This window comes from Leiobunum rupestre, chromosome 2 (assembly GCF_980474605.1).
Source record: "Leiobunum rupestre chromosome 2, qqLeiRupe1.1.hap1, whole genome shotgun sequence".
In the NCBI taxonomy this organism is placed as follows: Eukaryota; Metazoa; Arthropoda; class Arachnida; order Opiliones; family Sclerosomatidae; genus Leiobunum; species Leiobunum rupestre.
The window spans coordinates 52381771-52453859 of record NC_143385.1 but is presented as its reverse complement, the minus strand read 5'-3'; the positions used below and the strand labels follow the sequence as shown (position 1 = coordinate 52453859).

At 37.7% G+C, this 72089-nt stretch overlaps 5 protein-coding genes across 5 annotated transcripts; 3 read left to right on the top strand and 2 right to left on the bottom strand.

Moving 5' to 3' along the window:
- Positions 1-30346: 30346 nt before the first annotated feature.
- On the bottom strand, positions 30347-31796 carry LOC149958354 (uncharacterized). Its single transcript, XM_090164940.1, has 2 exons — positions 31505-31796; positions 30347-31432 (listed from the first exon to the last, which is right to left on the bottom strand). Exons 1-2 carry the CDS (start codon positions 31766-31768, stop codon positions 30365-30367), a joined length of 1332 nt encoding a protein of 443 aa, XP_090021066.1. The 5' UTR covers positions 31769-31796; the 3' UTR covers positions 30347-30364.
- Positions 31797-40325: 8529 nt separating this feature from the next.
- On the top strand, positions 40326-41751 carry LOC149958353 (uncharacterized). The gene is made up of 2 exons (XM_090167150.1): positions 40326-41684; positions 41743-41751. The coding sequence occupies exons 1-2, from the start codon at positions 40326-40328 to the stop codon at positions 41749-41751; spliced, it is 1368 nt and encodes a 455-aa protein (XP_090023276.1).
- Positions 41752-41851: 100 nt separating this feature from the next.
- Positions 41852-44513, top strand: LOC149958352 (uncharacterized). The gene is made up of 2 exons (XM_090164939.1): positions 41852-43377; positions 43471-44513. The coding sequence occupies exons 1-2, from the start codon at positions 41865-41867 to the stop codon at positions 44439-44441; spliced, it is 2484 nt and encodes an 827-aa protein (XP_090021065.1). The 5' UTR covers positions 41852-41864; the 3' UTR covers positions 44442-44513.
- Positions 44514-45531: 1018 nt separating this feature from the next.
- Positions 45532-47334, top strand: Vha26 (V-type proton ATPase subunit Vha26). The gene is made up of 7 exons (XM_090164938.1): positions 45532-45721; positions 45843-45908; positions 45972-46081; positions 46149-46215; positions 46275-46528; positions 46594-46681; positions 46751-47334. Exons 1-7 carry the CDS (start codon positions 45689-45691, stop codon positions 46811-46813), a joined length of 681 nt encoding a protein of 226 aa, XP_090021064.1. The 5' UTR covers positions 45532-45688; the 3' UTR covers positions 46814-47334.
- A 1616-nt stretch (positions 47335-48950) lies between these two features.
- LOC149958350 (uncharacterized) lies at positions 48951-49791 on the bottom strand. Its single transcript, XM_090167149.1, has 2 exons — positions 49765-49791; positions 48951-49393 (listed from the first exon to the last, which is right to left on the bottom strand). Exon 2 carries the CDS (start codon positions 49383-49385, stop codon positions 48951-48953), a length of 435 nt encoding a protein of 144 aa, XP_090023275.1. The 5' UTR covers positions 49386-49393; positions 49765-49791.
- Positions 49792-72089: the final 22298 nt, after the last annotated feature.

Genomic DNA, 72089 nt, shown 5'->3' with positions numbered 1-72089 from the left:
GTTTCCATTATTTAAACAAGCAGTAACTTGCAAGTCATGGTTCTCGGAATGACTTGCCGATTCCCTTGAAGATTATTTAAGCGGCTATTGACTTGATTTAATTTTTGAGTGAAGCAGAGCACACGACGACGCAATTCGCGGCTTGGAATTACTATATTTTTGTCATCTTGTAAATTGGAGCCGCAACAAATATCCTGACGCCGCCACTGCTTAAAGGTCTTTTAAACAAAAACTTATACTTCAAATGCTGAAGACAAGATAGTAGTTGGTCTCTCTTTGTTGACAGAATGGCTAGCAGGATACGTTGATGTCTTATTTATTAAAAGTTGAACGTTCTAACTAGTGTTGTTAATTTTCCGGAAAAATTTCCAGAAAATTTTCCGCAGATCGGAAAAATAAAAAATTGAAACATAAATTACTTTTTAAGGGTTTTAAATGTTTTAACTTTTAATTTATATAAAATGTCTAATACCAGTAAACATACTACAAAACATTAATAGCGTTACATTTTTAATCAGTTTAAACTAGTTTAAAGGTCTATTTTTACTTTTAGATTAAAAAAAATTAGGCAAAAAAGGCCTCGGGTCATTTTCCGGAAATTTTTCCGAGCGGGAAATTTTCCGATTTACAACACTAGTTCTAACCTTACGCTGTTATAAGTATGAAATCATGGAGAAGCACGAATATTATTGCGTAAGTAAGGTGAATTTATTTAACAAATTTTAAAAAGACACAATAAAAACATTAAAAATCGTCGACTAGCTTCGGCGGTATCAACGCCATCATCTTGACAAACAGTTTTTCTCGCGCGTAACTTGTATTTATAACCTTTACTGACAGTTGCGGGGGGGGGGAGATAAGGAATCAAACAAGGATATTCATTTTTCGGTTGCGCTACGATTTTCGTGCTTATAAACTCGTTACTAAACTACATGAACTAAATCGTTTTAAAACGAGTGTTTATAGAAAACCATTTACAAAACCCTAATACATAGGGCTTTTAAAATTTCTAGTGACCGCTCTGATGCAATTAAAGAGGTTAACTATTTAAAAAAGGTAGCAGTTAGTCGTGGTTTTAAACCTGATATTATACGAAAAATGTTGAACAATATCAAAAGAATCTACGAAGGACCCAAAACTAACCTCATACCTATAAAAAAAAAGACGAAAATAAGAAGTGTTTTAAAGGGGAACGTCCAAGCTTTTCCAAATATGGCCTTATTTCCGTATCAAAAGATTAACAAGACGTTCAATATACTAACACGTACCTTTTTACCTCTCCGAGGGGACTTTGTACCCTAGGAGGGGTTATACAACCACCGTGTCTGTCTGTCTGTCTGTGGGTGTGTCTGTCTGTCTGTGGGTGGGTCTGTCTGTCTGTCAGGCCTGCGAACGCGTTCCATTTTCGAGGCAAAGGGTAATCACTGCGTACGCAGGTTCTTAGAATCAGGGAAAAGGTTTTTCCAAAAGCGCCCTCTTTTTGTCATTGGGTGTAGTATAATTTTTTAATCGGCCGGGATTCGAACCCGAGCCCTTTTGAACGACAGGTGAGCGTTCTACCGCAGAACCACGGATACTGTTACGCTTCACTGAAAATTAAAAACTTTCCGAGGAGAGGTATATTTTGGCAAGCTTGCCAACTTGTTTTGTCTTGAAAAAATAGCTTTTGGCCCAAAATGTTGAAACTAAAAATAACGCCAGGTGTTTGGGTTTGAATTTTCGCCGCCATCTTAGGGGCTGCCGCCAGCGCCCCTAACCCCGTATGAGCGATTCGCGAACTATCCTAACTTTTAAAATCGCGCAATTTAGGCTTAAGTCTCTTTTAACTGGAACGCGCGTGCGAAACAAATTTTTCGCGTCTTCAGCAGCGCGCGCTTTTACGTTGTTTTTCTGTCTCACCGACTTCTCACCAGGTGTCGCGGCGGACGCGCGCTTTTAGATTTCCCGAAATTTCTTTATTTTATTAAAAATTAACCACTCAATATTTTTTGATGCGGTTTTCGCCATAAATTTTAGTTTTTAATGGGCTATAGGGCTATCTAACTGGTTAAAGCTTGACCGTCAGGGTTGGAAAAAAGCCGGCTTTTTTGAAAAAATCCAGACCAGTGGTTTTAATTGGCTATAACCGGTTTTTTTTCGGTTATAACCGGCTAAAATATAAACAGTACCTTTTACTTATGTAAGTAGAAATTGTCTGCAGTTATAAATAAGAAACTAAACAAATAAAGCGAAATACCTATATAAAATAACTGAATTCTTTTGATTTCCTCGGGAAATTCCCCCCCAGTTTTTGTGTATGACAGAAGCGAGGCAGTGAACTTTGGAACTTTAAACCTACCGAAAAACTGGTAAAAGTAAACCGGTTTCTAAATATGAAACAAAAAATAAACTAAATTTCTAAATAAAAACTATTAATTTACTAAAATATTCATATTGTAATTTATTTTTAAAAAAGCCACAAAAATCTGGATTTTTTCAAGTGGCTATAACCGGATTTAACCAGGTGGCTTTAACCGGTATGGCTGGTTCTATGCCAACCCTGTTGACCGTTCCCCTTTAAGTCATTAAGTTATTTCCCCATAAGTATCTGAAAAAATAATGAACTGTTTAAAAAAGAGTCATATTAATATTGCAGTTAGACCAACAAACCAAAGCTTAAAAATTTATTTAATAACGGCAAAGACCGTATAGACGATACACGCAAACAAGGTATTTAATTATTTATGAAATACCTTGTAGAGACTGTAACCAAATTTATATTGGTCAAATAAATCGTAATTTTAAAAAACGATTAGCAGAACACAGAGGTTATCTCAATAGGCTAGAATATGAAAAATCAGCCGTAGCGTTTCACAGCAAAAGTAACAAAGTTAAACAAACACGTGATTGATTTTGAACATTCCAAAATTGTAGCGCAACCGAAAAATTACGCACAAAGAAATGTACGTGAAGGAATTGAAATCGCTAAACGTAAAAATATTGCAATGAACTTTGATGATGGTCCCTTTCTAAATAACTTGAAATGAACTTCCTTGTTTGATTCCTTATCTCCCGTGTCTACGAGCTTCATCACGGCCGTAAAAATCTTCCTTAGACATTCCAATTGTATTCCTATATAGTTTCCTGATACAAGAAACGCGCGATAAATACTGTTTGTCAAGACAAAGATAATCTAGACCACGTACAACCAAAAGTGGATATAAAACAGAAAGTCTGGGAGGAAAAGGGTTCGTTAGCTTTCTCAGTGGTTTCCTTCAAAAATGAGGAGCTGTTTCCCCTATACAATGATTGAGCCAATCAGGAACGACTCTGTTACGTTTGGCCTATGTCTCATGACGTCACGGTCAGAGGAAATCGTTCAGATGGGCGATGCTAGCTAACCTAGCGGTAAAACCAAGAAGCATTCCTTGGTAAAATTCCCGAAGACGTTGTCACGTTGGTTAATTTAATCCTTTTTCAAAAATTTTGCCTCTGTTAAGTTCAGCGTGGCTCAAGCTCGTAAGAAATATACACCATAAGAGTTAGCTTTAAAGCTGAAAAGTAAATTTAGTCAGTGTAATTTATTTATAAAAGATTTGTATTCAATTGGTACTATACAAACCAATGAAGATTTAAACCAAGGCTTAACTAAAATTCCAGTAGATAGGGATGTACAGACAAATTTTAGTAAAGTAACATGGATTAAATAACCTTATAAGGTTATTTAATCAATGATAGTAATAACCAAGGTAATAATGCAGAATTGCAAACTGAGATTTTGGGTTCAATTGTATCTCAAGAAAAGGGGGATGAAATTAATTGTTTTACAACTAATAAACTTAAATGTGCTAAACGTAAATGTGAGCCAAATGAAGCTGCTAAGGAGACAAATTGTGATGAAGATTTTACACTGTTGAAGAAATAAAAAGTGGATAACTGCACCCCGATTAAATTACTAACTTCAGTTGATAATGTCCCATGTAGCCTGTCGTGTATAATATTTTATATTGAAACTTTTCTCAATCACCGCTGGGACTTTTCGAATTATAGTTAAAAATGTTTCTTTAAATTTTAATCATTTTTCACAACTGAAGTAGTTTCTTTAATTGTTTTCCCTAGATTATTTCTACCAGATGAGAGGCGAAACTGATCCGATAACCATTTTTAACTGTTGACACATATGGCATTAGGGAATCATGTGCAATAAATAAACCTCCGTTGTTAATTCCCCTCAAAACTATAGGGATTTTATTGAGGTTTTTTGCCAAGCTATCCAATGTACTACATTGGAGAGTTCATTTGCATATATTGGGTCATAAATTATAACTGGGTCAATTCCTTCTTCATTAAGTACTAAATTGTATACCCAATTATTCCATGCGTACAGAAAGCCACTATCCTCCTCTTTCTTCAGAGTAATGCGAATGTAACAACTCGTGTTGAGAACACATATCTTCTAGTCGTTCTTTTAAAGTTCCATTGTTTTTAAATTCGTTAAACACTTTAAGCCGCACACCCCATTCAAACAAAACAAAAACGTTTTTATCAATTATCTACCTAAGTCTTGCCAAACATGTGAATTTTCACAAAGAGCAGACTCACCAAATCCAGCCCAAAGACTATATAATCAGGTGGATAAGGAACTGAAGAAGAACTATAATATATCAGCCGATTTACGCAGGTACATGCGAGTAAAGCGCCATTTGTAATGCTCCGCCAAAGGGGGTAGGCACAAACTAGGGGCATGCTTGGGGGATCCTCATTTTTGATGGAACAGGGCTACCGGGTCCTCCCAGACTTTCTGTTTTATATCCACTTTTGGTACAAGATGATGGCGTTGACACCGCTGAAACTAGTCAACTATTTTCAATGTTTTAATGTGTCTTTTTAAAATTTGTGAAATAAATTCACCTTACTTACGCAATAATATTCGTGCTTCTCCGTGATTTTATTTCATACTTACGTTGATGTAGATAAATACTAGTGAAAACGCATATCATATTTCAAATTTGAGAAACAAAGTGAACGTTTATAATAGTCAATTTTGCGTTCCGATTCAGTAGTGAATTTTTAATACTCTTAGTCGATAACTCAAAATAACGGTAAAAAACGCCGCCGATCAGTTTAGTAAAATATTTTCGGCGGCGTAATCCTCGGCCATTTTCGGTATGGAGATACATGACGGAAGGCAGGCAAGGCTGCCAGATTTCGATAGACCGAAAACGGCCAACTCTCTCAAATGTTTTCATTTTCAAAACGAAAATTTTGCGGCGTAGCTATCGAGTATCGACTAAGACTATTAGTTTTGATGAAGAAAGTATTTAAATTTTCAATAAGCCTTGGCCCCAAACAAAAATTAGCTCACGCCATTGTTATCTTTAAGTTACACACGGCGTTAGCGGCGCAGTGTGAAATATTTAATAGGGTCGATATTTTTTTAAGATGTCAAATGGGTTTAAACTGTCGGAAATAGTCACTTATAGCAGATAATTTGCCCTTGTTCTGGGATTTCGGTGTAGGGTAAGTAGAGTACTCTTATCAATACTCTGACCTTCACGAATTGTTCACGATATATAGAGTTCATCTCGCCACCAGAACAATAGTTTAATTTAGCGTTTAAAAAATACTCCTTTTGTTCGAGTGCAGGGTTCGTACAAAATCTGGAAAAGTCAGGGAATTTGAAAATGTTTCCAAAATGTCCGGGAAAAGTCAGGGAATTTGAAAATGTTTCCAAAATGTCCGGGAAAAGTCAGGGAATTTGAAAATGTTTCCAAAATGTCCGGGAAAAGTCAGGGAATTTGAAAATGTTTCCAAAATGTCCGGTAAAAGACAGGGAATTTGAAAATGTTTCCAAAATGTCCGGGAAAAGTCAGGGAATTTGAAAATGTTTCCCAAAGGCCAGGGTAAAGTCAGGGAATTTTAAAAGGTTTCCAAAAGGTCAGGGAATTTGAAAATGATTCCAAAATGTTAGGGAAAAGTCAAAGAATTTGAAAATAGTCCCAAAAAGTAAGGGAATTTTAAAATGACCCCAACAAAATCAGGCAAATAAATTTTTGAAAGAAAATATTTTTCAAGATTTTTACCTCAAACCATTCATTTATTCTACAAAAATGGTCAGGGAAAATTTAGCAATTTGGTCAGGGAAAACCTGGAAATGTCAGGGAATTTAATTCCGGAAATTTAGTACGAACCTTGGAGTACAAGCAAAAAGTATCCACCTTTTGCAGTGCACTTTGTGCCCCGAGTCGGCCAACGTAAGAACTTGATAAACTGCGGGATCTTCGTCTACTAAGCCGACGCTTTGTGGTTTATAAATAAGAAATCGTCTACTTGGCAGACAAAGTCCTGCAGCTTATGAACTTCTCGCGTCAGCCGCTACCTGACTCTATTTTAACAAAAAAGGCGAATTAATTTAACATTAGCACAAGTAACATAATAACACTAACAAGGAGAGTACCCGAGGTGTTTATTGCCGATTTTGTTCAAAGTCGGGCGAAATGTAGACCTATATGAGATATGAAATTTCCCAAAAGGAGACGTTGCACTACCCATTCGATTTGCCATGGCAACCGAAAATGTTTTTGACCACTTAAAACAAAAATAAGATTTTTTCCTTATTTTACCCAAAAATGTTCCAATTTACCCGAACTTGATGAAATTTACCTAAATGTGGTCCAAATTAACCATTTCGTGATATTCAATTTTTTTTTAATTTTCTTAAATTCAGATTTTTTGTTTTAAGTGGTCAAAAACATTTTCGGTTGCCATGGCAAATCGAATGGATAGTGCAACGAGACGTTTGGGAAATTTCATACCTCATATGGGTCAAAGGGGGTCTCGATCAAGAAGATGTTTGAAAACATATCTGTACGAGTTAAAATTGATGACGTCATCCAGATGACCCTCCGTTGATTTTAAATACGATCTCATCTGGGTGACGTCACGATTTTACATAGCAACGCAAACCCGTAATATTTTGATAAAAAACCATGCGATCGAGTTCCCTTTTTTACGAACCTTGATATAGGTCTACATTACGGCCGACTTTGAACAAAATCGGAAATAAACACCTCGGGTACTCTCCTTGTGAGTATGGCAATTAGCAAACATTACCATCGAAATAATGTTAAGAAAAATTGCGCAAGCATGATTTAATTACGCAAGTGTCTAAATAATATTTAGTAAATATGCCCAATCCAAAATATACTAAGAGACCAGACGTGAGAGGGGGAAGCCGGTACAAATTCCCGGGCCCGTGCAGCCTCGGGGGCCCAATTTGATACCAACGAGGTAATCTTATCTCCTAAAAGGCTAAAATGTATAGAGTAGTAGCACTCCGTAGGTTTCGCCATGGCCGCCATTGCGGGCGCGAATTTTTTATGAATAGTAAAAAGCATGGGTGACGTAGCACTGCCATTACTCTATAGTTATCTACAATAGTTATGGCTCTATTGGGGCCCGAAATTAAAATAAAACCGGGGCCCGGGCCCACTCTCGGTGGCCCCTTGACCCTTGTACTACTGCCAGGGATGATAATATTCTACTTAGTTCGCTTTCGAGTTCGAGTCGGAGCTGGTTTGGTAAGAAAATTAAAATAATTGAAAGTGTCATACTCATTGTAATTATAACAAAGGATAGGGAGATGAAAAGGTCTGATAATATATATTAAAGAGAGAAGTATCAATCTGCCTATACTGTACCGAAATCTATCGCAACGCCATCTATCTGCCAAAGTTACATTTTATTACTTAGATCAAAAGTAGCATAAGACCCAAAAGTGTGTCAGAACGGTATAGTAGTTAGGGTTGGTTTTCACTAGCGCAAAACCGTCGTGACGGCGGGCGTGAACGCAAAACTTTTCTATAAGGCTAACGAGAATTTCAAAAGTTAGCGCCCGCCGTCACGGCGGTTTTGCCTTGGTGTAAACCAGCCTTTAATGAGAGTTTGTTGCGAAGTAAAAAAGGGAAACGAAGCGGGGGTCGGAAAATACGTCATCAAAATCGAGGTACTCCAGCGCCGCCGAGTGAGGCGTTTTAGAACGTATGTCTACGGGCGAGTTAAGCTGGTTTCACACTCGACGGAAAATATGCCGGAAAGACGATAATAAACGCCGAGCTGAAAATTGATTCCCATTCGATATACCGCTAACGTTCAACTTTACGCTGCTAATTTTCCGTCGAGTGTGAAACCAGCTTTAATCGAAGAGAGAAAATCGCGCCAGACTAAAGATTAATTATAAAGTTGCTAATACTATTCCAACTAGTAGGTTATGTAGTCTATAGTGCGACTAGGTCTCACTAGAAATGTTAATAGGCGCGAAGGTACAGCTGACACACTTTTGGGTCTAAAGCCCCATTTTCATGCTCGCTGGTAGCGGGTAAAAATCGACAAAATCCGCTTCCGCTACACACTTTTCCACTTTCCGCGTCGATCTGTTTCAAACAGATATTTTAGCTTTATTTTCACGCTTGCAAGTGGCGGATGCGAATTTTGCCAATTTTTATCCGCTACCAGCGAGCATGAAAATGGGCCTTTTGGGTTGGTTTTCACTAGCGTAAAATCGTCGTGACGGCGGGCGTGAACGCAAAAAATTTCTATTAGGCCTAACGAGGATTTCAAAAGTTAGCGCCCGCCGTCACGGCGGTTTTGCCTTAGTGTAAACCAGCCTTTATGCTACTTTTGCTTAGATGTATACTAATTACTTCTTTATTATAAGAAATATCGTGAACTTTTGGCAATATTAACATTTTCTCTCTCTCATATTTTAGTGCAAATGAAATAAGTGTGTTTCCTGACGGTTTGTTTGAAGGCATGGAAAATCTGAGACGAGTCTATATAAACAGAAATCCTCTAAAAACGCTTGACTTCAAGATTGAGAAATTAGTTTCGCTCGTTGCTGTTATTTATTCATGTAATAATTTTGATAACGAAGAATGTGTTGTGTAAATAGAGAATACGTTCATGTTGTTGAATCTTGGACGAATAATTACTGGACTCGAAACCTAAGCAAAATACCCTGTTCCACAATTTGCAGCGCCCGTCAGCGCTCCTACCGAGAGAATCGCAAAATATTTATATCCAAATACATAACACGTGCCTAAAAATGTCAGATGACCCCCATTCCGTCGTCTGCCCCGCTGTTTATAATAGAAGTGAGCCTTTGGGAATTTTAATAGGCTTTAGATTATTTATTAAAAATTGTATTAGAATAAAAATGAAAGGGTAATGATTTAATTAGTTTAAATAGTAAGTTCGCTTTAAGAGGGAAGAATACATTAAAAGCCTCTGTTTCGTTCAAGCTGAACGTTTCTGTTTTAACAATTACACAATTGAATTATATTTTTCTTATTGGGCTGAACCTTCCTCTAGTGCTTAAAATAATTTTGATAATTCTAATATTAATAGTTAACGAGATATAAGGTCCTAACTAAAGGGTAGTTTGGGCGCCTAACTTGTTTCGCTCCGGGGGTCCGAATTAAAACGTAATAACTTAATTACTTTTAAATTTAAAATTGTCAAAATTATTTTATTCACTAAAAAAGAGGCTGTTCTACACTGAAATATTAATTTTATAAGTTAAAATAGAAAATTAAAAGAGTTCAGCTTGAAATAGTGCGAAAGTAGACAATGACCACAATAGTCTTCCCCCTTAATGTTATTGCATGTATAGTTTGTGTGAAGGCTTAAATAAATTATAAATTTAAAAATGCTTAGTCAAAATGGAAATAAAGGGGGTGACAGTGACGAGCTTATAACGCTAGGCCTAACGTCGTCCGCTAATATTGGGCACGTGTTTATTATTTGGATAGAAATCTTTCCAATATTTGACACTACGGCGCTACAAGCGGCACTGCCGTAAAAGCACCCAGCGCGCTATTTGGATTCGGGTCCAGTAATTATTCGTCCAAGGTTGAATGGCTTCAGGTACCGTTCAAAAATTAGGTAACTTTTTCGACTCCACCTGGTCCTCGTAACAAAGAATAACAATAGGAAAGACCCCCTAAATGACGTAACACTGATCCCCCGCAAATCTTCAAATTGTTCAATTACATTCAAAATTAAGACTCTTTATTTATTTTTTTACCTCTAGAAAACAAAATTATAAATGAGAAAAACAAGTATTAAATTGTGACTAACTTCAAATAATTCGAGACCGAAAACTATCGCTACGCCCCCTTTGGTTCACCATTGAAACCCAGATACTTAGCGACTAAAGCAGACGCTATAGGCTTCGTGTGTAGTTTAAATTTTGGTCATAAGTAACGCCGCCTACCGACCGAGTTTTAAATTTGAATATATATATTTAGTTGACGGATATTTAGGCAGATGGCGCTATATTGCCTAGGCTCGAAGCCTGTTGTGTTGATTATGGTAATGGCGATCTCCGAAGAAACTTTTGCCGCTAGTGGCGTGACAGAGCAGGTCAATTATTAGGTGCCGTCTGCTTAGAGGACCTCTAGCTCTGGAAGTTTCTTCTTATGGCCCCATTGTAATGGAATCATAAACACTAAAATTATTAACTTATATTTCATAATTAAGTTTATTTATTACCTTTACTTTGACCAAAACCAGTATAAGACTATATCTTGAAATAGTTAATAATGTGTGACGTAACATATCAGTGACCCCACCTGTAAAACCTCCCCCTTACCGTTTTACGTCATTTGTGAACGGCCAATTATTTGCGTAATGAATTAACTTAAATATTTCTTTCAGCTTTAGATGCAATCGCTTGCATCAATTGCCAGTCGTTTTTCAAATATTGTGGAACAAAGTGTATGGAAAATAGCTAAATATTGTATACGAAATTTTACGATGGTTTTAATATTAATTTTATACTTTAATAAATTTAAAAAAAAACGTTTTGAAAGCATTTTAAATTGACTTACATTAGCCTACATCTAACCAAAAATAAATAATATTACCTATTCATATTCCACCATGATAGTGGCGCCATCACGTTAAAAAAGGCGGAGCTCTTAAACCCGGCCCACAGTGGCGTCACCGTATACAGTCGTCTGCCTAAAATTTCGCGTCCATAAATATTTTGAGTCCGATTGATAATTGCAATTATGGTTAAAAACAAGACGTACGACGGTCAGAATACACACAATCCTTCTAATGTGTTAAGTTTGTTTGAGCTATTCACAGCAACCTGCAACGCCGTTATCACAACCAAAATATATCCACGGTCACACATATTTACATATTTACACTTATTTGTTACTTCTAGTCATACTTTGAAAGCATCGAAGATTCCTTCGATCAGTATCACTCTTATTTTTTACTTCTGATCACACCTATTTGTTACTACTAGTCAGCCGTTGAGTGTCACACTTATTTCTTCTGGTTAATAATAATAATAATAATAATAATAATAATAATCAGCTAGGCTAATACCCAAGACACCACCTTAGGCAAAGACTAGTTCGAACAGTTTCATACTTATTTGTTACCTCTGATCACACTTATTACTTTTGGTCATACGCCGAAGACTAGGTCGATCAGTGTCATACTTAATTGTTACTTCTGGTCATACGTTGAAAGCGCGGCGCACTCTGAACGGCCTTGAAAAACGCCAGAAGGAAACTGGCGCGTAGACCTCTATAAACACGTGGATTTACAATGTTGGAAATTGCGGGCCTCCGTATACGCTGCCCAAAAAACCTTACTTAGAATTAAAATTAAGGAACGTATTTGCAACTCTTGGTTATATGTAAACCACAGCTATTCAAAAATATAACTTTCATGAAAATCGGACTTAAATTAAGGAACGTTATGCCGACTTTCATTCGGAAATATAAGTGTCACACTTATTTGTTACTTTTGGTCATATTAGAACGGCCTCCGATAAGTGGCATACTTATTTGTTACTTCAGGTCACACGTTGTAAGCATCGCGTATTACTCCGATAAGTGTCACACTTATTTGTTACTTCAGGTCATACGTTGTAAGCATCGCGTATTACTCCGATAAGTGTCACACTTATTTGTTACTTTGAGTCATATTAGAACGGCCTCCGATAAGTGTCACACTTATTTGTTACTTTGGGTCATATTAGAACGGCCTCGGAAAATGCCAGAGAGAAATTCGCGTAAAGTCTCTATAACCACGCGTATTTCCAATGTTAGAAGTTGATGGGGGGTACTTATACGCTGTCCAAAAACATTACTAAGAATTAAAATTAAGCAACGAAATTGCAATTCTAGGATATATGGAAACCACAGCTATTCAAAAATATAACTTTCATGAAAATCGGACTTAAATTAAGTAACGTTATGTCGACTTTCATTCGGAAATATAAAACCACGAACATTGGGGTCCCGTAAATAACCCCGAAAACTATACTTAAATTTAATATTTACTGATATAACCGAAGTTGTAGTTCAGATGAATCCTAACCTATCCAATAATATTTTTTTTAACGTTACCGGACTTAATTTTTAACAAAATATCAACCACACAAAGTCAAACTACCGAAAACGGTAAATTGAGCAAATGCCCAACTTCTTGGGCTTCGATTTCAAAACTTTATGAAAGGCTATCAATGGCGATGCATGTACATTCGAACATTGACTCTTCTAGCCCTAACCGTTGAAGAGGCATGCGCGACACGGCGGCATCGGCATCGGCATCGGCATCGGCTACACTGTACGTGATACTAATACACACAAATCCTTAGGATTGTGTGTAAAAAGCGAAAGTTGCGCGTGAAATTAGTTTTAGTTCATCTAAAATAAATTTAGCGAGTGACGAATTAACCCAAAAGCATATGTAACATAATTACTCATAAGTATGCCACTAACGGTTTGTTTCACAGATATTGCGTCATCCGCACCCTACGTAATATTTGACGTAATATTTGATGTCATATTTGACGTCATCCTATCTCAAATGCTGATTATGCCGTCGCCCAATTAGCTCCACATCGGATAAACCGACGGCCATTATTTTAGTAAAAAAACCGGTTTGAACAACCAAGGCTTAGGAGCTAAAATGAACTAAACAGTGCCGTAGTGAGGTTATTTGGCGCCCAGGGCCCAACTCCAATATTTGTAGAATTTCTTTAATTAGTTTTTGAAACGAATGTAGTCTTTCATCCAAACGGGTGACGTACGGACTCTTTGACTGATACGTGACTCAGGAGCTAGAGTAGATTCCGAAACTGGTTCTGGAACTGTTGGTTCCGATATTGGATCCGGAATAACCTCAGGAAACTGGGTTAACTCTGGTATGGTATCTAGAACAGTGGTCTGACCATCTGAGTGATAGTCTTCTACAGTCGAGTGATCTGGACGAATGTAAAAACGATTCAGAGTGTAGACTGCTCCCTCTAATGATCGAATTCCATAAGAGCGCTTTTGGGGTCCAATATTTATAATAAGGCCTTGCTTCCATTTTTCGTTAAGGAGTTTTCGAAACCAAACTCTGTCTCCTTCATTCAGCTGACTTACGAGGAGACTACCCGAGGTGATAATCACCGATTTTGTTGAAACTAGGTGGTTATGTAGACCGTATGGTAACATGAAATTTCACCAAGGGAAAAGTTGCAATGGGCATTAGTTTTGCCATGGCAACCGCAAATGTTTTTGACAACACATTATGTATATTTTCCCATTGAAAATGACATGGGAATATGAGCACTTCTAAAAATTAATAATAATAATTCTAATTAAAATTATTAATTTTGATCAAATTCAAACCACTAAATTCTATTTTATTAATTTTGATAAAATTCATTTATTACCGTCGATTTGGCGATTAGTTGGTAAATACAACTTTTTATTTTTATATTTCGCTTTTCTCCATTTTTACCGATTCTGATCAAATTTGATCAAATTGACCAAAATTCATCAAAATATCATAAAATTAATTTCATTAGTCAATTTTGATCAATTTTTTTGGTTTTGAAAATTTTCACAGGGGGGACCCTTAGAAGCGCTCAGATTCCCATGTTATTTTCAATAAGAAAATATGTTGTCAAAAACATTTTCGGTTGCCATGGCGAAACTAATGTCCATTGCAACTTTTCCCTTGGTGAAATTTCATGTAACCATAAGGTCTACAAACCCACCTAGTTTCAACAAAATCGGTGATTATCACCTCGGGTAGTCTCCTCGTTAGTGGCTTCGTTCTGAGATTTCCGTGTTTTTTCTGCTTAAGCTGGCGTACTTCTAGTTCTTTAGAAGCTTGAGCTATATTGTAATGAGGTTTCAATCGCTCTGGTAGTGACGGTAGTAGAGACCGAAGTCTTCTACCCATTAGAAGTTCGGCGGGTGAAGCCAGACCATGTGTCGGCGTAATGCGATAACTCAGAAGTAAAAGATGCAAGTCCTTTCCATCTTCAATGGCTTTGATCAATCCTTTCTTAAGAGTTTGAACAGCTCGTTCAACCTGCCCATTTGAACGCGGATAATGGGGTGACGTCATATTATGAGAAATATTCCATTGACTGTGAAACTCTCGCATCGCCGTAGAGTCGAACGGTGGACCCCCGTCGCTAACTTCTTCAGGGGCCTTATTCTATCTCTCTCATAACGACTCGTTACCGCTTCATAACAAGAAAATTTCACGTTGCCTCAGCGATTCTCGTTATTTTTAACGAGAGTCCTTCAAAAGCAATTCTATCTCCGATTAGTAACGATACTCGTTAAGAATTTCTCGTTATTCGTAACAGCACCGTTTAAATCCTCGTTAGGGTACGTTACAGGGAAATTTGGCTCCAAAACATCACATTCAAAATGGCATTCAACCAGTTAGTCAGATTAGAGTTTTTACGGGAAGCCGTTTTTAATGATGAAATTGAGTACTTAAGGCAACAAAGACAAAATTTGAGAAGAGAAAGGGTTATAAGAGACCATTCCCAAGCTTGGTAGTTACTTGATGCAAGGTTTAAAAAGTTATTTAGATTGCCAAGGTATTTACCATTAGAGCTGTGTCATACCTTGGAAGATAGATTGTCAGGAAAATTATCATTTGCTGTGCCTTTGGATAGCAAGGTAAGAAAGATAAAGAATTACTAATGTTTTATTTTAAAGCAGAAAGACCTTCAGCTTCAAATATGAATCTCAATATTTTTTTTAGGTTTTAATTGCAATTAGATTTTATGCCACTGGTTCCTACCAAGTACCCGTAGGCAATGATCTCTACCTTAAATACAGTCAATCCACGGTTTGTAGGTTCATTACAAATGTTTCCAAAGAACCTACATTAATGAACAGGTTGATAAAGTTTCCCACAACAGCTGAGGAACAAAGTTTAGTCAAAGCTGGGTAAAATCTTACAATGAGTTTTAAAATTAGATATTTCTGTCCGAACAAATCTATTCACGAGTCCAGAACAGTCCACAGTACTGTTCCAAAAAGAGATGTGACGTCACTAAAAATTCCAAACAGTTTGGGATTTGACTGTTGATTTCGGTGATGCGTAGTTCACGACTTCAGCGAATTTGAAATTATTTAAGGGACCTATGTTAGTAGGTCCCCTATGCTTTTCCCCTAGCTATTTTCAACACAACTCGTGAATATAGTCTTCGAGTTCAAGCAGGAACTGCTCGAACAGTTACGAATGGTCTAGAAAGCGGTTCCTGGCTGCGAATAGTTTGAGCCTGAACTGTCCAAGATTTCTATGGCTGGCAAATAGAATGTTCAATAACAGTTTGTAACCAGTATCAAATTCTAATTACAAAGAATTAATTCGAATTAATTATTTTGTACGGTTCTGGACTGGCGAATAGTTTTCACCTAATTGTAAATGGTTTTTTGTGTTTTGGTTTTTCAGATTTATGGAAAATACTGGATTTCCTGGGGTATTAGGGTGCATAGATGGTACTCACATATCAATTATTGCACCATCCCTTACAGATGATAGGTTCCGGGAGAATCTTTATTTAAATAGGAAAGGGTTTCATTCAATTAACACTCAGATTGTAAATATTAATCAGTCATTTAAATTAATTAATTGTGTTTTGGACTCTAAAATATTATTTTTCCATGGCAGGTTTGTGATAGTTAACTTTGGATATTGAGTGTTAATGCAAGGTTTTCTGGCTCAGCAAATGATGCACATATATGGAGAACAGATGTGACTAGGGAATTTTTGGAAGAGCAATATCTTAGACTTGGATCAACTGGTTGGCTACTTGGTATAAAAATAATAATAAACCAGTTTAGAAGCCCATGCTTGCTTTATGGAGACTAGCTTTATAAATTTGGGATTCCTGTGAACTATGTTTAGAAACATTGTCTACTAATCTTTACACTAAATTTTTTTATCTAAAGGCGACAGTGGATATCCTCTCCAGCCCTGGCTGTTAACACCAATCTTACAAGCGGAACAAGGAACTCCTGAAGACTTTTATACGAAACTTCATTGTAAAACCAGGAGCATTGTAGAGAGATTGAATGGGCTCCTAAAACAAAGGTTTAGGTGCTTGTTAGGCCATAGAGTCCTACACTATCACCCGAGTAAAGCTGGTTTAATTATATTAGCATGCTGCACATTACACAACCTATGCATTGAGAGAAATGTTCTTGAAGATGAGTTATTTGAAGAGGATGAATTAGAAAATCAGGACGTTGAAGCTATCCCTGCTGGAAATGATAATTGGAGAGGGCCAGGTCAAATTATTAGAAACAGAGTAGTTGAGAGATTGTGGAAGGAAAGAGTTTAACCTTGAAATATTTTAACCTTGATTTTATTAAAACACAAACTATTTTTTTTTCTAAAAACTGACTTGCCATTTTTATAATTTGAGCGAGAAGAGTTGTATTCGCTGTTGTGGCCACAGTTTGTTGCTTAAGTGCAATGGCTTTATTCCTTTCTGATTGAATTAAATCTTTTAACAAAGTCACTTTTTCAACCTTTGCAGCTGCAATTATTTCTAAAGAGCATGCGAGTCTCTCAATACTTTTTGCTTGCTGGGATAAAGCATCACGAACACCTTCTTTAATTTTGTTTTTACCTCTCCGAGGTGGACAAAGTCCCCTAGGAGGGGTTATACAACGACCGTGTCTGTCTGTGGGTCTGTGGGTGGGTCTGTGGGTCTGTCTGTCTGTCAGGACTGCGAATTTTCGGTGCAAAGTGTAATCACTGCGTACGCAGTTTCTCAAAGGGTTGGCAAAACCACCGTGTGACGGTGAGCGTTAACGGATGCATTTGCGGTTTGGTTTGGATGGTGTTTTTTCGCTCACCGTCGTGACGGTTTGGTGTATTACGTTTTTGTAATGTTTATGCGTAGGTTGTGAGTGTTGAATTTGTTGTGTTTGTGTTCTGATGGTTGTGCATGTTGAGTCTGTTGTGTTTATATAGGCGTTTTCTCTCCAACTTCTTCTTAAAGACTTTGGGACGGACCGAATGCTGAGTGTAATGCTACCTCTCAACGTCCAATGGCAGGGTTTCCACCAGTTGTACACGGTATTCGTCTTAGTATCAATTTGCGATCGCATCAGGCGGGATTTGAACCCGAGACCTCCTGATTGACAGGCGGACGTTCTACCACAGAACCACCGACACTTGTTACGCCTTATTGAAAATTAGACCTTCAGCTTTATCGGAAGCGTATTTAATAGAGTACGAAATTTTGGTTTAATTGAAATAGAATTGAAATTGAAATTATTGCATCGAAGAAATTCTAATTTAGCGTTTCTCTATTGATTAAAAACAAATGCGCCACCCAGGTTTCGAACCCAGACCATTCGGCTTGGCAGTCGAGCGCTCTACCACAGAACCACCGATAGCTGCTTAGATTCACTGAAATTAAGACAGGCATCGTAAGCATAATAGGTAATAAAGTCTTTTTTTATTAATGAATTTATGAAGGCCTAATCTGGTATTTTTTAAAGGTTAAATCTTGTTTTAGCGCAGTCAGCCGAGATTAGAGGGTTAAAGGGTAGACCCTGTGGGTGGTCCACTTTCTTAACGACCTATATATAGTTCTGTTAATTCAAAGGAGATAATTTAACGTTAATTGCTTTAAGAGGTGGCGGTTAGTCAAGTGGCTCTCTGTGCTTTGTTGATGGTAAGGTTTTTGCTTCTTGTAAATACATTTGGTGTGGATATTTGGATATCTACGATTTCTAACGCAGTCAATGATTTCTTGGGTGTGCGAGTCATTATATGATATTGGAAATTGGACGGCATTGGTCTTTTTCATGTGGTATGCGTCACAACGTCAACAGGAAGTGAACGAGTCGTCCACTACCAGATATCTACGGTATCTTCATCAAGGGCGAGTGTTGAAATAAAATGAGCGTTAAAGATGCGGCAAGTATTTCGTAAGCGAGTAATTCCAAAAAGCCTCTGTAGATATTTCTTTCATTAAAATTTGCTTCGTATTATATTTAACTGATAAACTTGTTCTGTAAAAGGGTTTAATTCAATTGTGCATTGTTATAGTACGTCTAACACTCTGTTGTAATTACTTAACTTATGATATTCTGAATAAATTAAAATTGGTCGTTTCGTCTCAATTATTTTAATTATAATTAAAATTTTATACCTGGCGGGATAGAAATGGGTTAATATTTTTAACAAATAACTCTAAATTGCGGAGATATATCTTTAAGGGTTATCTCGAGAAATTAATACCACTAGGGACAATTCTACCGAGGAGAGGTATATTTTGGCTTGCCAACTTGTTATCATTGTACAACTCCTTCAATTTTTTAACAGCAAATTCTAATGGGAGTGGCCTGCTATTTTTCCTTTTAAGTGTTTCTAAATTGTATACGTTTGGTTATGTATCATTTTATTTAATCTGTGGTATTTTATGGCCAGTATTTTGTTTACCCAAGTAGGTAGGTAGGTTAGGTAAAGAAAACACTTGCTGTCAGACAAGTACCAAATGGTGAAATACCTTACCTTGAGTATATTCATCAGATGCTGGTGGTATGATATCCAAATCCTTCCAAGAAGTTTTAGAAGTTCCCTGATTTGAAGTACTTGGAGTAGAAGTTTTGGAAGTACTTGGAGTAGAAGTTTTGGAAGTACTAGGAGTAGGTGTACGCAGAGTTTGTTCATCCAATCTAACACTATCTGCAGCTAAGCAACAGTTGGTTTTGTTAAAGATAATACGCGACATTAATATGCATTATATCCTTACTTAGCATGTATGACTCTGCATTCCCAGGTGAGTTGTGTATACTTTCATTCTCTGGCTCAGTCACATAAAAAATATCACCAGAATCAGATTGAATTAAAATGTCTTCAGATATATTTAGCTGTTTTTCTACAGATCGAGGAACACCCTCCGATTCCACATGAGCCTAAAATGAAACATGAATAGAAAGCTCATAATTCTTAAATATACAATGTGAATCATCCACTTACAAATCCTGGACAAGGCAAATTTATATTCCCTTCTACCGCCACCTCTCCCATAATCCCAATAACCCTTTCTTCTAAACTTGTAAGAATTTCAGATTGTTTTGGTGGAGGACCACCACCAGTACCACGTAGTTTTTTTTAACTTAGTGGCTTTAGCCTTAATAGCACTTTTCCAATCTGTCCATGTCTGAAAACAATCATAAACCATTGTTTTTTTTTCTCAAATAAAAATATTTAATGATAAATCTTACTTTCTTCCATTTAATGGCATCTTTTCCAGGACCATTTCCATGATTATTAAGAATTTGGTTTAATTCTTCCCACATTCTATCCTGAACTTGTTTCGTAAAAGTTGCTGAAAATTTACCTGATACAAGTTCAGGATTTTTCTCCATATATTGAACAAGAGCCTCTTGTTGCGAATCTGAAATTTTGGGTTTTCTTTTCCGTTTTTCTTCCATGTTTAAAAGACTTTAAATTTATTTTAAACTTATGGTAGAGAAAAGAAATACTATGGACCCACTAGATAGATCACGTGTAGCGCTAAATTCTGAAACTTTCTGTTTGGTACGATGTTTTTCATTGGCTGACAAAACCGGATGCGACGTACGATATGTAACAAGAAAATTTCGTAGCGAGAATAAACGTAACGAGAATTTTATAACGAATCAATAACGTGTGCCAAGATAGAATCCCTTTTCGTCGATTTCATAAAGGTAATCGCTAGAGTTTCGTTACGGAGTCCGCGTTAGCCTAACGAGAAATCATGTAAAGGGAATAATATAGAATAAGACCCCAGGTATTCCAAATCTGGCGTAGATAGTTTTCATGGCCATTATCACAGCCGGCGCGGTGGTACCATGCATAAGCTGGACTACAATATATTTTGAAAAGTAATCGATGATAACGAGGTAGTGTTTCCCCTCAATCTCGAAGAAATCGCACCCAACCTTTTCCCAAGGTCTAGTGGGTAACTCACGATCTACCAAGTAGAGAGCTGCAACGGAGCGGAAATTATTCCGTTTCTGCGGACTCCGTTCCGTTCCGCGGCGCTGGAACGGAATCGGAGCTAATTTATAAGAAAGTAGAGGAACGGAATGGAATCGGAGCAAATTTCCGAAAATTTGTTGTAACGGAACGGGATCGGAGCAAATTTCTGAAAAATCGTTGTAACGGAACGGGAACGGAGTAAAATTCCGAAAAATCGTTGTAACGGAACGGAATCGGAGCAATATTCCGAAAAATCGTTGTAACGGAACAGGATCGGTGTAAAATTTTCCAAAACCTTTGTAATGGAACGGGATTGGAGCAAATTTCCGAAAAATCGTTGTAACGGAACAGGATCGGTGTAAAATTTTCCAAAACCTTTGTAATGGAACGGGATTGGAGCAAATTTCCGAAAAAAACGTCGTATATTGAAGCATGGACACTGTTTTCATTTCTCCCTTGGCTGCTGATTGGGTCTCCCACTTTTCCAGACAGTGAGATCATAATCCCCCTTCTTCACCGGCTCGTGGGAAACATAACTGCAACTGAAGCCTTTTTATCTACGACTACGTTGCGTACATCAATGCGCAGAAGCGCAAAACTTACAAAGGATGTTTAGCGAAAAGAGGGAATAAGTAGGCGGGGTGACCCGGCTTGTGGTAAAGTTTTAGTTTTACATTCAATTCAATAGAAATAATAATTGTTTCTGTAAATTTCTACCAAGGGCTCGTGCTTGTTATTTCGCTGATATGCTTGGCAAATGGTACATTTTTTAACGGAATCTTCAACCTCTCGGTTCATTTCAGGCCAATAAAAGTATTCCCTCGCTGTAGCTTTACCTGCCACGACCCCTCTATTAGAGAGCTGCAGAGCAGCGAAAATTCCATACCGTTTCCACTCCGTTTTGTTTCCCGTTATGGTACATATATCCGTTTCCGGTCCGCTTTGTTTCTCGTCCGTTGTTTCCGTCCGTTTCCGGTCCGTTTAGTTTCTCGCTTATTATTTCCGTCCGTTTCCGGTCCGCTTTGTTTCTCGTCCGTTATTTCCGTCCGTTTGCGCTCCGGTTTATTTCTAGCCCAATATTTCCGTCCGTTTGCGCTCCGGTTTATTTCTAGCCCAATATTTCCGTCCGTTTCCGCTCCGGTTTATTTCTAGCCTATTATTTCCGTCCGTTTCCGCTCCGTTTTGTTTGTCGCCTATCATTTCGGTCCGTTTCCTCTCCGTTTCAGTTATCGTCAATATTTTCCTTCCGTTTCCGCTCCGTTTGTTTCTCCGATATTATTTCCGTTCGTGTTCCGCTCAGTTTCATTAATCGTCTACATTACTTAATATTTATGCTCTGTTTTCGCTCCAGTTTTATATTTTGCTTTCCCTCAGTATACACTCTTTTTAGAAACTGGGCGCCGCCATTATTGTACAGACAACCAATGAGCCAGCCCTCTACCACAGAAATTTCATCCCCCCAAAACCAGTTTTGTCATCACCCTCCCCTTAGACTGTAAGGTAATGGCGGTCGATTGGTAAGGCGCGTTTAAGAGTCTATAGTCTTGAAAAATGAGGAAAAATTATTTTATTTTCCTGAATACAGAAATTTACAGAAACAATTATTATTTCTATTGAATTGAATGTAAAACTAAAACTTTACCACAAGCCGGGTCACCCCGCCTACTTATTCCCTCTTTTCGCTAAACATTCTTTGTAAGTTTTGCGCTTCTGCGCATTGATGTACGCAACGTAGTCGTAGATAAAAAGGCTTCAGTTGCAGTTATGTTTCCCACGAGCCGGTGAAGAAGAGGGATTATGATCTCACTGTCTGGAAAAGTGGGAGACCCAATCAGCAGCCAAGAGAGAAATGAAAACAGTGTCCATGCTTCAATATACGACGTTTCTTTCGGAAATTTGCTCCAATCCCGTTCCATTACAAAGGTTTTGGAAAATTTTACTCCGATCCTGTTCCGTTACAACGATTTTTCGGAAATTTGCTGCGATCCCGTTCCGTTACAACGATTTTTCGGAATATTGCTCCGATTCCGTTCCGTTACAACGATTTTTCGGAATTTTGCTCCGATCCCGTTCCGTTACAACAAATTTTCGGAAATTTGCTCCGATTCCATTCCGTTCCTCTACTTTCTTATAAATTAGCTCCGATTCCGTTCCAGCGCCGCGGAACGGAACGGAGTCCGCGGAAACGGAATAATTTCCGCTCCGTTGCAGCTCTCTACAGTGAAATAAAGATCTCGCTCTCAACCGAGCACTTATCTTTGCACCTGGCCAATCATTATTAACATGATAGATAACTTCTTGAAGCTCCGGGTCATTATCAGTCATACTCTTCAACTCTTTCCATCTCGACTTTGACGCAGTAGCCAAGAGACAGACTTGAACTGGTAGCGAACTTGACTCAGTGGCGGCGCCAGGATATTACTATGGGTAGGCTACTTAATTCTTTAATTTGAGCCCCCCCCCTCCCTCTTTACATACACTAACTTAATAAAACTGTGACAAAACCGGTTTATTTTTAATAATTTACAAAAGAAATGTACATGACTGTTTAAATTTACTCGGAAGTTAATTTTTGTAATCGATAAGCATAACAATGCACATATGGGCTACATCCTTCAACAGGATTCTCCATTTTCACTTACAATTGTTGCAAAAACACTTGCCAGTTGCCACCATTGAATTGGGAATAATACTGCTAGAATTAAAATTACGATTTCGGTTGCCATGGTTACGCGGGACCTGTTCTGAGAGGACTGTACGAAATTCATATTTATAATTAGGCGGTAGCGCCATCTATATTTTGTAAAGATACATGCGATGGGCTAACCACTCTTAGAAAGTCTGTACACCGGATTACGCTTAGATTAGCACTTTCAAAGGCAGGGACGCGTAATCCCATTAGTACAGTCAAAGGTACCGCTCTGTACACCGATTACGCGGAGTGATCAGTACCCCCGTATATATGTCTAAAAATAAATAATTATTAGCTAACTCATTGTAACTTGTGTTAAAAAGGATCGTTTTTCAAAGGTTTGTTTGTTACGAGAAATCATACATTTCAATTTCGCGTCAGATTCGCTTAAAAATTCAATTGCCATATAGTGGCCACCACCAGAGACAGATGCCGCCACGGTAGAACGATAAAGTTGATAAAGTTTCCTTATTGAAAGAAATTGGTCCCGCGCCAGCCAGATTTAGTTGTACCTCTACTTATTCCCAACTCAATGGTTGCCACGCTTTATTTTAACTTTATTTTGGAAATTGGGATTCGGAGAGTCGGAAAACCGCGCAATTTATCATCTGTTTAACGATGCAACACTTTTTGAAGTAGCTAGTTTAGCAACTACAACGAATCAAGGCTGCCGTCGAAAAAATATTAAAAATCACTGTTCAGTGTTCGCAACTTAAAAACAGCAGGCTTTTAATTCGGATTTTGATATTTCTAGTTTCGCAAATCATTTTAGTTGGCTGTTCGGGGCCCCTTCATCTAGATTTGGGGCCCCTACAAGCGAAATAAAAGTAGGCTGTAGCCTGCGTAGCCTACCCCTGGCGCCGCCACTGAGTTGACTCCTCTATGAAATGTGTATCCTGTAGCTGCGCTCGAGATAATGCATCGGCGACTAAAAGCTCCGTTCCTGGAACGTAAGTCAACTTGATGTCACATCGATTTAACTTCAATAGCATTCGCTGGAGTCTTGGCGAAATGGTATCGTAAGGTTTCTGGCTTAGTCCCAGTAGAGGTTTATGGTCGGTTTGCACTTCGACTGGAAGACCATAAGTATAGTAATGGAAATGCTCGAGACCAAAAATTACAGCTAAAAGCTCCTTCTCAATTTGAGCATATCTCTGCTGGGTTTCGGTTAGCGACGCTGACCCATAACCAACTGGACCTTCCGTTTGAAGAAGAGCAGCCCCTAATCCATATTGGCTGGCATCAACCGATAAGACAACTGGTTGCTCAGGGTTGAAGAATCGTAAACAAGGCGCGTTTACTAATGTTTTCTTGATAGCGTCGAAGTCTCTCTGGAGATTCGCATCCCACAGTCAATCGGACGTTTGCTTCATAAGTTGGCGCAATGAGTGAGTCATAGAAGAAAGGTTTGGAGTAAATTTGGCTAAATACGTAATCATCCCCAAGATTCGACGAAGATCTTCATTATTTTCCGGCTGCGAAAACTTCGTTACAGCTTCAATTTTACTTGGATCCGCTTCCAGGCCATTCTCTGAGATTATACGACCAATATACTTTAACTTCGTTTTAGCCAACTGGACTTTATTTGGATTAAACCTCAGATTAGCTTCTCTCGCAATGGACCAAGCCTTTCGCCAGGGTTGTTTGATTAAAATCAAGTTGATTTAAATCGCGATTTTAATCAAATTATTTTTTTTTTAAAAAATCGTTGATTTAAATCTGTTCCTATAAAAGATTGTTTAAAAGGTATTAACTTTCCATAAATGAGAGATTTACTATTGAATTATTATATTTTAGACCTGTTTTGTCATTATATTACACTTTTACCTATCACTACCACGATCCCTTCCCCACCTCATTTTTGGTGTTTTGAAAATAATGGACTCTCGGAGGCCGAGAAATAAGGAATTGTTTTAAACTGGACCTGTGGCCAGTAGAGCCCGAGAGAGCCTAGGTAGTTTAATTAAAAAACTGGCCACAGGCCATTTACCATTTTTAATCTTCAAAATCAGGCTTTCATAATTGATGGTCAAATTATCTACTCTTGACAATATGTGCTAGGGTATAGGCTTAATAGGTTAGTTATTATGGGTATTTCAAAATTTTGGAGTGTTAAATAAAAAACTATAAATCTTGAAGGGAAAAACTTTGAATTAATTAAGTTTTCACCAGGGCCACTAACACCCCAGGCATTTAATTTTTAAACTGGCGATTGGCCTGTGATAGTGCCTTATTTCTCACGCTGTTTAGTTTTACTTCAAGGCTACTTCTGTGATACAAATATACTTATTTCTTGGGATAAATATTTTTTAACATGATAAAACTGTCTACTATTGAATATTATTTATACAAAAATAATAATTATATCAATAAGCTTATATATTGCTTTTAATAAGTGACAAAAACCTAAAAATTAATAAAAAAATAAAAAAATCGATTAAAATAAAAAAAATCTGATTAAAATAAAAAAAATCGATGTTTTTGATTTTTTTAAAAAAATCAAAAAAATCAACAACCCTGCCTTTCGCAATAAAACACAATGTTCTTCCACATTTTTAAATCCCAGGACAGTGTCATCAAAGTAAGGACTGACGTTTGGCTCTTCCTCAAACATTTCGTCCATGGCCCTTTGAAACTCTTCTGGGGCATTATTCAAACAAAATGGTAAGACCAGGAAGCGATATCTTCCCCATGGCGTCGTAAATGTAGTAAGATACGATGACTCTTCATCTAGTGGCAACTGCCAGAATCCATCCTTTGCGTCTAGTAGCGTAAAAATCCTACATCCCTGAAGTTCCGCAAAGAGCCTCTCACCATTTGGAATCGGATAATGTGGACGCATTATTTCGGAATTTAATTTTCTCGGATCTAGGCAGATTCGTACTTTGTTTGGTTTGTCAATAACCACCATATTACTGACCCATTCCGTTGGTGTTTCGACTTTCTTTATGACGTTCAATTCTACCATCCGCAGCAGCTCTCGTTTAACTCGATCATGCTGAGCCAGTGGAATCTTCCTCGGACCTGCGGCGTGCGGAGTGGCATCTTTCTTGAGGTGAATCTTCACAATTCTTTTGAATCGACCCATTCCTTGAAAGACATCTGAATATTCTTTAAGGACTCTACTTGCAGTAGCGGCGCTAAGGTTTTTTCACAGGTGGGCTAATTATTTTGTGGCCCCAAGAATTTTGTGGCCCTAACAACCATGGAGTGTAGCTACACTCCATTTTACAAATTTAGTGACCCCTTATAATTTTTCCAGGAAGCGAGAAGAGCAAGGTTGTTTTCTTGGTGCGTCGCTCGTGGCGTTTACTGGACCCCTATGACCTTGTATCCCTAAATTCCCTTTCTTTTCTTTCTATTGTCCATTCAACTTTATCTCAATTTCCGCTCCCTTCCTCCCGAATCTATCTGTTTATGGTCTACTATCTTATTGAGTAAACAAATTGATTTTGAAAGTTTTTTTCCAGAAAAAATTTTTCTTGGCAATAAAACAAATTTCTAGAGATAAAGAAAATTCATAAATTCAAATATGTGGCCCTTTTAATATAAATATGTGGCCCCTCTCAGAAATGCAGAGGGGCTAAAGCCCACTTCAGCCCACCCTTAGCGCCGCTACTGTCTACTTGGAGTGTCTATGTTGGCTTGACAGATGGACGCTTGGTTATAACTTATCTTCTTGACTCTGGAAACTAGACCCAACTGTACGCAGGAATTCGCACTAAGGACGGGTTTGACCTTCAAACTTGTTATGATGAACCGAAATTTCCCCGACTTCTTCGTAACATCCGTAGTACAAGTCAAGTAACAGTCTCCCAATACCGGTACTTCATTTCCACTGAAATCGAGAACTCTTTGGGTGGTTTTTCGAACAACAGTCTTACTAGGCATCTTCAACAACTCCGCTTTCGTAATGACATTTACTTGGGCGCCGGTATCCAACTTGAAGTTGACCGTACATTCCTCAACCAATATATCTTCATACCAGACCTCATTTAAATCTTGAGAATCTCCAATAACTTGAACAGATGCTTCAAGCTCTGGAGAAGAAATGTCTACTGTACCAATATATACCACGTCATCTTTTTCTTGAGTAATGGCCTCGACTCGATGATACCTCTGTGGCGGACGTTAAGGTTTCGTCTCTTTATCTTTCTTGTCTTTACGGCATTGCAAAGCGAAGTGGTTCCTCAGCCCGCAGTTCATGTACGTTTTCCCATATGCGGGACACTTTCTCGGCGCATGCTTCAAGCCGCAATATCCACAATCTTTCACTTCCGTAGTCTTTGACTTTCCATCGTCTTTCCGTTTTTTAGACTTGCTGACGAACTTGGATCCATTTAGGGAATGCACCTCGCTGCGCGGTTCATTCATGGCACTTGCTTGAGCTTTTGACAATTCGGCTGCCTTACACTCGCTAATAATTTCATTTAACGACTTCACTTTCCTTCCAGCTTCCCGGAAAAGTCGCTCTTTTAAGGATCTATCTTGTAAACCATGTACCAGCTTATCCCGCAGCATTCGTTCCATGGCGCTTCCATATTTGCATTCTTCAATCGCTAGACGTAACCGAGAATAAAATTCTTGGAATGGTTCACCTTGTTTCTGTTTAATTCCCAAAGTAACAAATGACGCCGAAATTTCATTATTATAGGCGTCGTACTGTTTATCGAACTCATCCAGTATCTGATCCAACGTAACCTCTGTTGCTTTCGCCAATGGCTTCAAGTTAAATAAACGGTACTGTTGCTTCATTTCATCCCCGCATACGTGTCGAAACAACGCTGTCTTCGTACCTTTCTCTTCAGAGTCATACTTCAAAGCTGAGAGGTAGTCCATAAAATCCCATAGAAATCTCATAGGTAACTAGAATGCTGCCGTGTAACTGGCAAATGGGCCAAACGCCGTCGCAGACGATAGCCAGAATTCAGCCAATCAGAGCTCAAAGAGTGGTTCTGCCAAGAAGTTAATGTCACCAGAGAGAATGACGTCACCTATCTCCCGCTATAGTAGCGGATCCAAGGAGGATTATTATCCTCCTTGGTGGAACCACTCTACGGCCTCTCATTGGCTGAAGGTTCAAGGCGAACTGGCGTCAAGCTCGGCCGTAGGCGGCAGCATTCTAGTTACCTATGAGATTTCTATGTAAAATCCTGACGCCAAAATTTCCATGACTCGGCCGGGTGGATCCTGCATGAAAAGGCTTGACAGTCGGAATATTACTTGCCATATCCGTAAAGATTTTCAGAAGACTGGGGTGAAGCACTAAAGAAATTTAACTATAAATAAATAGGCGCGACGTTCGTGTTTACTTCTGACACCATGTTATATCTCGTAACTTATGTACGTATTCAAAAGAAGCAAAATGGAAACATGTTAACAAGCTGGTGATCTTTAATCAACTGCCTTAATAATCATATAAAATAGAATTAGGAAACGTTCCTATGAGATAAGATAAGAACATTAGGTGTTTTGTTTTAGTAGACATTAAAACGTTTTTAAACCAAATAAAAAACAAGTGAATCATAACATATTTATTTTCTATCTCTATGGAGCAGACGGGCAGTTTTTTTGACGGCGCGAAATCTAATGAATTTTTGCATCGCGTTTCTGTTTTTTGTACTAAAATGTTTTCATCAGGTAATTTTTTTTTATAATAATAATAAAATCTAAAACTTAAGACTTGGTGTGTTGATAATAATGTTTCAGATGATCATTCATCACATGGATCATGCATGGATTAATTAATTAATCCATGCATCATGCTCACCCGAAGAAGTAGATCAAAATAAAGGGTTGAAGGTGAGACTCAATGGGCCAGGAAATTTGTAATCAAATATTGAAACGCAGTATAATTGTAATATTTAACATATTGTAATTTGTGACTGGTATTATTTTAGAACAAACATCATTCAAAAGCCAAAAAAAGATGATGTTTAAAAGCCTAAAAAGGCCAAAAGAGATGATGAACTTCGCAAACAAATGGTTTCAGGTTAGTCATTGCCTTTTCTCTTATACTTATTAGTCAAAAGTTAAACTGTGGTTTTCCTAGAACAAGATTATGAAGCAGTTTTTGAGCAAGCTTGGGTCCATTAGCAACATTATATGGGCACAATCAACTTGCCAATTACAGGAAGAAGTGTAGAAATAATAAAATTTGTTCAAGGGCTCATGTCCAAAACTTCATTGTATGTGGCTATACGGTCCATATGTTGAAATCTCTCTTTACTATAATTTTAAAAAACTGATGCAAAGTCACATTTTGAACGACTTGGTGGCTATAGTTTTAAACCAGGCCTTACACTGGTTTGACGTATCCCGGAAAGTGTCTCCCAAGTTAAAAGCAGTTTGTTTTTAACCGGCAATGCATTGATAGAAGACTCCCAATCATCGAGATATGGAAGAAATACATCATTTAACCACTGCAAGAGAAATGGTTTTTGTCATTTCGAACGGAAAATTTATAATGAATACATTTTATCAAAGAAAACAAACCTCAAATTTCCAATCATTATCTTTTTTAAATGGTTCAATATTAGGATTTGCCAAGTTTCTACCATGATAAATATGACCAACGTTCATTACATCAAACCAACGGTTAAATATTTCTAAGAACGTAACAGTTTCCGGGTGTTGTCCTGGAAAATCAGTTCTTAAAACATTTGCCACCGATTGTCTTATAACTTGAGTGGCATAGCGAACTTTCATCCTGTTTTCAAGGTTGATATGTTCGCTGGTCAATTTCTGTAATTTCTTTAAGTTTCCACTGTTATCTATATCAAACTTGTAAACCTTCCTTATAGTATCCCAGGTTATGTTTTCCCCATTTATATTTAACAAACGGTACCGACAACCCTCTGTGCTATTGGCTATGTTATTTCTAACAGTTTTTATCAAATGGGGGGCATCAAATATAAAATATAGAGGCCTAGTTTCTATTCCAGAGTATGGGTTTTGACATTTATGAGGTTCCTCGGCACTGGTGTTGAATCCAAAACACTTTCGATTAGTAGAAGCACCATCTCCCGTGACGCACAGCATTTTAAAACCGCAAAACTCCAAATTTTGAATGGCCTCCATGAGTAGCGAGTCAAGTTTCTCAGCTGTTAAGTTATTGGTTCCAAAATAGGCAATCGGAAATTTAAAGCTTGATGTTAAACCTCGCAAGATAAATTGTAACACATGAGTTAAATGCATCAGCGTCAAAGCCAGGGTTCAGCCCAATCTTCGGTAAATGGCGGTTGAGTGTGCTTTTAGATGGAAGTTTCAGAATTCCAGATTCATTGAACATTCCATAGAGATGGGGATTTTGCATACATATGCAAACACCATTGCACCACTAGTGGATGCCAGCGTCTTCCCTTGGCATTTTTTTCGTTAAGAATTTTTTTCTGTGTCAAAAGAAACAATTTGGCAGTCTTTATTTGAATTGCTTTCATTCTCAGTAATTTTCTTCTCCAAGACACGCATCAGCACCTCGTGACTTTCATCTCCTATATCATCTCCATGTCTTTTAATATCATTGGCTATTTTCTTTTTAAGCTTCTTTATTTGATTCTTTAATCTCATTCCAATGACTTTGGTTGTTCTTAACTCTTTTATCAGTTCCTGTTTCTCAAGATTTTTAAAGTGGCTAAAACTTTTTTCAGATTTGTTTTTGTTTCTTCTAAACGTTACTTGAAAAGTAGCCCGTTGTTTCAAGCAATAAAAGCATCGTTTTCTTTTGTCATTTAACTCGAGAAGGCAACACTTATCACTGTGAACACCACCACTGATGGCACTGAGGAAGCCTGCTGGTTTACTTCTATTTTTGTAAATATTTACAAATCGATCTTCATCATTTCCAGTGCAGGTTTTTATCTTTTCTAAATACTTCAAAGTACTAGCTAATTCATTTTGATTTTGAATTTTACTAGTTAAATGAACCAGGATACCACAGTTTGTAACCTTTCTTCCTAAAGCTTCGTAGGTGACATAGAAAAACTTGTCAATAGTAAGTCCAATTATGACCCCCGATGATTCTTTAAATTTTTTAGCTTTAAAGCTGTCTTCTAGAAAAGTTATTGACCACCCTAATGGTGCAATGAAGTGACTAAACACTGATGTTAGATCTCTGGTCTCGTCAATATGAACTTCTATTCGCTGCTCTTTATTTTCTTTAACCATGGAAACATCCACTCCTATCTCACATTCGTTTTCTAATGATTCTTTTGGGCAACTGTCTCCAGTCTGGTTAAACGGAAGCTCGGGTAAAAGATAAACATCATATTTTTGTAATGAAGAATTTAGTTGCATCAAAACATCCGCAGCGTTACAGCCTTGTTCTAGAGGGTGACTTCCAATTTCTACTTGCATTTCTTTGTCCTGGTTTACTGGTACCTCACATAAGGGATCTCGTTGTTTAACTCCAAGCTCAGGTTGTTTTTTCAATATTGAAACGTAATCCTTGTAAAACCAAATAAGGACTAAGTATAAACTAAGACTAAGCTAATAAACTTAACATTATAGCATACTTACTTTTACATGGACCGGATCTGGATAGGTTCCTGTTGGACCATTTGCACCAACGAAATGTTTATAGCAAACATAAGTGTTATAGTTGACCCTCTCTAGCGGATAATCCTCACGGCCGACCAATCTAATCCACTTTTTACACTTTTCATACTGGGTTTTTGGCTTGGGGAATGGAACGAATCCAACTCCTTTCATGTAGGGCTTATGGTTATTTCTTGAATCACTGTTACAGTCTTTCCAAACACATATTTTTGGTCGGGGCACCATGGTATCCAATAACTGTTGAATTTTTATTAATGTAAAACTAGTTACTATTTACCTATGCGATATAAAAAAATTACGGCTTTAACAATGACAAATCCTATTAAATTCCGAATAAAATAATTTGCGGACGAATTTAATTCACAATTGCCACATTTAAAAACCATAACCATAGTGTCGATTTCAGACACGAGATGGCGTTACAATTTGAATCGTTTTTGGGGTGGAAAGAGGGGAGTGGACCATAGAATATAATACTTTATTGTCAGGATAGAGAAAGTGAAATACACTTATTGAGTTCCTGAGTACGCACTTATATTACGTACACCAAGCATTCAAACATAGAACAAAATAGTACAAAACAAGATTACCAACACAATCGCTCTCCGCTCGGCTGGTATTTCCGGCGATGCTCTGGCGTGGCTCGAGAGCTACTTATGTGGGCGTAAGCAGCGGGTGGTCGTCGGCGGGCAGCAGTCTGGCTGGGCTGATGTGGACAGGGGTGTGCCTCAGGGCTCAGTCCTGGGGCCGCTCCTTTTCAATGTTCTCATCAACTCTATGCCTGAGTCTGTCCTTGTCGCGGTTGTTCTGTTGTTTGCGGATGATTCTAAGCTCTTTCATAAGATTGGTTCTCAAGCCAATTGCCGGGAGCTTCAGGCGGATTTGGACGCTGTTGTGGTTTGGGCTGGTGAGCATGGCCTTTCTTTTAACGATGCTAAGTGTGCGGTTCTTCACTTAGGTCCCGAGAACCCTATTTTTATCTACTCCATCACTGGCAACCCCCTTAAGACCACCCTTTCGGAGCGTGACCTCGGTATTATTGTGGACCCCACCCTGAAATTCTCCAGCCACTCCAATAAAGTCACTAAGCGTGTCCGTTCAATTGCGGGATGTGTCCGCCGTAATCTAAACTTCCGTTCCCCAAAAATAATTAAAACTTTCTATAATGCCCTTGTTCTACCGATTTTCGATTTTTGTTCCCCAATTTGGACCCCTCATTTAGCTTCTGACCCATTGGCATTGCAAAAGGCTCAAAACCGTTTTACCAAATTAGCTACTAAAATTGATAAGCTACCAGCCCCGTCGCGCTTACAATCCCTGTCCATTCTTCCAGTCATTATTCGCCACAAAATAACTAACTTATGCCTTTTACACAATTTTTTCCATAAAAGTCTCGTGCACAACTTTTCTGATTTTTTTTGTTTTAAATGAGGGTTCTCGTACTAGAGGCCACTCTTATAAATTATCAAAACCCAGGGCAAGCACAACTGTTCGTTTAAACTCATTCTCTAATTCTGTAATCAATGACTGGAATGCCCTTCCCCAATCTATTGTATCCGAACCCTCCCTCCCTAAATTCCGTGCACTTTTAAATGAGCATTTTAACCGCGCGTTAAGATCTCACCTTCTGTATAGTTTATCCTATTGTATCTGTTTCACGCATATGTATTTGAAATCTACACAAAAGCCTTGCTGGCTTGGTAGATATTTTTCTGTTAATAAATAAATAAATAAATAAATAAGACAGAGATATAGATAAAAAAATAAACATGGGGAGCGAGGGGTTGATGAGACCATTGAGTTGGGAATATTAATCTAGAGGTCCAATCGAAACGTCGGAATTCAGTATTTCGCGAAACAGGTTTTTAAAAATAAGAATACTGTCATCTGCTCCCATCGGCGTCCCAAATAACGGTGGTCAGGTGGTCAAAGACCAGTTAATTAATTGCTCAGACCAGTTTATTTATTCAAAATTTGGCGGGTCACTGGTCACCGTGTCCAGTTTATTAATTCGAAATAATAACCAAAAAACAGAAGGTGACCAGTTTAATAATTCCAAATAATCAATCAATTTTGATTTCCCTATTCACTGGATTTATATGTACAGCGACTCCGCGCACGTCGAGGTTTTATGTAGAGTCCCTTCGCTCGCATCTCTCGAACGAGTCGAACTGTATAACCCCCCTCTGGCCTCAAACCCTCAATCCTCTAGTCTCGCTTTCCCTGGAGTACGGTAGGCTACCTGGCTACGCGGTAACGGACCGGAGACTCTGGAGTTACGGGGCCTAGAGAAAGAGAGATAATACAGTAAATTACGAGCGTCTTCTAGGCTATGGTAGTAGTCTTAGGTGAGATAGTACTATATTGTACTATTCTTGTGGTACTCATAAAATACAGTTAACTATTTTGAATACGTGTAAAGTTAATGTTACCAACATAATCTAACTTCTAAACATGTAGTATAGGTTTTTTAGGCTTATAAATGACATTAGAACATTTTATATAAAACCAGTTTAATAATTCCTAAGCTAGGGGGTCACTGGTCATAAGGACCAGTTTAATAATTCATATGCTAGGGGTCACTGGTCATAAGGACCAGTTTAAAATAAAACCTTATTTCCAAGGCTGCCCAAATGCGAAGAAAACGTTATCATTCTACCCGTGGCGCCGTCTATCTCTCAATGATTCGTTCAAATAAGACGCGTTTTCAAGCAAAAAGATTTTTTTTCTTCAAAATAATGGATGGCGTCACGGGTCATATGATAACGTTTTCTCGTCATTTTAGAGCAGACGGCACATTCGTATTTTTCAAAAACTTGTTTCGCGGGGAGCAGATTTGATTGGATCTCTAGATTAATATTCCCAACTCAATGGATGAGACGGGAAAAATACGGATAATAAAAAAAACTAAGCGGAACAGTATAAAAAAAAATTGAAAAACATTGTACAGACAAGGACAGGTGAATTGGGGAAGCTAAAGAGATTAAGCGGAAATAATACAACACACTATACAATAATATAAAACTAATTCGGATATTTACAAGGGGGAAACGGGGAATGACTAGAAGGTCCAGCCACGAAACTTGTCCAAACGTGATTTAAAAGAACCAACCGAGGATTTAGTTTTGACGGCAGAGGGGAGCTCATTCCAGTGATTAATAATACGTTGAGTAAAAAAGACTCGTCTGGATAGACAGCTGCACCTGATTTTGTACAGGGTTGGTGCTTTTCGACCCGACCACTTAATTGTAAAGAACTGGTCGGCCGTCAAGTTATAGAAACCATGGACAATCTTAAAAGTTTCAATGAGGTCAGTACGAAGGCGGCGATCAGAAAGGGATAAAAGGCCCAGGCGCTTAAGGCGGTTAGGATAAGGGAGGGTACGCAAACCCGGGACAAGTTTCGTGGCTTTCCTCTGCACCCGTTCCAATCTATCAACGTCTTTAACAAGGTGAGGAGACCAAATGCTCGAGCAATAGTCGAGATGAGGACGGACATAAGCACCATACAAAATCTTAAACGATTTAGCACTAAAAAAAGATAAAGAGCGCCTTAATAGATAAAGGGCTCTCATTCCCCGGGCTGAAGCAGCTTTGCTGTGAGTGTCCCCCAACATTCTGCCCGAGAGCATCACCCCCAAATCACGAATGATATTTTGAGATTCGATTAGTCTGCCACCAAGACGATACTGGAAGAGGGGGTTGTTACTCCCACAATGCAGAACTAATGATTTGGTGGAGTTGAAACTCATACCGTTCGAGCCCAACAATAATCCAATGCATTGACATCGGATTGAAGTAAAAGAGCATCAGACACCGAGGTAATTCCACGGCCAACCTTGCTGTCATCAGCAAAAAGTTTCAAAAACGACTCCTTGACCACAAGGGGGAGATCATTGACAAAAATGACAAAAAGTGTGGGCCCAAAACAGACCCCTGGGGAACGCCACTAGTGACCGAGCAATGTGAGCGTAAGGCTCCCCCGTGGGAGCTTGTAGGGTTTGAGGGGCACCCCACTGCCGGCTGGACTGAGAACGTTGGGGCATCGGATACCGCGTGTAGGGATAAATGGGTGGCGGCCCCTGAGGGGCAGAGTGCCTAGAGTCTTGCGTTGGATGATCCGGCATCTGGGAGCGCATGGGCGAGGATGGGCGGTTTGGAACTGCAGCAGCGATAGGCACTACTTTGTAGGTCCGGATGCCAAGACCACGTTACCCTGCAGTAAGTCGGGTCTGAAGTTCAGCGACAGCTTTCTGGTAACGAGCTTGCTGGTTCCTAGTATGGTAACCAGCGTAAAGTTTGGGTCCTGCCGCCGGTCAGAGATGTGCGTCAAAAATTCCCTTTTTTTTGGAATCGGTATGGAATAGAATTTTGATTGGTCTAGGAAAACGCCCAGGAGGCACAGGCAGCGCCCTAGGAAGCCGAAAGAAAGAGATATGCAGAGGGAGGTTACTAAACTTCAGCAGATCCCGAACACACTGCTGACCAGAAACATCATCGGAGGTAGTGTGATCTTCCGGCACATTCAGTAGGAGAATATTATTACGTCGGAGGCTCTCCTGTTGGAAGTCCTCCAGCGCATCAGCTTTGGAGTGTACCTTCTCCAAGTGAGTCTTGTCTCGTTGCTGCAGCATGGGTTCCATGCGTTCAAACACTATATCAGCAATTTTGGCTGTATCAACCTTGGTATCTAATAATACGGAATACTTGCTCTCCTGTCGTTGCAGGATCGGGTCAAGTTGCGCCAGAACGTCAGACGCAACGGATGGAGCATGTTTATCAAATTTCTCATGAATGAGTGTGTTACTGGAGGAGAAATCTGCTCTAACGGCGGAGAGCTCAGATTTCAACAGATCGGTCATACAAACAAATTGAGCCTTATTTGAAAGTTCAGCTTGGTCAAATTTCTGTTCCAGTTTGAGAACACTGGCGTTAAACGTAGAAATGTCAGCCTTAGTCTGCTGAATAGTAACATCAATGCCATCGATTCGAGAGTTAACCGCACTGTTATCAATTCGCAAGGAAGCAGTTTCACCGCGGAGAAGAGCAAGTTCATCTACAAGATCAGCCTGTGCCTTTAGAATACCACAAAGTTTACACGTGAAAGTGGTATCATCATCCACCTCCTCAAAGGGAATCGTGCCAAAGACTGAGGAGTTCTCAAAAAGTTCCCAACGGGGACAGGACTTACATCCAATCCAATCGATAGTAGAGGATACCACATCCCGTCTGGTACGGGCAGACCAAGAAGCTTTGGGCAGCACCGACTTGTTGCAGTCCTTCGTCATAATGGAACCACGAGGCAGAAAGGCTTAGCAGCCGGGCATGAAAGTAACAAAGTTGCAGCGTACTCACTGCCAAATGCCTTAGTGTTGAGTATCAACAAGTAGGAGAGGATTAGCGATAAGTAAATTTAACACAATTTAAATTAACAGTTAGATAAAAATACAAAATAATTAAAAAAAATGGAGAAGGAAAAAAAAGCGTCGTCCATAAACAGGGTTTATTCATAGAGATCGATAGAGATAGAAAAGTAATAAAGGCACTATTGTATCTGGCGAAGTTGACCGCGAGTGCCGACCCCCTTTTCGCCAATGTAGGAAGCCATGAGATCAGGCCCGTAGCCAGGGGGGGGGGAAGTACGGGTGCCGCTGTACTGGAATTTTTTTCGCCCGACCTGGCGTTCCTCGAACTAAATCTATAAAGACGGCACTGAATACTACAGGCCCTTCTAAATTACATCTATAGCCTGGCTACGGCCCTGCATGAGATGGGCAGATTACGTGGCGCCAACGACGCGCGGTGAAATGAAATACATTATGCCTTTTTGAAAATCAACTGTCATTTGATGTAAACGAAGGAAGGATAGATGGGCCGCGTCAAAATTCTGAGAGGGAGTTTTTCTCTTGAGTAGAGTTCTTCGTGATAATTTTTCTCCCGTGAGAATTCGCTAAAATGCGTCAAATGTAAAAAGACTCTTCTAAAGATGGCGGCTTACGAAGTTACGATAATCCCACGAACTTAGTAAACTAAGCCTTTGACAATAAATATTATTTTTAGATGATTTCACGACAATATATGAAGGAAGGAAAGATTTTACTTATAATTTGAAAGGAAAGGTTTCGTAGGAAATTAACTAACCATTCTATATTCTCTGAAATTAATTTTCGTCCACAAAAATATATTAGAATATTAGCTGCCATTTTTATTTGTAATTTGACCGAGTGAGAATGCCTCCGTGCATTCTCACTCTTCTCAAGAGAACTCGTGAGAAGAGATGACGTCACCTCCTGTGAGAAAGACCGTCAAAATTTTGAGAAGTGAGAATTCTCACTATCAAGGGAAGAATTCTTAAAATTTGGACGTGCCCATGGCCAGGGCCGGATTACCCAATAGGCCGACTAGGCCTGGGCCTAGGGCACCAAATCTACAAGGAGCACCAGAGGAGGTTTTGAAAAATTAAAAGTACAAAATTTGTATTATTTACTTTTAACAAGTTTTTTCCGGAGTAATTTTAGTAAATGCGTCCACATTTTTCGATACCATGTAAAGCAATTATTTATTAACGTCACTAAAATGTAGGCAATGTCTACATTGAAATTGTATTTTCCATCCATTTGTCAGTTATAAATTGCGGGGCTCCTAGCTAGCTTCGCTCGCCACTGAAACGGGGCACCAAAATTAGCTTGGGCCTAGGGCCCCACAAGGTCTTAATCCGGCCCTGCCCATGGCGTTGCAAATTCTGCCCATCTCCGCTTTCATGCATGCGCGGGGGGGGGGGGGTGATGAATTTTCCCGGTCAAAAACAGGGGTGCCTTAACGCGGTAATCTTCCCTCTATTTCTTTTCTATTTCTATGGGGTGTAAAATAAAAAATATATATAGTATCATTAGAAAATTGATATCGTGAAGTCATTAGAAAACAAATAGTAATATAGTAAAATTGTAGTATAAACGTTTATTTGTAGCATTTGTAAATAGAAATATAAGTGTAGAATATAATAGAATGCAGCGCGTGAAAACTGTACGTGTTTCTTAAAGAAGAGTTTTATTTTTTATTGTTAGATGCGAATTGCTGTAGCTCGAGAAAAGACGTTTTAAAATTTGTACCTCGTGATAAATATTTTTTCAAAAGGGACTTATTTTCCGTTAGGCTTAGTAAAAAATAAAGAAAATTCGAAAAAGCGTTAGAGTCTGTTCGTCTCACACCAAACCGATCGGTGTTTCAGTCCGCCGATAACCGCTCTCCCTCACTGATTCCAGGACCTACTTCAGTTTCATTACTTAAGGTAAAATAGTGGGAACTAAAAACTTCAAACTCCCAACATTTGGTGCCGAAACCCGGGAAGATCAAACGTCGCGATAACTAGTTCGCAGTGTGAGACAACTGATTGAAGTGAAAGAAATCAATCAACAAAATTCCAAAGAAAAGAAGTCAAACAAAACGAAATCAACCTCAAATTTCGGAGGAGACGACTTCGAGCAGAGTAGTTAGAGAAACAGCTATCATAGAAGATTTAGAGTCGGAGGGAGATAATCCAAACCTACGTGAGCCGATGGAGTTACAACGCCTTAAGCTACAAAGAGAAACAGTTCGTTCTCAAATAAATAAAGTAATCAAGGAAATAGAGGATCTACTCAATAATGTTAACTCGGACGTCGCTGATGTCGAAGATCACCTTAATATACTGATCAGAAAAGAGCCAACGCTGACTTCGTTGGAAGAACAAGTTCAAGATCAAACGCTCAATCTAAAGGAACTCCAACGAGAGTTAAAGGCCGCCGACGAGTATGTGGATATAATCACCATCGCAAAATCAAGAGCTAACCGGAGAATAAAGGAGGCAGCAACGCGAGCTATCAACGCCAGCCAAGTTCACGATCCAAATAATAACATCGCAACAGCTAGTATGGGTCAAAATATGACCATCTGTCAAGTACCTTCGGTGACCAAGCTTCCCGAACTCAAAATGCCAATCTTTGATGGAGATATTCTGAAATTCAACGGGTTTTGGAGCAGATATCAAGCAGCGGTTGATAAAACCAACCTTCCTAAAGTAGAAAAGTTTAACTATTTGATATCATATCTATCAGGTGAAGCTAAAAATTTAATATCGAGTTATGAAGCTGACGTTTCTGATGGCTCTTACGACGAAGCTGTTAAATTGTTGAAAGATACCTACGGCCGGACAGATCAAATGATACTGCACCATCAAAAGTTAATGTTAAAATTAGAGCCAGTTACGAAAGTTAGAGATTTAAAAGGGTTGCGTAATTTGCTTTTGTCGTGCGAATATCACATCCGTAGCTTAAAAGCGCTAGGTTGTGATACTGGAAGTAGTAGCTCATGCTTGTGCCCGGCTATCTTGCGCGCTATACCCGAAGAAGTGAGATTATAATTTAGCCGTGCGTGTACATCGGAATACGCTCTTAGCGTTTCTGCGCAAAGAAGGCGGAGAAATCGAAAAGGAGAAATGTGAAAGCAAACACCCCGTCAAACCGCCAAAACCAGATTATCAAAGCGCCATCGAAAACCCTTATTCGAGTTCCGCGGCAGCCCTCTCAACGCGGGTAAATCAGCAGCCTTTTCAAGGAAATACGTATTGCATTTTTTGCGAAGTGGACACTCACGGGTCATCAAATTGCTCCGCGCATTCCATTGACACGAAACGAGAAAAAATCAGCAAGGATCGAAGATGTTTTAATTGCCTAAAAAGGAATCACAACGCGAGGGTTTGTCCTTCAAAATTTAGATCGTGTCGAATTTGTCACAAAAACCACAATATGGCCGTATGTCCATCAAGCAACGCCAACAAAGGGGCACCGAAATCGAAACCAAAATCAGAAGAAAAACTAAAACGTACCGACGAGAATTTCAGCACAGAAAACAAAACATGCGCCTCAGTTACGGTAAATCAAACTGTATTTCTACAGACAGGGCAAGCGATCGCGAGAAACCCCCGAGACAACCTTTCAAACAAGGTGTCGCGCGTAAGATGCTTGCTGGATGGAGGGAGTGAAGCCACCTTTGTCCATGAAAGCATTTCGCGTCAACTCAATCTGCCAGTGATAGGAATTGCCTCAATAGCTATAAACAATTTTGGGAACGAGACACCTGAGTCATCTCGAAGAAGAAAAGTATTGTTGACATTGGAAAACGTCAATCAAAAGGGAACAAAAATCGAAGTAGTGGCTATTGAGGTACCTTATATTTGTCAAGCGGTCGCCAATGTGAGCTGTGAAGCAATGAAAAAATTCGTGGAAGCAAACAATTGTCAATTGGCGGATGAATTTGGACAAGGTCCAAAAGGTGCTTACAAGGTAGACGTTCTCATTGGAAGCGATTTCTACTGGGAATTCGTAACTAGCAATATGCAAAGGTTAAGCCCTTCGTTAGTGGCGCAGGAAACAAAACTAGGCTGGACTCTACAGGGACCCATCAACGTAAATCAAACTGGAATTGGGAATTATGAAGTGGTGCAAGTGCTACGAGTCAGTGTTGAAGAAAGATTGATATCGGATACGATCAAAAGGTTTTGGGAGCTGGAGTCGCTAGGTATCGATTCAAACGAGGACCAAGTTCCGACAAACAATAAAATTATGGAAGAGTTTGAAAACAATGCCACCTTTCAAGGCGAACGTTATCAGGTTAAACTACCTTGGCTCGTCGAAAAATCAACTCTAAAGAACAACTTAAGCGTAGCAACAAAGCGAATGGGAAGTTTAATCAAACAATTTGAAGCAAATAGAGAATATTATGAAACCTACAAAAGTATCATTATGGAACAAAAGGACATTGGAATCATTGAAATCGTAGAGACTCCAGACACTCCAGGAACATTTTATCTTCCACACCAAGGAGTCAAAAGAGAATCAAGTAGCACAACCAAACTTCGAATCGTGTACGACGCGTCAGCCCGCGCCGTTGGAGAACCGTCCCTAAATGACTGCCTGGCATCTGGTCCAAATTTAAATCCTGAGCTGCTTAAATTATGGTTACGCTTTCGAAAACACGCCATAGCCGTAATATCAGATCTCGAGAAAACCTTCCTGCAGGTGGAATTAAAGAAGGAAGATCGAGATTGTCTAAGATTCCTATGGGTCATTGAAGAAGGTGGTAAATTCAAAAGAGATCAGTTTCAGGTGTTTCGAGTAACAAGGGCTGCGTTCGGAGTTACAAGTTCACCATTCCTCTTGGCAGCTACAATAAAACTACATTTAAAAAAATACGATCAAACTAAAGAAGAAGTCATATCCCTATCTAACGATATCTACGTGGACGACTGGGTATCCGGAAATGATGATGACGATAAAGCCTATGAAATGTCTTCAGGCGCCAATCAAATTATGAAGGAGACAGGAATGCATCTTAGAAAGTGGAAATCAAACTCAAAAACATTGGAGAAAAAATGGAAAGATGACGAAAACTTTACAATGGAAGAAAATTCTGGCGAATCAAACGCGTCTCTTAAAGTATTGGGACTGCAATGGGAAAACAACCAAGACGTCATTACTTTCGATCTCAGTAACATCCTGGACACTTTGAAAAATCCCAAACGAAGTAAACGTTTCATCCTTAGTACGGTCGCGCAAATATTCGACCCAATCGGAATTCTTGCACCGTATACCATACGGGCGAAGATCCTGTTTCAAAAACTGTGGGCTCTAGAGAAAACTTGGGATGAAGATCTCCCAGTCGACATAGTAAACGAGTTTGAAAAATGGAGTAACGAGATGAAGGATCTAAAGAAGCTGAAATTACCGAGATACTACTATCAAGATAAAATAAAATCCCAACAACTACACGTTTTCTGTGACAGTAGTATCAAAGCGTACGGAGCCGTAATTTACGTCAGGTACGAAACAGAAAGCGGTAAAACTGGAGTATCATTCGTTACTGCAAAGGCCAAGGTTGCGCCATTGAAGAAGAGGCAACCCGAATTATCACTTCCTCGATTGGAATTGTTAGCGTGTCTGATTGGAGCCCAACTCGTCAACCACATCAAAAGCGTTTTCGATAAAGGAAATCTAATCATTAACATGTGGAGTGACTCAAATATAGCGCTTCATTGGATCAAAGATAACCCCAAAACCTGGCTTCCTTTCGTCTCAAACAGAGTCGCCGAAATCCAACGCGTATCGGATCCGCAAAGCTGGTCGCATTGCCCCGGCAGTCAAAACCCAGCTGATCTCCTGTCAAGAGGAATCGAAGTCAAGAAATTGATCGAAGGAGAAGCCTGGTTCTCTGGTCCGACGTGGCTGGTAATGGGTCAAGAAAATTGGCCAAAAAATCCAGTGGAAAAAATTCCGCGAGAAGTCTTGGAACTGGAGAAACGCAAAACAACCGTATTGGCTATCCAAGTAGTAGAAACTTTAGACCTTCAAAGTTTAATCGACTTAAACAAATTTAGTACCTGGAGAAAACCGCTGCGAATTTCTGCAATGTTGTTACGAGTCGTTAACAAATGGAAGAAGAAAGAAAAATTACGCGGTCCTTTAACCGCAAACGAACTAAACAACGCCGAAAAACTATGGGTAAAATCTGCTCGGCTCAAGGAGTATCCGGCTGAAAGTCGAGCTCTAAAAAATAACGATAAAATTCCTTCAAATTCAAAAATTCTATCGCTGACACCAACGTTAGGACCTGATGGGTTAATTCGCGTAGGTGGTAGGTTGGAACAGTCCGAACTGAGCTACGAGGAGAAGCATCCCGCAATTCTCAACAAGGACCAAAGACTAGCTTATCTTATAGCCGAAGAATGCCACAAACGGGTCATTCACGGAGGTGTTCAAGCTACCTTCACGCAATTACGTACGAGGTACTGGATTCCCGCCGGTAAGCAACTGGTAAAAAAGGTTGTAAACGATTGTACAACATGTAAAAAATATCAGTCAAAACCAGGCGAAATGCCATTCGCTCCTCTTCCAGCGGGCCGAAGCCGTATCTCGGAGGCTTTTACTGTCGTAGGAATTGATTTTTGTGGGCCGTTGTTCATAAAAGGCAGAAATAATGACAAGGACTTGGAAAAGTCATACGTTTGTCTCTTTACGTGTGCCGCTGTCAGAGCGGTACATTTAGAATTGGTCCAAACTCAATCAACCAGAGATTTTTTACTGGCTTTTCGTCGATTCGTGGCCAAGAGAGGACTTCCAAGTTTAGTAATCTCGGACAATGCTAAGAGTTTCGTAAAAGCGGGTTCTGAACTTCAAATAATCTTTAAAAACATAAACAAACCGGAGGTAGAAAATTATTGCGCTAACCACGGAATCACCTGGAGATTCAACGCGGAAAGAGCCCCTTGGTGGGGCGGCTTTTTCGAGCGATTAATACGTTCGACCAAAACTACGCTCAAAAAAGGACTAGGCAAAACCACATTAGACTATCCTGAGATGCAAACAGTATTAGCGGAAGTAGAAGCTGTTATTAATTCAAGACCTTTGACCTATACATCTTCAGATGCGGGGGAACCAGAACCTCTAACCCCAGCTCATCTACTGATAGGGAAACGATTGACAACTCTGCCATCGCAAAGGGTTAAAATAAATTTCGAAACGCAAACTCGAGGAGAGATATTGAAGAGAGAACGTCATCGTCTCATTCTTATGGAACGGTTATGCGGTCGCTGGAAATCTGAATATTTAATGGAGCTACGCTCCGCCCATCACACTGCTCCGACTAAAAATGAAACCTGCTTCAAAGTGAACGACGTCATATTAGTTCATGATGACAAATTATCTAAACACATGTGGAAAATGGCTGTAGTTGTAGAAAACCAAATCGGGCGCGACGGAAAAACTAGGTCTTGTCTCGTGAGAACCGCAAATGGTTCTCTTTTGAGAAGACCAATTCAGTTATTATACAAATTAGAAATAGGAGAAACGGAAGCGCAATCTAATTAACTGAGAAATGCTAGTCGCATTTCGGGCGGGAGTGTAAAATAAAAAATATATATAGTATCATTAGAAAATTGATATCGTGAAGTCATTAGAAAACAAATAGTAATATAGTAAAATTGTAGTATAAACGTTTATTTGTAGCATTTGTAAATAGAAATATAAGTGTAGAATATAATAGAATGCAGCGCGTGAAAACTGTACGTGTTTCTTAAAGAAGAGTTTTATTTTTTATTGTTAGATGCGAATTGCTGTAGCTCGAGAAAAGACTTTTAAAATTTGTACCTCGTGATAAATATTTTTTCAAAAGGGACTTATTTTCCGTTAGGCTTAGTAAAAAATAAAGAAAATTCGAAAAAGCGTTAGAGTCTGTTCGTCTCACACCAAACCGATCGGTGTTTCAGTCCGCCGATAACCGCTCTCCCTCACTGATTCCAGGACCTACTTCAGTTTCATTACTTAAGGTAAAATAGTGGGAACTAAAAACTTCAAACTCCCAACAGGGGGGAAGTCTAGTTTGTACGAGTTTGTAGCAAACGTATTTTTGGCCTTGATACCCGGAAGGAATTTTAAAACCACAAAGGATCAAACAACCCGGACCATTTTGGTTTACGTTTGTTAACAGAAGAGAATGAGAAACTCAGTCTTGACTGTGATACTGATCAATCAGGAGGGTATTTTGAATGAATTAAAAATTGTATTTCAAAAATTCGAACAGAATTCCTAGCTAAGCCTAGGTTCAATAAGTTACGCAAATTAACTAATGATAGATTCTTAAAATTATCACAAGAGGTGGAAAGAATGGCTTTCAAAAGACGAGTTCAAAGCTAATCTTTTAAACTAGTCATATCGGTAGAAATGGACATTTTAAAAGCACTTTTTAAACCATAATTAGTGTAAAACTTATGGAGTCTAAAAACGAAACGTAAAACGCAAAATTGACTTAGAAAGTTCAGTCTTTTTTTAATAATGATGGTATATAACCTACTGTTCTATATTCATGGTAATATTTTAATTTTTGGTTTACCTATATTTGAAAATCCCGGCTTTTTTTATGACACTGATATTACTGTAGATGGCAGCAGTGTCGCCGTAAAATCTTGGGAGTTTAGTAGTCACTTGATTACATAGGTCTCGTGACTTTGGATTGATCACCATTTTGCGCTACACCGGGAATTTTCTCTTTCAAATATCCGAAATAAAAGCAATTTATTTAATTATAAAATTACTACTTTAACTATCCGAGCTTCAAAATGGCACTCAGCGATGTTGACGTTCAGAAACAGGTAAGAATAACTTCTAATCTGCACGGAATATACAACTCAAACACTTTCTTTAACTTAGTCAATTAGCTAAGCCTTGTTTTGTAGCTATAACCAGAAATTCATGATTTTTTTAAATAACTAGATCAAGCATATGATGGCCTTCATTGAGCAAGAAGCTAATGAAAAAGCCGAAGAAATTGATACTCGAGTAAGTGTTATTTATTATTAAATCTTAATCATAAGGAATTTAACAGATTTCTTCATTACTAAGGCTGAAGAAGAGTTCAATATCGAAAAAGGAAAGCTAGTACAAGAACAACGAACTAAAATCATGGAATATTATGATCGCAAGGAAAAACAAGTGGAACTTCAACGCAAAATGTAATTTAGTTTATAACACAAATATGTTACACAAAATACCAATATATAATTTGCGTTCTTTCTATAGTCAAAGCTCTAATATGCTTAACCAAGCTCGTTTGAAGGTTTTAAAGCATCGGGAAGATCATATTGTAGTATGTATTATGAGTTTATTAAATTTGGAAATTATATATTCAAAAGAAACTTTTCACAGACTGTTTTAGATGAAGCTCGTGCTCACCTTGTTGAAATTGCAAAGGACCCAGCTCGTTACCAAGATATTCTTCGTAAATTAATTACTCAGGGCTTATTTCAATTGATGGAAGGGAGTGTTGGCATACGATGCCGACAGCAAGACGTGCGATTAGTGCAAGGATGTCTTGATGATGCAGTAAGAGACTTCAAAGAAGCTTCTGGCAAAGACTGTAACCTGGTCCTGGATACAGAGACGTTTTTGCCCTCAAATATGTAATATTTACATTTATTCCGTAAATTTTATAATGTTTAATAATAATTTGTTTTTAATTTTATAGTTGCGGAGGCGTAGATCTATTTGCTCAAAGGGGCAAAATTAAGGTTGCAAATACATTAGAGAAACGTTTAGAGCTTATCAGTCATCAGGTTCGAATATAATTTGACTCATTTCACAACCTTAATAAATTTCTAAAACTTTGTAATTATTTATTACAGATTCTTCCTGATATTCGTAATGCTTTGTTTGGGCGAAACTTGAACCGCAAATTCGCAGATTAAACTTAAAATAATAATGAAATATAATTTAAATCGGAAATATTCAGTATCATTCCATCATTTGAAAATATCAATTTAATTTCTGTGGGTAATCATTGCTAGGAATGAATTTAATCCAGCAAAACATGTTATTGGTCCTAGTCATGGTGTACGGATTTGTTACTTTCGCACCAGATGTCTATAATATATTGTTCCTCTGTAATAAAGATTTATCTGTACTTCAGAATGTAGGTGAAATTAATTAGCAAATTTTCACAAAAAAGTGAAAATATTTTATTTTGTGCTTCAAAAGTATGAAACAGTAACTTTTTTAATTTCATGAAGTTTAATAAATATTGATAAAATGCGAAAATACAAAAATTACAATTCGTATAAAGGGTTTTGTTCGAATAGCGACCTGAAAATTTAATAGTAGCTCATTTAACAGGGTGGCCACACGTCAGGGAATTAAACAATGTTCCTAAAAGTCAGAATATTAAAAATTTGTAAAGATTCAGGGAATTAAATTTTATCTTGACACTTTATGATGGTAATTTTACTCTAGATCTATGACAATTTCTTTGATTATCGTTTATTTCCTTGAAAGTTCGGCTAATTTTTTCAACATTGCAATAACATTTTTACTGAAATATAAGACCATTTAAATTTATTAACTTCTGATAAAAGTAAAGTATAAAATAAAAATTTTGGCGTTAAAAAGTCCGGGAAATTGAATCTAAAAATTTTGTGGCAACCTTTATTAACTTCTGATAAAAGTAAAGTATAAAATAAAAATTTTGGCGTTAAAAAGTCCGGGAAATTGAATCTAAAAATTTTGTGGCAACCCTGTTTAAGTGTTGAGTTTTAAATAGTTTTTTTATTTATTATTGAATATAGTATCTTGAAATTTTAAGGTTTTTCAGATTTTTATATTTAAATTTATATATTAAGAAACTAAAGCGATTGTACATTTTTAAACTGATTATGTACAGCGGTCATGAACGCGTTTCCGGCTTTTTGTTCTTTAATTTTGATATCTGCTAATTGTATTTGCTTCAAAATTTGGCGGACGTGTTTGGCAAATTGGCAAGATTTTAATTTTCAACATTTTTAAATTGGTATTTACTTTAATACGGTTATTAAGCTCAAGTATTTAACAAAGTACATGACGTAACTTCAATTAATTTATTTATATATATACACTATGTGAGGAATTTTAAAACTTTGTAGATTGCACCATGGATTTGCAATATAAGCTTACGCTATAGAGTGTTGTCGTTTGATACGATTTTGAAAACTTGTAACGTCACAGCTGTAGTGTTAATAGTGGCCGCCATGACAGTTACCGTGTTTTATCAATATTCAAATTACAATGGTGACGACGTCGCAGGGTTTCAGCCGACAACACTCTATTACTGGATATAGCACTACAGCAGCTTTCGTCAGTCTAGACACAGCCAACTTTGATCACGCGCTACAGCGGCCAACACATTCGTCGAAATTCCGCGAGCAAGGATTTTCCCCCTATAAACTGTACTATAACGTGTAGGAGTTCAGCGCCACGCTCAGTTTTTATATTGTCTTCAATGTAAAAACTATACTAAAAATAATAATCCGCTAGGGGCGCTCACGTCATACACATCTTTTGCTCATAGGTTAACACAGAAACGTCAACGAATGAGATGGTCGCTGTAGCGCGAGAGATCAAAGTTGGCCGTGGTCTAGAGCGTCGCCTAAAAATGGGGGAAAATTCGGGAGATACCGCTCGTGCTGGATGATCGTCGATGCGCAGAATGATGCGAACAGCTATTCACTGAAAAAGTAGCAAGCTGCAAAATTGGGTTCATAATAAAATCCCATGGCTGCAACAAACTAGGCTTTGTTAAGCTCTGCAATTATTGAGAGAAACCAAAACATTCCTAGTGTTATATCCAGTAAGCTTATTCTTAAATCTTAATCCACGATTGTACTTCAAGGAATTTACTTTAGGCCTAGGATTAGGTCATAATAACGTTTAAAATTTAAGACGAATTTAAACAATTTTAAAAGCGAGACAGTATGAATAGGCAAAGCTATCAGAATCACCAAAATGTTTATGAATAGGAAAGCTTAAAATTGATAAATACAAACAGTATAAAACGATTCAAAGACTAAAGGTAAGTTAATCTTGTTCAATACTGCCTTGTCTATCGGGCCATTTTCGGCTAAATTTGGGTAGCTTTTTAGCCGTTTTCCAATGCTCGCAGATAAGATCAGACTCCGAACATCCCGAATCGTCATCATTAACCGCAAAGCGTATTCGAACCGCGTCTCCGTGTTTGCCCAAGTATTCTTGTAGCTTGGAGTCTTGGTCCCCCATTTCGTCAAGTAGCTTAGCCCTGACGGAGCTATTACTTCGACCAATGAACACAACGTCGGTTCTGGCGCTGCTTTTCGAAACCCCGTAAACATAAACTCCCGCTTGATCCGGTGCTCCACCGGCCGCTTCCGGTTTCTCAGCCTCTTCCTTGGACATCCATGGACTTAAATTTTGATCGCAGAAACTGCATTCGTAACCTGATAATGCGGTGCATAGTGGTGGTGGTGTAGTAGACATTTTGAAACCTATTTTTAGAAGGGTATTAGTATAAGTTGCGTATTAATAATTTAAGAAGGGTTGGGACTGTGGCCTATTTAACTCTCATAAGAAAATATAGTAATTAACGAAGTAGATTATAGAATATTTTTATTTACTTAGCAACAGAAGCTTAATATTTAACCTTGGCACATGGTGCAGTAACTAAGTTTCCCCGAATTACCATGGAAATCGGTCTTTCGACACTAGACGTGCCTTTTAGCTATGATAATGACTCTGGTCACAGTGTATTTTTAAATTATACGCGTTTGCATACTAATGCAGACGGAAATTGATCAAAATATAGTAATATAGGCATGATATAATATTTCATTAGTTGGGCTATAGGTCCGTTGTTTACCTGGTCGTGTTTTACCCCAAAATGAACCCTTTGTGTGCGTGAAATGAATACTAACTAGACATTTATCAATTATAGTGCGCACGAAATGTAAACGGTATTACAATTTTGGTTCAGCGTCGTTATTTCATTTAAATATTTAATGTTGATTCCACAGTACTGGCAGTGTAGAAAACTTTAACCATATATTGGATAGCCTTCTGTTTTTACAGTACAGTTGTGTATGCTCTACTTTTTATTTAATTTTTTAAACTTTTGATCAAGAGTTGCCCATGGTTCCATGAGTTGCCCATGGTTCCATGAGTTGCCCGAGTGGGTTTTGCATTTGGATTAGTATGGGTTTATATGATCCAGTATGGGTTTTATGTACATTGAACAAGTCTGGGTTTTATGTACATTGAAAAAGTCTGGGTTTTATATACATAGATCAAGTATGGGTTTTATGTACATTGATCAATTAGTATGGGTTTTATAAACATTGATCGAGTATGGGTTTTATATACATGGATCAATTAAATATTAGTTTTATATACATGGATCAATTAAGTGTGGGTTTTATATACATGGATCATTTAAGTATGGGTTTTATATACATGGATCAATTAAGTATGGGTTTTATATACATGGATCAATTAAGTATGGTTTTATATACATGGATCAATTAAGTATGGGTTTTATATACATATGGATCTATTAAATATGGGTTTTATATACAGGATTCAATTAAATATGGGTTTTATATACATGGATCAATTAAGTATGGGTTTTATATACATGGATCAAGTAAGAATGGGGTTTATATACATAGATCAATAAAATATGGGTTTTATATACATGGATCAATTAAGTATGGGCTTTATATACGTCAATTCGACTAGCAGAAAATTTGCCTAATTTCTAATTTTAATAATATTTATTCTACGAGTATAGTAGCTTAAGAAAACTCGTTTCTCAAAGTTTTAGACTTGTAATTAAATTATTTGCAAAATTATAAGTTTTTTTTTAATTTTGGGTTATTTTCGATTTTAAATATTTTAAAATGAGTTTTTCTCGAATATTTTGGTATCTAATAGACATATATCAAAGAGAATATTCAAATTAGGTAATGCAATGGATTTTTTTAAAGGCATTTTAATCAAGGAATGACATTCGTCGATTAGATTTTTCCGAGGGGCAGGTCACTTCCATTTTGGCCGCGTCTTAATCATAGTAAAATGATTAAATCAGGGTAATCGTGATTAAATCAGGGTAATCGTGATTAAATCAGGGTAATCGTGATTAAATCAGGGTAATCGTGATTAAATCAGGGTAATCGTGATTAAATCAGGGTAATCGTCATTAAATGAGGGTAATCAAGATTAAATCAGGGTAATCAAGATTAAATCAGGGTAATCAAGATTAAAAAATCTAATCTTATGTGTTTGTTCTTGTTAATTAAACACTCTCTATTGAAGCTATCAGATTTATTTCCATGATGATGATGATTTTTACATATGAAGTTTTAAGTAAGAGTACCGAACATGTCGGCAGCCGGTAGACCACTGTTTAGGTGGTCATAAAACTAGAGCTCCCTCAGCTTCCCAACCCAGTGGCGCCCCCTGGCTATTATAGTTCATAACATCACCTCTTTTTTAAATAGACTGATTATAGTGTATTTTAACTACATTAACGATTAAACATTTCAGTTCATAAATTAAGTCTTTTAATTGATTTACGTCTTCGACTGGATCTTCGTACGTGTTGTCTGTGTCTACTCGACTGAGGCTCTTTGTCAAAATCTTGTCTAATAAGTATCCTTGATCGGGCTCCTTCTGATGATGTGGCTACACTAGGAATAGCGATGCTTGTGGTAGGCTGTTGCTCTGGTCTCGAGTCTTGTCGTGGTAATAAGATAGGATTGCGACTCGGTGATCGACTTGGTGATGATTTGCTACTCCAGCTTGGAGATTCATTGTCAGGACTCAGGATTGGTGGTTGCTGATGACTCTGGATCGGTGGTTGTTGATGACTCTGGATCGGTGGTTGTTGATGACTCTGGATCAGTGGTTGTAATACTGATCTGTACCCTGCATCTGGATTTGGATTCATTTTACTGGCTTCAGTTGTTGATGTCTTAGACACGGTTGGTTTTAATAACATCTCACTCCTTAGTCTCAATTGGTTCTGATGTTTTCTAATAATACATCTCCCAATATCAATCCCATACATCATATTTCCGATAGATTTTTTACAGTTCCCTCTATCCAATTATCTCCCTTACCATAGTTTTTTTACAAAGACTTTTTGATTAGGATGAAACTTATAGGTAACATCACTAATTTTTACTAATGGTTTTATCGCTATTATTATTTACTTCTAGCATTTCAATTATAGGTTTATCGCTGTTGATATTCTCATTACCTCTCTCCTCTTTAAAGTTCGTTGGATGCACCATGTCAAGTTTGGTGCGGATTTCTCTTCCAAACATGATTTCCGCTGGAGATTTACCACTAATTTGCGGAGTGCGGCGATAGTTTATGAGAAATCTTGCTAGTCTTACGTCGAGAGATCCATTTGAGAATTTTTTTAAACCTTCGTCAATGACATCAATGGCAGAGTTAGAAGTACCATCTATTTTTTTTAATGATGTCTTCACGGTACGCACCACCCTTTCAGTCTGACCATTTGAAGCAGGGTGATACGGTGCAATGGTCAAATGCTTGAAGCCGTTATTCTGCGTGAAGATTTGGAACTCGTTACTTGTGAAACAAGTGGCATTATCACTCACCAGGGTCTTCATAATTCCATAACGTGCCAAATTTTGTCGTAAGAATGTGATGACTACGGTTGAACTGGTTGTTGAAGTGACTCCGATTTCCATCCATTTCGAGGTAGAGTCCACTAATATTAATAAATATTTCCCATTTACCGGTCCGGCCAAGTCTATATGGACACAAGTCCACGGTTGGATCTCCTCGGGCCACTTCAAGTATTCAGCCTTTGGCATGGTTGCATTTTGCTGACAACTTGAACGTGCTCTAATTCTGTCCTCAATGTTGGTGTTCAATTCTGGCCACCAAACTTTGCTCCTGGCTAATCGCTTTGTTTGCACCATTCCCTGGTGTGAACTATGCAGTTCAAACAGAATAACTTCTTGGCAAGTTTTCGGTATGACCACCCGATCGGTAGCTAATAAGACTCCTTCATGAATAGTTAAGTCATATCTTCTCTTCCAGTATGGCTTGAAATGTTCTTCTAATTTGTTTGGCAATCCTTGTTGAACAAATTTGTAGATTTGCTTCAAATATGGTCTTTTGCTGTTTCTTCAGCTACTTGTATCGAGTCGAGAGGTCCTTGATTGAGTTGGCTAATTCCGAAGACATACTCGGATGGTATTGGTTTTGATAATAAAGGTAAACGACTTAGTCCATCGGCGTTAGAATGATTTATACCTTTCTTATATCTAATTTCATAGCTGTGCGCTCCTAATGTTAACCATTCTTATTTGCAATATACATCAATAGTTTACCTTCAGCTGTCGACCATTCTTTCCCCAGTCTCTTTGCAGATGACACAAAACTTATCAAAATTCTTAGTACAAACACATCTAACGCCGAGTTACAACAGGGTCTCTCTAAAGTTGAATCTTGGAAAAAATTCCTGTTTATCCTTCAACACCTCAAAATCCAATGGGTCTTGAAAAAGACTGTTTGTAATAGCTTAGTAGTCTTGAAAAAGGAAATGCGCGACTTTTGACGGGTTGCGTTATCCTTTTGTGGGGTGCTGTGTTTGTTGCTTATCGGTGTAACACAGTGTTGTAGCTTCTCACTGACACCACGGCTAACAGGTGTCAGGTGCACCTTTCTGCCTAGCATGTAGTATTTCAGTCGATTCAAAAGATCAAGTTTTTAAGGGAAAAATCTGGAATCGCGGTCATTCATTCTAACCCTCTTAAAATTGGCAAAGAAACCTGCTTTCTAAATAAGCATTTTTAGAAGGCCCAAATGTAAAAATCTTACGAACCGAAAGTTTATTTCGATTTTGGAGGCTCAATCATAGGCACCTTTTTAAAAATTTGGAGGCCCCCAAGTAGGCCTACACATTTTCAACGTAGGCACGTGCCTACTTGTGCCTATTGCTGGCGGGGAGCCTGACTGCCAGATTTCGACTTCTACTCCACCTTCAAAAATTTTGAAAATTTTATATTTTAGGCCCAACAGGCTAGTTACTTTAAATTATAAATGGCATCAATGAGAAATTATTTTAAACCAGAAATAAAAATTATTATAATGTTAAAAAAAACACGAAATGAAATACTTTACTATTTGCGGGGTTCAATAGACTCCCAAATTTCGACTTGTACTCCACCTCAAATTTTTTCAAAATTTTATATTTTGGGCCCAACAGGCTAGTTACTTTAAATTAAAAATGGCATCAGTGATAAATTATTTTAAACCAGAATGTTTATTTTGTTATTCCAATAAATAATTAAATATTTAAAAGGAAAGTAGGAAACAAAATTATTTAAACTTTCTTTTGGATATTGTACTTTACTAGTACCCTTTCCAGGAGATTGACTTTTTAGGAACTTGTATCGAAGCCCATTTGAAGTTGATGGACTTTGCACTTCACAAAGAACATTGCATTCAGGAATCCAACACAAGTCTTCTCTAAGTTATCTTCTTGGCCAGTGTTATGATGTTACTAAACCAGGAGGGTGCAAAAGGTTTACGAATGTTTCGTCATTTTCATCTGAAATTTCAACCAAAACACCGAAGTATATCTTTCCATCGTACACGCAGGCAACAAATTTCCCTGGTGTTAATTCCGTGAAGGCGGATGTTTCCATTTCTTTTTTACTTCCCACGGACACTTTGAAATTGTCTATATCTCCGGAAAGTCTTGAAATATTTATTAAAAAATGTAAAGTATTTCATTATAATAATTATGTTTTCTGGTTTAAAATAATTTCTCATTGATGCCATTTATAATTTAAAGTAACTAGCCTGTTGGGCCAAAAATATAAAATTTTAAAAAAATTTGAAGGTGGAGTACAAGTCGAAATCTGGAAGTCTATTGGACCCCTCAAGTAGTCAATTATTTCGTTTCGTAATTTTTTTAGAGAAATTTGACTCCCATATTCGGATTCAGCACTAAATTTACACTTAATTTGCATATTCTCTTTGGTATATGTCTATTAGATACCAAAATATTCGAGAAAAACTCATTTTAAAATATTTAAAATCGAAAATAACCCAAAATTAAAAAACAATTATAACTTTGCAAATAATTTAATTACAAGTCTAAAACTTTGGGAAACGAGGTTTCTTAAGCTACTTTACTCGTAGAATAAAAATTATTAAAATTAGAAATTAGGCAAATTTTCCGCTAGTCGAATTGACATGGAATGACACATAATTGTTTTGGGTATTTTTTGGTAATTGATTAATTATCAAGTTGTGGGGTTTTTTGGTAATAGTTTAATTGTCAGGTTTTGGGGGTTTTTGGCAATTTATTAATTTGCCAAGTTTTGGGTTTTTTAGTGATTGATTAATTGATTAAGTACGGGCTGCTTCGAAATTGATCACATTTATTCCGAGGAAATTTCGTGTAAAGTTTCCCCCGAAATTGGTGAAACGAACATTGGGGTAAATATTTTAACCCATTATTCCATGACGTAGCTATTATTTGTAAAGTAAAACCCAGCCTTAGGCTCACAGATCAGTCACTTTGAAAGTCATGTCCAAAATATCCCCACGATAATCGTCAGACTTTCCGACACGCGCGTTGCAAATCACACGTTCGGTTTCGTGGCCGTCAATCAGACTACATTTAATTGGTTGAACCATATCGAGACCACACGTCAATGGGCGTGTCTTCGACACAGCACAAACCTATTGATCGTACACCATAAATATGGCCTGGAAAATTGTAACTTGTGTTTACCCAAACTGGCTTTGAGACAAACATTATCGTTGAGCTTCTAAATGAAACCAAAGGGCTAAAATTTCACCGAGTGGGATGGGTTAGGCGTAGTACTCGTTTTTAAGGTACTTCATTTCAAATAACTTACACCCTAGTCTTTACAGCCAAAAGGCGTTTCTCTAGGTTCTAGACTTAGAAGGGCTATAAAAGTGGCGGGGGAAAACTAAGTGGCATAATCTGCTCAAACTGCACCGTGACACAGGGGAAAAAGTGCCATCACCTATTTCTTAGAACTGCCGTCCAACACCAGGGGTGCGTCAAAATTCTGGGAAGGATTCTTCTCTTGACAAGAGTTCTTCGTGATAATTTTTCTTCCCGTGAGAACTCGGCGTCTCGCTAAAATGCGTCAAATGTGAAAAGATTCTTCTAAAGATGGCGACTTACGAGAATGCCCCGAACGTTGTAAACTAAGCCTTTGACGCACGGCATTATATGAAGGAAGAAAACCTATTATTTATAATTTAATTTCATCGGAATTTAACTAACCATTCTATTGTAGGTTAAAATAAAAACTTCGTTATATTTGCATATATTTAAAACTTTTATTAAGGCTTAGCTGGCCAACTTCAGAGACAATGAACGTCGTCAAATTTTGAACAAACAAAGCAACCGTACAACGGTCAAAAACAGAGGACAAGACGTCTACGCGACACATATCGTTTAAACATTTTAATATTTTTTTATTATAATTTCATTTTTAAAGAATTTATTAATTTTGAAATATTAAGGGATTTAAATTAGATTAATTAATTAAAGCTAGCCGAAACTAGTCAGACTAAGGCTTAAGCCTTAATAAAAGTTTTAAATATATGCAAATATAACGAAGTTTTTATTTTAACCTACAATTTAACAACGCATATAGCACTGCTAACTTAACTATTAACTAAGGTTGTAACCATTCTATATTCTCTGAAATTAATTTTCGACCACAAAAATATCATGTTGTTTATTTTCTTCAGCATCAAGTAAACTGATTAGAATATTAGCTACCATTTTTATTTATAATATCCCCCATTTTGACCGAGTGAGAATGCCTCCGTGCATTCTCACTCTTCTCAAGAGAAGTCGTGAGAAGAGATGACGTCACCTCCTGCGAGAAGGACCGTCAAAATTTTGAGAAGTGAGAATTCTCACTATCAAGGGACGAATTCTTAGAATTTTGACGCGCCCCAATGGAAATAGCTTCAGTGTTACAATGCACTTTTAGCAGGTTTTGCCACGTAGCTCTCCCCCACACCACTTTTGTTGCCCTTTACGCTCTCTCGGTAAAAAAACCATTACACTTAGAAGTCAGAACGCATTAAGTTGTAAATCCTAAGACATAGTAGTCAGAAATCGTTCTCTGGGCTCTAAGCTTAGAATTCAAAAGGTGCTCTCTCGTTAAAAATCCCTAGACTTTGATGTCAAAACCCGTTCTCTACGTGACAGCATATGTAACATAATTACTCATAAGTGTGCCAGAAAGAACTTTTTCTCAATGAGACCTTGTCGCAAGGATATGACGTAATTGACGTCACTTTCCAGTCGATGACGGTTTTATCTTCATCAAAACTAGTTCTGGCGGGGAGGGAAGGAAGTTAAAATAAGTTTTACGCTACGGAAGTCCGTATTTTCTTTGGTGGCTGTGAAACAAGGTCTCATATAAATTTTTAATACAGAAATGTTATACAGAGGTACACTTATGAGTAATTATGTTACATATGGTGACAGACATAAATCATTCTCTAGGTTTTAGATTTAAAAGCAATAATGCGTTTTTTAGGTACTAAACCTAAAAATCAGAATGCGTTTTAACGGTACTAAATTACTGAAGTTTAATGTTTTCAAGATCACACAATTGGCAGAATTCGATTTTGGAATAAAAAAAATTGAACACGTTGTTTTTATCGTACCAATAAACGAAATTGAATGTGAAAAACAACTACTGCTACTCAATTGTAAATATATATAGAACGAATTCTTTGAAAATATCCCCTACATTTGTTTTTATTAATAAAATGACCGACCCAACTCCTTAAAGTCAAGATCTATCACCCGATCTCGTGCGTAACTTCAATCACAAGCTTTTAGTTTAATAGTTTATGGGCGGTAAAAGTAACTTGTTAGGCAGATTTTATTATAGAGAAACATTTCAGTTAAATACGTACATAAAGCATTCTATTTGCATAAATATGTTGTGAACCTATTTCGATGTTTACTTTGATCTAGATACTTTCTTCACCTTAATTCGCGAAACCGGCTTTATCAAAACCCAATCCAAAAAAGGTAGTGTCAATGAAACGTATTATTTTTATATCGATCGTCGCGGTTCCGGCATCACCGACAAACTTAAAAGATTGTCGATGGCTGTAGGTTGCCTTTGCATTATAAATAAAAATATTTCGTGGTAAGAAAAAGTACATTAGTGTGATATAACGTATAATTTTGGTTGGCCTGAAATGAATTTTTCATTGAAATGGACATTACTCTCGTGCAAATCGTATATAGATAGTGGGAAAATATTTTCTTCGGATTAAAGTACATATAGTTTATCGTTGCAGCAAAACTAATGGTTTTGAAAGCACGCGTGTTTTTACACGGCCTTTTTAATGGCAGAAATAAACTTTAAAATGTTTATGGGGCTTTAAGTCTAAATCCTTGCCGCAGATTACTTCCGCTAAAGTACGAATAGTAAGTTTTTAATCAAATGTAACTACATAAAATAAACTTGATGGCTTTCTGGTTTCAAACTTCTTTGATTTAACATTTGCACTATAAAACTATTTTTCTGTGTATCAATCAGTACTTACATAAATGTATAATATTTTACCTAAGTGTGACAGTTCCTATAATGTGTTGTCGTCTGATACGATTTTGAAAACTTGTAACGTCACAGCTGTAGTGTTAATGGTGTCCGCCATGACAGTTACCGTTTTTTATCAATAGGCAAATTACAATGGTGACGTCGCAGGGTTTCAGACGACAACACTCTATTCTTCACATGCAATAGTTTTACTGAGAGCTATTCACAAGACTGACTGCATTACGGGCTTCGTCGCCGTTTTGCGTCCGCTTGCTAACGCGTCACCCGTAGCCTTTTACAGCGCCTCGCTAGGGGGAGATTTTCTTCTTGTGATGACGTCACTCCGTTACTAGCTCTCAGTAAAATATTCCCCAAAGTGACGAACTTATGAAACAATATTATTAAGGGTTAATTTTTTAGAGGGTAGCTGTTCTACATAAATTTTTATTTGAGTGTGGTCATAGTGATCATAGTGGTCATAGTAAGCGCGTGCAAGGAGCCGTTGTACCGTCCTCTTGTGGTAATTTGTTTTTAAGTTGCCAATTTTTGAATTTTGATCGTTGGAGTCTCTAATCTCCCGTCGATTCTACGTCACTCGTCACGTAGTTATCAGTCATTATTACTACTTATATATCAGACACACTTATAGAACTAATTATGGACTTATGGTAATGAGATATTATATTATTATATATACATATGGTAATGAGATTTAGTTGGGCACGAATCTAGTTACCGGGGGGGGGGTGATTGAATTGAAAATGGTCTAGACAATTTGAATTTTTTTGAGCATTAAATTAATGTGTACTCCAAATGTGAAACAAGTGCAAGAATAAAAATACAGTTTGTACTAAATTAGTGATCAACTAAATAAAATAAATAACATTATTTCATGTAATTAGGTTCGTTTCTGGTATTTACCTACTAAAGATACTTTTATTTGTTTGAGTAACGCGTGATATTTTGAGACGATACTTTTTCAAAATGGTCTCTAAACGAAGACGATAATTTATAAAAGTTTTAAACAATTGAGATTAAACCTAAAACAGTGTATTTGAAGAAATTTGTTTTAAACTATGATCAGTTTTGAGATGTTATATTATAAGGTTCAATTTGTATCGGTAAAATTCTGAAAAATATCTAATATCGTATCGAATATCGAGTAATTTGAAATATGGTATCGAATATCGAGTAATTTGCAATATGGTATTGAATATCGAGTAATATGAAATATTGTATCGAATATCGAGTAATTTGAAATATCGTATCGAATATCGAGTAATTTGAGATATCGTATCGAATATCAAGTAATTTTAAATATGGTATTGAAAATCGAGTAATTTTAAATATGGTATCGAATATCGAGTAATTTGAAATGTATCGAATATCGAGTAATTTGAAATATCGTATCGAATATCGAGTAATTTAAAATATAGATTATCATGGATTAAAGATATCTATCGATTAATATCGGTAGAATCGGTTCAGCATAGGCAAAAAAACGCGATTAGTAGCCTTTGTCAAACATCTAGTAAATTTAAACATCTCATCAGATAAAATAACACTATTCATTAGCATGGTTAAAATATACCTATCGGCTAGCATGAGTGAAATATCGCTATCGGTAAAGCATATAATAAATTTAAATATCCTATAAAATATTGCTACCAGCGAGCATAAGTAAAATATCGCTACCTGTTAGTATGTGTAAAATACCTCTATCGACTAGTATGGGTAAAATACCGCTACCTGTTAGTATGTGTAAAATACGTCTATCGACTAGTATGGGTAAAATACCGCTACCTGTTAGTATGTGTAAAATACCTCTATCGACTAGTATGGGTAAAATACCGCTACCTGTTAGTATGGGTAAAATACCTCTATCGACTAGTATGGGTAAAATACCGCTACCTGTTAGTATGTGTAAAATACCGCTATCGGCTAGTATGGGAAAAATATCGCTATCGGCTAGTATGGGTAAAATATCGCTATCGGCTAGTATGGGTAAAATATCGCTATCGGCTAGTATGGGTAAAATATCGCTATCGGTTAGTATGGGTAAAATATCGCTATCGGCTAGTATGGGTAAAATATCGCTATCGGCTAGTATGGGTAAAATATCGCTATCGGCTAGTATGGGTAAAATATCGCTATCGGCTAGTATGGGTAAAATATCGCTATCGGCTAGCATGGGTAAAATATCGCTATCGGCTAGTATGGGTAATATATCGCTATCGGCTAGCATGAGTAAAATACCGCTATCAGATAGTAAGAATAAAGTGTCAATAACATTGGTAAAATATTTTAAAATTCGTATTTAATTGTTTAATTCTCAATATAAGGAAATATTTGACTGCTAATGAAGATATCCAGCCGCCAATAAAGGTTCAATGAGAAGAAGCAGTTCGCCACTTGGCGTAGCAGCGACCGCTTACAGGTAGCAAAAAGCAAAGCTAAAAGTCCAACCTGTTGGCCTAACACAATGATAATCAATATAGCGCAAAGACATACCTGATTTTCCGACTATCTGTGACGAGAACTGGGCTAGAAATGCATGCTTCCGGCGATATTTTTAGAGCAAGGTAAACTATTTCGTCCTTCTACGCGCGAAATGGGGTTTCCAAGGCAACGTTGTCACAACAAAAACGCGTTACTTTTGACCACTCGTAATTTTTGTTCCGAAGCATTTCGTTGCTAGTGTTGTTCAAATGGTTAGTTACGAGGCGTGTTGAAAAAGATGTTTTTTATTGTCAGAAAGGAGGTATCAATATTTATCGTTCCCTGTCCACTGTTTTGTCTTGTTTATATTTTATTTTCAATTTAAATATCGAGGCAGACTTACAACGGTTTTGCGTTATGTATGTCCGGGTTTTTATTTCGTTGCCCCAAGGGGGGGAAACGAAATTATAGTTTCCCTCTGAATCGGGTCGACTTGGATAGGGGTGTTGAATAGGATTACCTCGCCGTGTTCGTAAAGGCGCGAGTTCAGTGGAGTTTGCGGTTGAGGCTGTGAAGGGCGCTCCGGGGGTAACGTCAGAGTCTTGGCCGACCGATCAAGGGGTGGTGGTCGGAGGGAGCAGGTCACCTCGTACTAGCCGCAAAGGCATTTTTCGAGGGTCGGAGTTTAAAACCTTGTTCGCACGGAGAACTCCGACTACCCTGGGAGGGTCAATTCACCCCCCTAGGTGAGATCCGTTGTCGTCCGAACGCTACTCGAAAAGACGGAACCAAAAATCGGAGACGAACCTCAAAGATGTTCGTCTCCGACGTTTTCGTTACCTAAGGGGGTGAGATACGAAAAATTTTCTTTCGTGCGAACAATTGACGGATTATGGAAAGTCCAGTTTCGAGAAAATATGCACGTGCGAACGGCTTTCTGTAGTTTCTTTCTCAATATATTTGGGAAAACCCGAACGGGAAGCCCCCCACACCCACTTAAAAAAATTAAAAACAAAATAATGAAATCACAGTACTGCTGTCCTCTATGAAATTAATTTATATGTAGTTTAAATTTTCCGTTTAGCATAGAGTTGTCTTTGTTGACTCATTATAAATTGTCTTTTCCGGTTTATAGATTTATTTTCATTTATCAGATGGGTTATCAAACGTTGATTAATTATTCAGAAATTTTAAATGGCCTGAATTGCTATAAACAAACTCATAATAGTTTCAATTTCAACCTCATGAGCCATGTCCGAAAAATTAAATATTGAAAATGGAACTGATCGAAAAATGGGAGAGAAAATGACACGGGCGAACGACTTTCGGCTTTCCAAAATTCGGAGAAATCGAAGAAAAAAACCCGACGTCCGAACAGTCGTCGGACTCCCCTGGGAGGGTGAGCTCACCCCCCTAAGTCAAGTCGGAATACTCAGTGCGAACATGGTTTTAGCCCGTCATTCAGGCTGTATTTCTTATACTTCATTTGAAACAGGTAGTTTGGTTTTTATACATTCAGGCTGTATTTCTACTTCATTTGAAACAGGTAGGTCGGTTTTTATACATTCAGGCTGTATTTCTACTTCATTTGAAACAGGTAGGTCGGTTTTTATACATTCAGGCTGTATTTCTACTTCATTTGAAACAGGTAGGTCGGTTTTTATACATTCAGGCTGTATTTCTACTTCATTTGAAACAGGTAGGTCGGTTTTTATACATTCAGGCTGTATTTCTACTTCATTTGAAACAGGTAGGTCGGTTTTTATACATTCAGGCTGTATTTCTACTTCATTTGAAACAGGTAGTTTGGTTTTTATACATTCAGGCTGTATTTCTACTTCATTTGAAACAGGTAGGTCGGTTTTTATACATTCAGGCTGTATTTCTACTTCATTTGAAACAGGTAGGTCGGTTTTTATACATTCAGGCTGTATTTCTACTTCATTTGAAACAGGTAGGTCGGTTTTTATACATTCAGGCTGTATTTCTACTTCATTTGAAACAGGTAGTTTGGTTTTTATACATTCAGGCTGTATTTCTACTTCATTTGAAACAGGTAGGTCGGTTTTTATACATTCAGGCTGTATTTCTACTTCATTTGAAACAGGTAGGTCGGTTTTTATACATTCAGGCTGTATTTCTACTTCATTTGAAACAGGTAGGTCGGTTTTTATACATTCAGGCTGTATTTCTACTTCATTTGAAACAGGTAGGTCAGTTTTTATACATTCAGGCTGTATTTCTACTTCATTTGAAACAGGTAGGTCGGTTTTTATACATTCAGGCTGTATTTCTACTTCATTTGAAACAGGTAGGTCGGTTTTTATACATTCAGGCTGTATTTCTTATACTTCATTTGAAACAGGTAGTTTGGTTTTTATACATTCAGGCTGTATTTCTTATACTTCTTATGAAACAGTTTGGTTTTTATATTTTCAGGTAGTTTGGTTTTTATATTTAAATTTTTTATTCGTATTTCTATTTTTCTTAATTTGGTTTTCGTTGTTTTTGGATTCTAGTTTTTTTTTAGGATTTGTCTTAATTTTTTATTCGTATTTCTATAGCATTCTGATTTTGAATTTGTATTTTTATGGAATTCAATTGATATTTCTGCTAGGAAATAATTTTGAATTTTCATCTTTTTTGCGATTCGTTTCAATTTCTGTAATTGCAAAATCGGCCATGAAACTAAAAACTTCAACAATCTTAGCTGAACCGCCAAATAAACACACTCGGCCAACCTCTTTGCCGATAGGTGCATCACCAACTGGTTCAGAAATTGACCATAGGCAAAGAAAGAGGGCTACAGATAGGGAAAGGTACGCTGCCAAAAGCCAAGACCAAGGCCAAGACCCTGCTTTCCGGGATCGACAAAATCTCAAAAGGCGGATTGCTTATGCTGCCAAAAAACAAATTACCGTTGCTTCATCAACTTCTGTTGCAGAGTTGCAAAATGGGGCAATAGATTTATCAACTTCTGTTGCAGATTTGCCAACTGGGGAGATAAATACAGAGTCAATAGGTACAAGTCCACCAGTGTCTTCGAGTTGTTCACAAATTGCAGAACCGTCTAACCTTGCAGTGGAAGATAGACCAATGCCAGACGGAGAAGTCGGTGCAAAACCACTAGATGCAGAACCGTTTGACCTTGAAGTGCAAAGTACACCAATTCCTGGATATGGTTCTATGGGACCCACCAACGTAACTATATCTTCCCACGCATTTTCCATAGAAAAATGTACGATTTATTGACAAACTAAAGTAACACAGCGTTTTTGGAAAACCTGACCTATCGTTATATTATAAACTTCTATTTTAGACCTTGGTAGTATCCGTAGCGCATGAGTATCCGAAATGTATTTCAGGCCGCATAAAAAAGTTGGAGCATTGTTGCCAGCCGTACGATAATTATTGGTACATGTCGATAATGTAAGAAAATGGTTGAAAACTAAATTTTTAATATTTCATTTCTGTTTTAAACCCGTCATTTTGAATAATTCTGCCGAGGCGTACGATAATGTAAGCATTTTTTTTACTTTAACAGAAAATGGTTAAAAATGACATTTTTAATATTTAATTTCTGTTTTAAACCCGTCATAATTTTAAATTAGGAACAGCTAGATTTCTTTTGAAAGGTTAACTACATACGTTTTCAGTTTATCACGCAGACTGCCAACTTATAATCTTCCAACAAGCCAAAGGCAGAATAAATAATGTAGTCGAATTATTTTGCGTTATTAATTTTACTGGTTTGGTTTTGTTTCCTAAAATCGATCATTTTTAAGCCTGGTACAATAATTTTATTTTCACGATCTGGCAAACGCTGAAAGCTTTAGCGGTAGAAGTCGGGAAAAGTGATATGATAAATACCGTGTTCCCCTCCTTAATGTGGCTTTCTGTAATAGCTTTGCCTTCTACAAGTCGCTATTTGAATATGGCAAAATGAAGAAACCACTCAAAGCCAGCGGGAGCTAAGCTTTGAATGGTTTGAGGACCGGATTTTTTTCTGACCAGCGACGACGCTTTTATCTTTTTAAATCTGAAGCGGCTAATTTCTGTAAGTTGAGGTGCAGAACCGTCTAACCTTGCAGTGGAAGATAGACCAATGCTAGACGGAGAAGTCGGTGCAAAACCACTAGGTGCAGAACCGTTTGACCTTGAAGTGCAAAGTACACCAATTCCTGGATATGGTTCTATGGGACCCACCAACGTAACTATATCTTCCCACGCATTTTCCATAGAAAAATGTACGATTTATTGACAAACTAAAGTAACACAGCGTTTTTGGAAAACCTGACCTATCGTTATATTATAAACTTCTATTTTAGACCTTGGTAGTATCCGTAGCGCATGAGTATCCGAAATGTATTTCAGGCCGCATAAAAAAGTTGGAGCATTGTTGCCAGCCGTACGATAATTATTGGTACATGTCGATAATGTAAGAAAATGGTTGAAAACTAAATTTTTAATATTTCATTTCTGTTTTAAACCCGTCATTTTGAATAATTCTGCCGAGGCGTACGATAATGTAAGCATTTTTTTTACTTTAACAGAAAATGGTTAAAAATGACATTTTTAATATTTAATTTCTGTTTTAAACCCGTCATAATTTTAAATTAGGAACAGCTAGATTTCTTTTGAAAGGTTAACTACATACGTTTTCAGTTTATCACGCAGACTGCCAACTTATAATCTTCCAACAAGCCAAAGGCAGAATAAATAATGTAGTCGAATTATTTTGCGTTATTAATTTTACTGGTTTGGTTTTGTTTCCTAAAATCGATCATTTTTAAGCCTGGTACAATAATTTTATTTTCACGATCTGGCAAACGCTGAAAGCTTTAGCGGTAGAAGTCGGGAAAAGTGATATGATAAATACCGTGTTCCCCTCCTTAATGTGGCTTTCTGTAATAGCTTTGCCTTCTACAAGTCGCTATTTGAATATGGCAAAATGAAGAAACCACTCAAAGCCAGCGGGAGCTAAGCTTTGAATGGTTTGAGGACCGGATTTTTTTCTGACCAGCGACGACGCTTTTATCTTTTTAAATCTGAAGCGGCTAATTTCTGTAAGTTGAGGTGCAGAACCGTCTAACCTTGCAGTGGAAGATAGACCAATGCTAGACGGAGAAGTCGGTGCAAAACCACTAGGTGCAGAACCGTTTGACCTTGAAGTGCAAAGTACACCAATTCCTGGATATGGTTCTATGGGACCCACCAACGTAACTATATCTTCCCACGCATTTTCCATAGAAAAATGTACGATTTATTGACAAACTAAAGTAACACAGCGTTTTTGGAAAACCTGACCTATCGTTATATTATAAACTTCTATTTTAGACCTTGGTAGTATCCGTAGCGCATGAGTATCCGAAATGTATTTCAGGCCGCATAAAAAAGTTGGAGCATCAGAATTCGTCTGATATTCGTAGCGCCTATTTCTCAGAATTTGTAACTCCGGAAACCGTTCGCTCGTTCTTTTTCTGCACCGATTTTACAACACACAGCTATTTCGATTGATCAAGGAAGTGACCTGCCCTGGAATAATTATTAGTATAATTAAAATCACCTTTTATGTCCTCGTTACACATTTGTACTTAAACTAAAATGAAAAGTGTTGAAGTGGGCTTTTCCTTTGGGTTTTTCAGTATTTCCTAATATTTTAAGAAAAGAAGGTACCATAAAGCGTTCGCACGTGCATATGTTCTCGGAACTGGACTTCCCGTAATCCGTCAATTGTTCACATCGAAGAAAGTTATTTTCGCCGAGCGTTCGGACTGTAAAAATGTTCACCTAGGAGGGTTAAACGATTTTTGTAACAACTGACCTTTCTTAAGAAAGGCTCTTTGGTAATTTCGGTTCGTTTACATAGGCAACGAAATAATATTATCGCCCTCACCCTTGGCGAACTTGTTTTTATAACGATAGTGTTATAAGTTGGTTTGGAGTTTGGACCATAGAAATAGAAATGAGACTAAAACCACGATCGTATTGGGGGAGGTGTACCAACTAGATAGCTGATATTAGAGTGGAATCGCGCCATCTAGTAAAAAAAATGAAACTAAATTTTCGTATTTGATACGATCAGCCATAAAATTTTGTTTAATAAACTTGAAACCATTGGAATTCGTGGACCGGGACTAGATTGGTTTATTTCTTATATGAATAATCGATATTCAACTGTTAAAATAGGTAAATATAATAGCACTAAAGAACTGATAAAATGTGGTGTTCCCCAGGGTACGGTACTGGGACCAATACTTTTTCTTGTATACATAAATATGTTGTGTAAAATGAATATTTCAGATGCTTTGTTTGCATTTGCTGATGATACAGCGCTTGTATTAGTAGGAAATGACTGGAATGAAACTATAACTAAAACTAATATAGGTGTGTATAGAGTTAATATCAATGGCTCCAGTTAAATCTACTCAGTCTTAATGTAGGTAAAACAAAATATATTGTATTTTCGGAAAAGGAGAATTCTGTACTTTATGAAATATTTTTACACGATAGTACTGATACAAACCGGAATTGTAAATTAGAAGTTTCAAATGGGATTCACATAACAATTACCTTACAAAAATATTAAGATTTAGTTTATTTAAACTATTAACCCTTCGCGATATTTTAAATGGGTGTTTGTTAAAAACAGACTATTTTTATTAGTTCAATCGTTATTGTCATATGGTATATTGGGCTGGGGAAACGCTACCAACTCTTGTGTTAAATCCGCTAAGCCGATTACAAACCAGGATTATAAAAACCTGCTTATATAAACCAATATTAAAGGGGAACGGCCAAGCTTTAACCAGTTAGATAAGCCTATAGCCCATTAAAAACTAAAATTTATGGCGAAAACCGCATCAAAAAATATTGAGTGGTTAATTTTTAATAAAATAAAGAAATTTCGGGAAATCGAAAAGCGCGCGTCCTCCGCGACACCTGGTGAGAAGTCGGTGAGACAGAAAAGCAACGTAAAAGCGCGCGCTGCTGAAGACGCGAAAAATTTGTTTCGCACGCGCGGCGCGTTCCAGTTATAAGAGACCTAAGCCTAAATTGCGCGATTTTAAAAGGTAGCATCCGTCGCAAATCGCTCATACGGGGTTAGGGGCGCTGGCGGCAGCCCCTAAGATGGCGGCGAAAATTCAAACCTAAAAACCTGGCGTTATTTTTCGTTTCAACTTTTTGGGCTAAAAGCTATTTTTTCCAGACAAAAAAAGGTACGTGTTAGTATATTGAACGTCTTGTTAATCTTTTGATACGGAAATAAGGCCATAGTTGGAAAAGCTTGGCCGTTCCCCTTTAATATACCCAACTTTTTATTGTATGCTGAGTTTAAAGTTTTAAACATCAGACAAATATAAACTTTTAGCGTATTATCTAAAATGTTTGAATGTAAATGTCAGCCGGATTTAATGTGTGGAACTAGATCACTGAATTCTTATAATTTGAATACACCAAAGTTGAATAAGAGTAAGAGTCAAAGACACGCGAGATATTATGGATCAATATTATTTAACCAATTACCACCTGAAATTAAAAAGGAAGTGAAAAATAATTGCGCCCTCTACACACGAGCTATGCTTTTGTAGAAGGGCAAGTGTACTGGTCAACATAAAAAGTAATTAGTGAATTGTAATACAAATTGGGTACACACAATAAACTATTTGATATTTGATATGATCACGTGGCATAACGTCGTCTGGTTTTCGACCAAGGTTTTTTAAAATCGTGCATGCAGTTCGACATTGTTATACATCATACAAGTTATTTAAACCACTATGGAAATCATTACGTTCACAAGAATCTACATTACCGTCAATTACAGGTACGTCACTTAATATATACACGTTTTAAATTTACTGGCCTTGAAATAAAATAAGCTTAGAAAGCTTTTGTCTAATAGACCCATAACAAAAGAGGGGCCGCAGACGAGGCTTAAGTGAGACCTTTGGACGGAACATCCTGTTTATGACGTTTTGAACCACGTGACCGCCATTGAAATATACAGGCGGAAGTAAGGAATCGGATGTTCCGTCCAAATGCTGAGTTGCCAGGTAAATATGTTAATTTTCGGCCCCCCAACTTTCAACATGGGTCTATTGCTTTCCCTTTCATTTCCAGGTTTTGGTCTCATGCAATTTTGTTGAGGCGGACTTTCCTACCTTAGGCCCAAGTCATCGAGCGACTTTTAAAGCCATTAATTCAGGTGGCCGGGTTACAATGCGTAGGAGGGTGGTGGAAAGCCCTTCATGCCACGCGAGCCAACAGCTCTCTAAACTAACTATTAGTAATATAAAAACGGTAATAGTCTATTACCGTTTTTATGGAAGGGGAAACCGAAGAGCTCTGGGGATAACCACTTAAAGCAGTGGGGAGAGAACTTGCGAACTCAACGTAGAAGGAGTTATTCCGAGTTTTCACCCAATGCCACAAGCTGGGATCGAACCCGACTATTCTTGCTGCAAGGCGAAATTGCTAACCACTCCGCCACCCCATTTAAAAACAATTATAAAATAAATAACCTTGATATGGCCCATCCCCAACTCAACATCAAGGTCGTTTGTACCACGTGATCTTAAAATTTCAAAATGGCAATCTAATGCGGTTGATATTGTTACGTAATTTTTTGCGCTTTATATTTTAGTAATTTTTAATTTTGGTTTTTTAATTCAATAAAAACTATCAACTGAGATTTAGTATATCATATTTAATCTATAAAAACGTGAAAAAATACCTTTTGGCGTAAAAATGCACTTCGTGTTTATCTTTTTTCTTTTTTCGAACAGTATCGTCCACTCTTAGCGATACTTGTTTTTACCTCTCCGAGGGGACAAAGTCCCCTAAGAGGGGTTATACAACCAGCGTGTCCGTCTGTGGGTGTGTGTGTGTGTGTGGCCTGCGAACGCGTTCGCATTTTCGGGGCAAAGGGTAATCACTGCGTACGTTTTAGCAGTTTAAAGGTTGGTAAAACCACCGTGTGACGGTAAGCGTTAACGGATAAATTTGCGATTGCGTTTTTTTTTTCGTTAACGCCCACCGTCGCTACGTTTTTTATTGGTGCGTATTCTCCAACTCCTTCTTATTGACTTTTGGGACGGTCCGAGTACTGAGTGTTATTACAACCTCTCAACGTCCAATGGCAGGGTTTCCACCAATTGTTTACGGTAATCGTCTTAGTATCAATTTGCGATCGCATCGGGCGGGATTTGAACCTGCTTGACAGGCGGACGTTCTACCACAGAACCACCGACACTTATCACGCTTTATCGAAAATTAGACCTTCAGCTTTATCGGAAACGTTTATTACAAATTAACAGAGTATTAAATTTTGGTTGTTATTAAATAGAACGAAATTTCGTGTTCCATTTAAATTATTGCATCGAAGTAATTCTAATGTAGCGTATTCTCTCTTGATTAAAAACGAAAGCGCCGCCCAGGTTTCGAACCCGAGCCCTTCTGCACGACAGGCGAATGTTCTACCACAGATCCACCGATAGATGTTACGCTTCTTTGAAAATTATAAACTCAGCTTAGCGGAAGAGTATATTAATGGTTTTTAAAGTCTAAATTTTTTACGTATGCAATTTTAAAGCTCAAATCTTGTTTTAGCGCAGTCAGCCGAGATAAGAGGGTTAAAGGGTAGACCCTGTGGGTGGTCCACTTTGTTAGTTTTTTGTTATTTATTTACGGGTATTATTAACGACCTATATATAGTTGTGTTAATGCAAAGGCGATAATTCAACGTTTATTGCTTTAAGAGCTGGCGGTTAGTCAAGTGGCTCTCTGTGCTTTGTTGATGGTAAGGTTTTTGCTTCTTGTAAATATATTTGGTGTGGGTATTTGGATATCTACGATTTCTAACGCGGTCAATGATTTCCTGGGTGTGCGAGTCATTATATGATATTGGAAATTCGACGGCATTGGTCTTTTTCATGCGGTATGTGTCACAACGTCAACTAGAAGTCTACGAGTGTTGAAATAAAATGAGCGTTAAAGATGCGGCAAGTATTTCGTAAGCGAGAAAAATACAAATATCATCTGTAGATATTTCTTTCATTAAAATTGGCTTCGTATTATATTTAACTGATAAACTTGTACCGTAAATAGGGTTAAATTCAATTGTGCATTGTTTTAGTACGTCTAACTCACTGTTGTAACTACTTAATTTATAATATTTTGAATAAATTAAAATCGGTTGTTTCGTCTCATTTATTTTAATTATAATTAAAATTTTATACCGGGATTACGTTTTTAGTAAATAACTCTGAATTGCGGAGATATATCTTTAATGATCATCTCGAGAAATTAATCCCACTAGGGACAATTCTTCCGAGGAGAGGTATATTTTGGCAAGCTGGCCAACTTGTTTTCAAATAACCTTGGACGACTCCCTTAGTGCGATTGGTTTACGGGGGGCTAAAAACCAGGCTTTTCACCGATCCTCTAAAATCTACTATCCATGATTTCGGTTCATTCGTCCGAACGGTGGTACAAATGTCCGAATGATCATTTGTCCGAATGCCGGAAAACAGGATCGTATGTCGGAAAACGTATTTCATTTGCCCGAAAATTTTTTCACAACTTTTGTTGGTGATTTAGTCGTTCAATTTATGTTAACTTTACTGGCGAATTTCATTTGTTCGAATAATCGTTTGTCCGTTTTTTCGAACATTAGTAATTTCTTTTTAAATATTGTTAATATAAGAAAATAGTAACATTAACGTGAACCTAAACTAACCTAACCTAACCTAAAATATCCACAATATTCAACGCAATTCCCACTTACTTGCTGTATATTACATACTGATGAAGTGAACATTTCATTTCTTTCCCCTATCGAGTTGTTTACATAGTGGTCTGGGTTTTAACGTTTTCTCGACTGATTAAGATGTTTAATGCAGTTCATCAATTGGGTTCGTTTGTTTTATTTATAAAGAGCCCTAACTATTCCGTCTACGGTCATTTATTGATATACGAACTGTCGTTTAGTCAAGGGGATTTCTGTGCTTTGTGAATGGTAAGTTTTTCGTTTCTTGTTAATTCATTTTTTATTGGTGTGGATATTTGGACATCTACGATTCCTAATGTAGTCAATGATTTCCTGGGTGTGCGAGTCATTATATGATATTGTAAATTGGAC

Excerpts from the sequence above, each read along its gene's own strand:
- LOC149958354 (XM_090164940.1), bottom strand. The coding sequence starts at position 31,768 with ATGGTGCCCCGACCAAAAATATGTGTTTGGAAAGACTGTAACAGTGAT. Across the intron at positions 31,433-31,504 it reads CAGATCCGGTCCATGTAAAA|GATTACGTTTCAATATTGAA; the intron begins GTAAGTATGCTA and ends TGGTTTTACAAG.
- LOC149958353 (XM_090167150.1), top strand. The coding sequence starts at position 40,326 with ATGGCCGTATGTCCATCAAGCAACGCCAACAAAGGGGCACCGAAATCG.
- LOC149958352 (XM_090164939.1), top strand. The coding sequence starts at position 41,865 with ATGTCTTCAGGCGCCAATCAAATTATGAAGGAGACAGGAATGCATCTT. Across the intron at positions 43,378-43,470 it reads GAGGTACTGGATTCCCGCCG|CGGGCCGAAGCCGTATCTCG; the intron begins GTAAGCAACTGG and ends CTCCTCTTCCAG.
- Vha26 (XM_090164938.1), top strand. The coding sequence starts at position 45,689 with ATGGCACTCAGCGATGTTGACGTTCAGAAACAG. Across the intron at positions 46,216-46,274 it reads ATCGGGAAGATCATATTGTA|ACTGTTTTAGATGAAGCTCG; the intron begins GTATGTATTATG and ends AACTTTTCACAG. Across the intron at positions 46,682-46,750 it reads TAGAGCTTATCAGTCATCAG|ATTCTTCCTGATATTCGTAA; the intron begins GTTCGAATATAA and ends TATTTATTACAG.
- LOC149958350 (XM_090167149.1), bottom strand. The coding sequence starts at position 49,385 with ATGTCTACTACACCACCACCACTATGCACCGCATTATCAGGTTACGAA.